General features: G+C 44.6%; 1 protein-coding gene and 1 long non-coding RNA gene across 2 annotated transcripts; both read right to left on the bottom strand.

The window, feature by feature from the left end:
• Nucleotides 1–23,777: 23,777 nt before the first annotated feature.
• Nucleotides 23,778–56,107, bottom strand: HEATR6 (HEAT repeat containing 6). Its single transcript, XM_044248428.1, has 20 exons — nucleotides 55,899–56,107; nucleotides 52,269–52,376; nucleotides 50,024–50,164; nucleotides 49,419–49,534; nucleotides 48,478–48,592; nucleotides 46,314–46,415; nucleotides 45,275–45,412; nucleotides 43,057–43,355; nucleotides 42,161–42,338; nucleotides 37,642–37,848; nucleotides 37,121–37,220; nucleotides 34,721–35,076; nucleotides 33,761–33,883; nucleotides 33,307–33,393; nucleotides 30,820–30,954; nucleotides 29,950–30,072; nucleotides 29,123–29,247; nucleotides 28,030–28,126; nucleotides 26,785–26,989; nucleotides 23,778–24,735 (listed from the first exon to the last, which is right to left on the bottom strand). The coding sequence occupies exons 1-20, from the start codon at nucleotides 56,103–56,105 to the stop codon at nucleotides 24,164–24,166; spliced, it is 3,534 nt and encodes a 1,177-aa protein (XP_044104363.1). The 5' UTR covers nucleotides 56,106–56,107; the 3' UTR covers nucleotides 23,778–24,163.
• Nucleotides 56,108–59,864: 3,757 nt separating this feature from the next.
• LOC122907689 lies at nucleotides 59,865–64,441 on the bottom strand. The gene is made up of 3 exons (XR_006384741.1): nucleotides 64,286–64,441; nucleotides 61,291–61,391; nucleotides 59,865–60,053 (listed from the first exon to the last, which is right to left on the bottom strand). It is a non-coding gene; the product is annotated as an uncharacterized LOC122907689 (long non-coding RNA).
• Between the last annotated feature and the right edge of the window lie 7,168 nt (nucleotides 64,442–71,609).

Raw genomic sequence — 71,609 nt, 5'->3', positions numbered from 1 at the left:
CCCATTCTGGGGCCAAAGAAGATCAAAAGGAATCATGATGTGCAGACTCCTCTGGGGCCTGGATGTCATACTCTAGACATTGCTTTTGCAACAAGTAAAAAGACCCTTTCCTGCTGCATGGGGCGCACGCGGCATCTGCGGGTGCTGCCATTCCGCCAGGCGCAGCAAGCTCGTGTTTCTAGCCGGGACACATGGGCGTTCTGAAGTCAAGCCCGTTGGTCAAGGAAGCCCCTGGCAATACAGCCCTGGTGGCACAGGGTTCCGGAGGCTAGTCCGCGAGACCGCGGTCTCGATAGAGAAAGAAGGTAAGAGAAAGCGAGAAGACAAATGGAACCCAAAATAGGAAAGAAGCCAGATCAAAAATGGGGGTTGCTGAAATGCAGACTTCCCACCCAGAAGTGTTCCGGGAGAGCGGCTGAAACGTGAGTGACTTATGCTTGATTGCCTACTGGGAGCCCAGTCCTTGTCATTTTGATTCAGTCCTTGCAGTCTCCTGTTTCTCTGTCCGTGTGTTCCTTCCACCCAGAGCACCCTCCTCTCCAGAACCTAGTTCCTATGTGCCAAGAGCCAGCTGAGGCATCATTTCCGCCCGAAAGCCTACCAGGGACCTTCAGGCTGGACCTCGGGGTTCTTCTCTTTGGCATCTAAAGTTCCTTACATCTATTGCAGCAACATCTGTGTGTTCCCAACCCTGCCAGGCCACTTAGCATCACTTGGAGGACCTTGTTAAAAATATAAATCCTGAATATATATATAAATCCTAGATGCCTGACTCTCTTGGTACAAGGCTTGGGAAGTTGTGTTTTATTAATCCTCATGAGTGTGTTAGATGCCAGGCCAGGGCTGGGTAGCTCTCATCTACTCTGTGTCCCCTGGGTCTGCGCACAGGGCTTAGGTCATGGAGACCACATGCCACTGGGCCCAGTCACCCCCTAGGTCTGGCAGGAAAGGATGCAGAAATGTAAGACGCAGGCCCTTCAGCTCAGATTATTTCCGTCCATTCATTGCTCCTGCCTATGGCCCCAAACGCTGTCCTAAGGATAGAAGAACAAAACCCAACACAGCCTACCCTCACGTAGCTTATAGGCTCGTCGGCAGACAGAGGCAAATCCCATCACCTACACACGTGTTATTGCAAAGTACAATGTGAGTGTTCTAAAGGAAAAGAGAAGCGGCTCAGAAACCCTATAACGGGCACTCTGGCAAAGGCCTTTGTTGGATTATAAAAAGAGACACGCACCTCCCTTTGAACTGACATAATCTCACACTGAGAAGCAGGCTTGACTGGTGAAGTATAGGCTGGATTTAAGTCACCCTCTCCCCTCTATCTCCCCCAACCCTCCAGCAGTGGAGCACTCTTGCACAGTGAACAACCTGGACACCCTTCTGTTGTGGCCCTGCTGCAGTCTCTAGCAGAACGTTCTGGCTTCTTGGCTCTCCCTTATAGCTGGAAGAGTCCTTTATCCTAGAAGGAGATAATTACATCTTCTATGGGCATAAGTCTGTTTGGACATTTAGAGAGGAATTTATATGTAGTTTCTGGACGACTGGGTGTTTTTCTTATCTAAATTGAAAAGAGGATTCTTTTAAATATGATCCAAGAGTGTTCTTTCATATGGTAATCACACACACTCTGGCTGATAAGCTCTAGACTTGGCATAAGGTTCAAAGCAGAAATTATGTTCAGATGAGGCACAGGGATGTTTTTTGATCTGATTTGTTTTTAGCTGCTGACACTGGGATAATTTTGGCTTCTGAGTGGCAGGAGGCCTCAGAAACCTGGGAAAATGAGACCTTTTGGAAGAAAGTCCGAACTACCTAGAAGGGGTGGAAGGGCACTTGTTACATTTGGGAGCTAGGACAAAGCAGCATTCTCTGGTGGAAGAAAACTCTGGTCACACACTAGCCGCAGAGGATCTGAGCTGGAGTGGCCCTTGAGAGGCACCGTGTCCAGATCCTTCTTTCTGCCAACGGGGAAACTGAGGCTCAGAGAGAGCAACTGGGTTGGCAGTGGGCGGCAGAGCCAGGTTGACCCCTGCTGCTTCTGCCAACGGGGAAACTGAGGCTCAGAGAGAGCAACTGGCTTGGCAGTAGGCGGCAGAGCCAGGTTGACCCCTGCTGCTTCTGCGGATGGCCCACGGCGTCCAGCAGGAGGGTGGTGTGAGCTGACTGGGTGGCTGTGTGTATGAAGACAGCGAGAAGGGGCAGGTAGGGCTGAAGACACAGAGTCTTGCCACAGCCAGCGTGGCCCCTCCTCCTTCAGATGCGGGACGCTGCTCTCCCTGCTTCCGAGGGTTAGGGGTAAGTGTCATCTACAGGAGAGGACACTGGGAACGGAAGTAAGGGAAGACGGAAGTCACCCGACAGACACCAGAGAGGGCACGGTGAGCCACATGCCATGTGGCTGTTTCACCAGGGGTGGTAGTAATCGGTCTGGGGGTAGGGGAAGGTTGGGTGCCCAAGTGACATCCTACTTTGGACACCGTATCTTTCACGCTTTCCGTTGTGAGGACAAGATGGGCTAATGGGTGCTCGGCGAAGGGTGGCATCTCTCAATGGAGAGCCTGCTAAGGGAAGGGGTAGGGGAGGGGCCCCTCAGCCATCGTGATTTCAGGAGGTACGACTCTCCCATCTCACAGGTGAGGAAACAGGAGAATTTTCTGCCTGGAGTCATACAGCTTGGAGCAGTGAAACCAGGCTCTTCCGAGGACATGCCTTAAGCTCCGAGCCAGGCTACCTTCTCTCAGACTCAGCATAATTTTTGCCTGCGCCAGCTGCCAGCTCCTTTCCTTGCCTCCTGGCCCTGCCTCCCCTCCCCAGAGGACCTGCAGCAGACATGATCCCCAAATTCAAGTGCATTTGAGTACAGATGTGGTGCTTTGCACACGAGCCCTGACTTTGGCAGACAGATGTGTTGGCAGTTCAAGCATTGGAGAATGCTGGAAATGGGAGTCCCTTTCCCAAAGATGAAAGATCGGGGGATGCTGTGGGACATACCCAGTGTTGGTTTTACTCCAGCTTGTTTTCCAAAGGCCCAAGCTCCACCAGCACGCTAGGGCCCAGCTCTGATTCAAACTTAGGAAGTCGGCACAGACATCTCTAGCCGAGGGCTGCTCCTGCGTGGCCCCTGTGTGGTCCGGGCCCCCTTTCCTTCTCTTGTCTCCTAGTTACTATGCTTCTGGGGACAAGGAAGGGACAGTTCCGAACAAAGGCCTTCATCAGTTCTTTTGTGAAACTCCTACAGATTGGGTAACTGACAGTTTTTCGTCAATACTCACTTCTCTAGTGAATTTCAACAAGCTGGAACTCCTAAAAAACAAAACATTTTCATGCCCTGTGAGGGTGTAGGTAAATGTGGAACGATCAATTGAAAAGATGAGCATTTCTAACTCCTGAGGGCATGTGCAGGAGTCCCGACCAGGCTGGGAGTGAGGAGACTGGAAGTTTCAGTCCTCATTCCTTCTTGCTGCCTGTGTGATCCCGGCCAAGCTGATTAACCTCTCTGGGCCTCCATGCTTGCTAAGGCCTGTTTCACCATTACAAACATGGAAAGAAACCTCTCGGGAACATAGTTCTTTTCCGGGGGTGAGTTTTGCACATTCAACCCTGGCCACTGATACTTGATGAGTTTGGAGTTTTCTCTTGGTGGGAACAGGGACAGGTGTTTAAAGCAAAGACCCGAGTTCTTTCCAACTGCAGCCTTAAGTCAGTGGGTCTGAGAGGCCAATCAGGCTGTAGAATCATATGCGGTTTATACTGCAGAAATAGATCCAATTTTCTTAGAATAAAATCCTGGAGGTAAAGAGGTATTTCCAAACTCCACTGAGTTGCAGCCTTAGAACTAAGAGCCAGACCTTGTGCTCCGAACACTTCAGCGGACAGGTGGGGAGGCCCACAGTCCACAAAGGAAGTACCCCAGGACTCCTGGAGAATTTGAGACAGAACCAGAGCCAGAACCTACCTAGACAACATCCGGCCTAACGCTTGTGTCCTCTCTGTATGAATAAAAGCCAATTTAAAGAGTAAGGGATTATAAAAATCACCCTATTATCTTAAGAACAGCTTTAATATATGTAAATACAGGCCCAAAGATATTTTTATTTATAGTTGCAGTTTAACACAAATCCAAACCCTGCACGTCCTCAGACACCACTATGGACACTCGATTTGCATTTCCCGAAGCCACCCTGAGAGCAACTCTGAAATAAATTAAAAAGAATGGTCAAGCCTGAATGCACACCGAGGTTTCCATGTGCTCAACTCAGCAGATTCAGGTATGACCCCTACAGAGCTTGGACTCTGAACGGCCACTAACATTCTCTACGCTCAATGACCATTTCACACAATGAATTCATCTGTGTAATTGTGCTTAGCTGTCCCGAGATTAACTCCATGTTTGCATGAAGATCAAAATGCTTACTTTAAAAAGTTTGGTTTTCTTCCATTTCTGCCTTATCTGGGGAGGTAGTCATGCTTGGAATTTCCTGGGCTTTTCTTTTTTAAATCTCTCGGAAGGATTGAGAATGTGAGAGCCAGTAGTAGGGGGTGGGGTGTCTTACTGACCTTTTATTGTCTTTTTTTAACAACAATGGGCACCCTTTCTTCCCTGTGTTGATGTCCTCTTGTCAAATGCAACCCAGAAAATCGGGATCTTAAAGTGGGGAATGGCATCCTTGCTTGCTTCCAGCTCTAAATCCTACACTAGTTAGAATGTGATCTAGAATTCTGCTTTATCAGAAAGTTTTCTGCTGCGTTAGAGTTGACGTGCAGTGAAGAGCACACACCAGAAGTGTGCATCCTGATGGACTTTGGTTAACGCATACACTTCTGCATTTGTCGTCCTTGGTAGGGGAATATCCTTTCTGGGCTCTTCCAAGGCTGGGCCGCTTCCAGGTGGGACAGAGGCCGACATCAGGAGTGCTGAGAGGGAGGTGGCATGATTGGAGTCAGAAGGCCTTATTTTCTCCGGGTTCACCTCACTTGCACTCTGGCTGAAGCTCTGGGAGAAACGCTGGCCGGCACACTGCGCTTTCGCTCACAATGGGGATCGGCCGGGAACGGGAGACGTTTGAATGGGTGGGGTGTTTCCACTTAATCATTACCACTGCTGACATCAATGAAAACCTGCATGGGCACCCACAATGAGTGGAAAGGAGGCCAGACTCTCGGGAAGTATTGTGATGAGGTCGGGGACACAGAGAATGCAAAACCGAGCTGGGCTTGGATTGCGGCTTCAGTGCATGGTTGTTTTTTGTGGTCGAAGTGTGCAAACTGCCGTAGCTATTTCCAAACAACTTCAGGAGAGGAATGGTTGGGTTTTCCAGCTCCCCAGTGGGTGCCCTGGACACAGGCAGCCTTGAGAACAAATATGTCCTGTCCAGAAATAGGAAGTCAACTATTTACTTATGCAAGCAATGCTATAAAAGGGCTTTATAAGGTGAGTTGCAGCTCCTGAGCTTTGGACTGACCCCTGGATTGGTCTCAGAAGGCTCCTTCCGGAGGAAGGAAGGTCCTGAAGCTCTCGGGTCAAGCACTGGCTCAAACAACAACTGAAATCAAGTAGAATCTCCCCCATCTAACAAGCTGGTGAGCCCAGGCAAAACAACCTCGAGACAGCTTCCGAACGAAGATGCCAATATCGCCGTGTCAACCTGAACCAGCATCACAGTCTTTCAAAATTCATTTTGTGAAGTTAAGAAAAAAAATTTTTTTAAATAAAATTCACTTTCAAATCCTGTGATTATTGCCTTTACCCATTCCTGGCGTGCCCCCAACAGTCTCTCTGAGCCCTTCACCTCATCAACCTCCTTTGACAAAGCCATAGCCTTGATTCGATCTGATGCAGCTCACTTCACGCCTGACCCCACATAGCTGAACCAGGTTCTAGAAGAACACGCCATCATGCTGGTGGCTCACACTTCAAACTCACACCCTTGAATCTCAGGAAGCTCCTTAGGACTGCCGGGTAGTTATACTGTAGATCCCTGGTCAATGTATATTGGCATGGCCCATTCAATCAGTATTTGTCGAATGAATGGATTGAATAAATGAATGTTATTTAGGGTCCTATCTGCACTAAAGCTCCTCTTGCCCGAGTTTACAAGTGGATTTTATTTTTTAAACTTTTTTTTTTAAATGAACACTGGCCTTAGACCTAGAAGGCTCATGTGGCACTCTCAGCACTGCTGCCTACTAGCTGGGTGATCTCAAGAGAGTTATGTTCCCTCCCCGGGACTCAGCCTTTTCTATAAAATGAGGTGGATGGACCAGAAACGCTAGCAAATAGAGAGTCTCTTTAGATGGAGGTCAAATGAGTAATCTAAGGTTCCTACCTTTTAGTGAAGGTCACAGATTCGTGATTCTTCCTTGAGCCAAGCAAACCCACAGCTGGGTGTCAGTTGGAGAGGAGTGGGGTCACAAGCATATAAGGGACCCGAAGAGAAACGCTTGCCAGAAGACCTCTTCTCTTCTTTATCGGTCTCTGATTATAGCTTCTGATCCTGTAGCTGGAAAGAGATTGCAGAGTAGGCAAACCTCTCCTGGTTCTGAGCAAACTTAAGAGGGAGTATAGTGGAAAGGTGGCCTTGGACTGGGATTCGGGTGCCTGGATGGTCTCCCAATCCTTAACTGCTCATCAGCCCCTGTCGGGCCTTTGATTTCTGGTCTGTAGAATGAGTGAATTAAAGTTCACTAAGCTTTATTCTGTCCTCCACCACTCCCTGGCCCTGGTGGTGTCTTTTTGCCCTTTTTAACTGGCCTGGCCTGTTTCAGATCAAAACCAGCATAGCATTAGCAAGGTTTAGGACGGAAACACCAAGGTCTTTAATGGAAACACCAAAGAGCAGGACTTTGGAATGGTAGGAGGAAAGGAAAGGCGTTGATGGTAGAAACACCTGCCCTTGAGTCAAAAACCAGCTGGGCGAGTGACCACAGACACAGGAGATCTCCCCACCCACCCACCATTCTAGAATATTGTACAGCGTGTGCCCCCAGTGTGGAGTAGAGTAGACAGCTTGGGTGGTATGTGAGCAAATCATTAAACATGAATCAAAACTTCTAGTGTGAAAATCACGTTGAATTACTTAGCTCTTAATCTTTCTGATTCCTTTAAGGGGTCTGTTGTTGGGCTAGGGTATTTTAATAACATTCAAACCTTTGCTAATCAGTCCTTTCCTATCTGGCAACATTCTCCCCCAGCCCCCACTTTTTATTAAATGGAGAAGAAACAAGGCTGAAGCTCAGAAAGCTTTGCCAGTCTAGAATTTGGTGATGTTGTTTTGCTTTATTGCATTTGTTTTTGTGGATAATTAATGGAAAGGGATACTATGTTCCCATGTAAAGTCATGAAAAATTTATCTTAAACAGATGCATGTAAGTTAAAAAAATTGAGTTGATTTCTCTTTAAATATTAAGTGATAACGTATAAAGTCATGCCCTTTATGACAACATAGAGCAGACGCTTCCTAGGATTTGAGAAACACTGATGGATGGCATTCCCCAACATAAGATGGGGGGCTGGTTCTCTGGACATTATAATAGTGCTTCATTTAGATCTAGTAAGTAACTCAGCTTCAGGTCTCTCTTTCTCTCTAAGTAGGCTCCATGCCCAGCATGGAGCTCAGTTGGAGCCCGAACTCAAGACCCTGAGATCAAGACCCAACCTGAGATCAAGAGTCAGATGTTTAACCAACTGAGCCACCCAGGTGTCCCTCTTTTTTTCTTATTCTTTTCTTTAAAAAAAATTTTTTTTTAAAGATTTTATTTATTTATTTGACAAAGAGAGAGGTCACAAGCAGGCAGAGAGAAAGGGGGAAGCAGGCTCCCTGCTGAGCAGAGAGCCCAATGTGGGGCTCGATCCCAGGACCCTGAGATTATGACCTGAGTCGAAGGCAGAGACTTAACTTACTGAGCCACCCAGCCACACCAATTTTTTTCTTTTTAAATAAATTTTTGCCTTTTCCTGATCACTACTGTATAACACTTGGAAATATAGGAAAACATACAGGACAAAAGGAGAAAATATAGGAAAAACCTGTAGACTAGAATGAGAATTCATTCATTCATTCATTCATTCATTATCTGCTCAGAAATAACCACGCCTAACACACTGGTGAATTTTTCTTTCTCAGTGCACTCATTTTTCTTTCTCAGCTATTATTATCATGTATGTATTTTATTTCTGTAGCCAATTTTATTTCCCTAGTATTATAGTATAAGCATATCTCAACATCACTCAAAACTCTTTATACACATCGTTTTAAATGGCTGTCAGGTATTTAGCATGGAAAAGCCCCACACTGGATTTAACCATTCCACGGCTATTGGGCAGCTGGGCTGTTTCCAGTTTTGGCCATGAAAGTGTTGCAAGGGGTGTCTTTACGAATATCAGTGAATCTGCATTTTGGATGGTTTCCTTAGAATAACCGCAGAAATGGCATTCCTAGGTGGGAAGATTTTGAAGGCTTTTGGGATAAAGTCAGACTTTTTAGTGGGGCCTGGAAGTCCTTAGATCTGAACCCATGTTCAGTGGGACGCACTCTGGTTTGCGTATGCAAGGTGGGGCTGTTCCTGGGAAGAGCTCAGCCTCTGCCACTTTGGGCAAGTTACCCAACTTCGCCACCTCCTGCTGGTACAGGTATGACCAGTCACTCCCCAGGAATCCAGGAGCGAGCGTTCTTCATATCTAGGCTTCTGAGGGCCCGTATTTCAGCTTCAAAAGTACACACATCATTAACTTATGTGTTTCTCCCTTTGTGTAAAGGAATGAACAGCAGTTATCTGGAAAATGACTTGTCGCAACAGCCTAAAAATGCTCTTTTGTAGCTGAGCTGGGCAAGGTTTGAAAACACATTGCTGACTCTCCGGGGAAGAGAGTAGATGGCGGGGCTCATACTTTCTTGGTGTCCCCTGTGCATGTGCCCCAGCTGTGCTTAGCATCTTCTGGAAGCTTCCAAAACAGCTCTCCCCAAGGTGCATTAAAGAGATTGCTGGCTCTGCAGGAGGCTAGTCTGTGTGCCTTGCAAAAAAAAGGATTCTGTTGCTTAGAAAAGCCTGTGTGGTTCAAAGTTAAATGGATTCTTTCAGAGCTTGGTTGATCTAATGTTACTCACGAATCCCCCAGATGGAGACCTGATAGTCAGCATTTGCCAGGCTCACCTGACGGCAAAACCCTTTCTCACACATCTCATCAGACGGATGTTCTGAAAAACACACTTGGAGAATCACTGCTGACAGCGACTATGCAAGATAATGTTTGTCCTTGTCATGTACAAATGAGGAAACTGAGGCTCAGATAAATCGATCAGGGTGGTACAGCTGGTGATTCCTGGCCTTGGGATTTGAACCCAAGGCCACCTGACCTTAAGCCTGGGTTCGGTTCCACTGTCCCCTGGGGCGCAGAGGGTAGGAATCAGGGTGCCTTTAAGCTAAGTGCTGGGTGCATGAAACTGGAGGGTGAACGCGAAATCAAGCTCAGAGTTGGGAAGAGGATCCCATGCTGCATGTGCATTGGTCCTGGAGCCCAAGTTGATGGAAACTGATGCAGTCTTAAGAAACCAAAGAAGTAGGGAATCCAGAAAGCTGAGGTCAGTGGAAGACAGATGGGGTGAATTCCAGGGGCCCCACTATTAACACTTCACGGATCGCTTTCTTATGCACTCCGCTGGTTTGCAAGGGTGGTGGATTCATCTCTTGTGCCAGTGTAAGGTGCAGAGCAAGAAAGGAGCATTACTCTGTGGTGCTGTGGTGTGGAAGAGCCCAGAAGACTCCTGCCTTATTACCAGCACCTCTTGATTGTGTTAACTGCTCCCTGCCTCCCATGATAGGCTCTTCCCTTGATTCCTGTCTCCCCCGTGGCCTCAGCTCGGACCGTTTCCTGCTGGGGCTCTGCAGGCCTACGGTGTGTGCACTTCACGGCCTCAGAGGTGTGGAAGAGATGAAACCTGGTAACGCAACAGCGTCCTAGCCAGAGCTCGTCCATTCCACGCATTCAACAAAAATTCACACGCTGGCATTGTTCTAGGCTTCCGGTGTGTATTAGGAAACCGTCCAGACAGAAACCCCCTACCTGGAGGCAGAGTCATGCTAGTGCGGGAGGGAGACGATAAACCAGATAAGAAAAATGTTAGATAGTGATCAGCAATAAGGAAGAAAAGGGGACATGAGCAAGGTGGGGGATGGAACAGTAGGGGCTCACCTTTTGGATCCGGACGGCCAGGAGGACCTTACCGAGAAGGGGCTTTCTAATCCCCACACCACCCTTCGAGCAGGGAAGGAAACCCATGTGTGCTATACCTCTAGAAGATGCCAAACATCGCACGTTTGTATGTGCCATATGTATTTTTTCCTTTTCAATGTACAGATGAGTAAAGTAAAGCTCAGAGAAGCCAGGTAATTTTTCCTAGGTCACACAGCCTAGGAATGGAAGAGCCCCCAATATACTGGAAAGCCCATGCTTCCTCTGCAAAGCCACACTTTCTTCCTGAAAGAGCTAACCAGGCCCCACTGACTCACTTTAGAGGAAAGGAAACAGATGCCCAGAGAGTCCTAGGTAGAGGTCAGGGATGCTGCTAAATGTCCCACATGCAGAGAATAGTCTCCGTAACAAGGAATTACCCTGCCGCAGCCGTTGGTTGGAAGGGTGGAGGCAGAGAAACCAGAAGCAGAGGGGATCTTATACAAGGGAGGTAGGCTCATGGCCACTCTCCACTCACGACCCTCCCAAGGCTGCCTGTCTTCCTCGAGTGGGTGCGGAAGGACAAGGCCCTCCTGGTTCTGCTCCTGCTCCCCGTTTCACCTCCTGGTCCTTGGAGCCTTGCCCCTACTTTCCGTCGAATGTCACCTTTGCAGATTCTCATATGAAGCTGCAGCCCAGCCCAGGGCTCTCCGTGCGCCTCCCGTGTTAGAGGCATCCCCACCCCACCGACGGCCTGACACGAAGTCAGTTACTATATTACTTCCTCTTCCCCTGGGGGAAGACCCACAGCGAAGGCATATTGGTTTGGTTCACTGCTGTACCCCACTGCCTGGTGCTCAAAACACATTTGCTGAATGAGCGAGTATATCCACATCATACTGGCCCCAGCGTGCTCCTCTCCCCGTGCCTGTGACCCGAGTCATGAGGCCACCATCTCATCGGGAAACCGAGGATCATGCTTGGGCCTTCCCTTTCTCCCTCTGACAGCTTTACTGAGGTATAATCCACATACCACACAATTCATTCACTTTTTGGTAGCTTTTTCAGGAGCTTTTCCTAATCAGGTGGGTATTTACCATGGGACACCATCAATTTTAGAACATTTTCCTTACCTCTCCCCCGCAAAACCCCGTAGCACTTAGCCATCAGCTCCTAGTCTCCCCTGCACGCCAGCCCTAGGCAGCCAATAATCTACTTTCTGTCCAATATATGTGCCTGTTTTGGATGTGTCATACGAATGAAATCAGACAATATGTGGTTTTTCGTGAAATCAGACAATATGTGGTTTTTCGTGATATTCTCAGTTAGCATAATATTTTTAAGGTTCCTTCATGTTGTAGTACGTATTAGTATTTCATTCCTCTTTTTACTGAATAATGCCCCATTGCATGAATTTCATCTTATTTATCCATTCATCAGTCGATGGACATTCGGATCAAGTTTTTGTGAGCCGTGGGCTGTGGTTCTCCCTCCTGCATCCCCAGAAACTGCCTGGCCACTTCGCGCCCGGAGAACCACAGTGCCTGCTACGTGGGATCTCTCTCCAGTGGGTCACCCTCACTGTATACCAGACTCACAGGGAGAAGGAATGCCCAGACTACACCCCAGATCCATTACAGCAGCCTCTCTGGGTGGTGGACCCAGGCATCAGCCTCTCTCCAGCTCCCAGGTGGTCACAAGCACAGCCAACTGTGAGAGCCACAGCGTCTCTGTCTAACCCCTGCTTCGAGCTGCTACCTTAGTGCAAATCTGGTGGTGTCCCCACACTCTTCCTGAAAGCCCCTTAGAGCTCCCCGTGGCCCCCAACAAAATCCCAAGTTCCCAGGAGACACACAGATTTCTGGGACCTCCATCCGACTGCCACCCGGTCCTGCCTCCTACCCTCCCTGACTCATGTGGCCCCACAACTCCGTGCCTTTGGACACACCAGTCCCTCTCCACTGGCTGCTCTCTGCTCTCCCTGGGGGGTGGCTGGGCCCCCTCCTCCACACGGACTGTACCACTGTGTGTCCGGACCTGTCCGGGAGCCTCTCCAGCCCAGAGCGAGTATATGATACATGTCTGTATCCTTTAGCCGCAGGGGCCTGCCACACAGTAGGTGGGTTTGTCGGGTGGGTGGGGCAGGGTGATGAATGAGAGAGAGAAGGCCTATTGGTCTCCGGGGGAATGTGAGCGACCCTCTCTGTTGCCTGACCATTCTCTTCCGAATTCCAGCACGAATCCTGGGGCAGCCAGTTGGCTATGCCCACTGCCCCTCCCCGACCAGTGAGGGTCATGAGCGTGCATCCCCGCTGTGGCCACGCCCACCGCCTTTTCCCCTCCTGGACCTACCTTGCTTCATTCCCTCATTCCCTCGCTGTGGGCCCAGTGCCAGCAGGTGTTGGCAGAAAAGGGGGGACTGGGAGTGACTGTCCTTCTGCAGCTAAAGGCAAAGGGCCCAACCTAGATATAAATCATGTAAATCCACTTTCAAAGGGCTGGAGTGGAGTGGAATGTCTCTCATCCCTCCGTTAGCCATAAATCTTCTGGCTGGGGGAGGTAATTGTCCTGCTCTTGAAGAAGCTATAAAGAGGGGGGGTCCATTAGCAATTGGCCGGGCAGAGACTATAAGTGGCCCTCTGGGTGGGGCCCTGGCCGTGTGCCCTCTGCTCTGCTGAGCTCTCCTCTCCTTCTGCCTGGCATGGCTGTGCATCTTGGGAGGGCCTGTTGGAGGGCTCTACTTCTTGTGCTGGAGGCTTCCATGGAAGGCCTCCCTTGCCCCGTAAATAACCCAGCTCCTTTCTACTGCTCAGCCGTGTGGACGCCACTTCATTTCTGGCAGATGAGGAGCACTGTAGAGGGAGTCCAGCTCTGCCGGTGACTGTGGGTGACTGAATTCCCTCTCAGGGTCTTGGTTTGCCTTGAGGTGAGGAGGTGAGGAGGGTGGGCTGGCTGATCCCAAAGGGCCGCTGTCAGCTGTAACATCCCAGCCTGCCCTCCCGACAGCAAGGCTGTATGAATGTCTTTCTGTAAGGGCCTGAATTATCAGGCACGATTGGGAAGACCAGAATCAAACACAACAAAAAATAACAAGCCAGAAATCACTCCTGTCTGTATTTTCCTTTCTTCTCTATCTGGCCTCAAGGGAGCAGCAGTGGAGAGGGACAGAGCACTGGACCAAGGTGTCTGCAAGACCTGAATTCAATTCCCATTCTGCCCCTTACGGCAGTGTCATTTGGGGTAAGTCATTTTTCCCTCTGTGGGACTCAGTTTGCTCATCTGTGAAATAGGCTTATTTCACGCTTCATTCACACAGGCACTTGCTTAGTGCCGGCTCTTGTGCCTGGCCCAGGGCTTGGTGGGGGAGATAGAAAGATGGATAAGACACAATGCTAACCCTCAGGTTGCTCACAGTCTAGTAGGAAGACGGCCAAGCAGAAGGGCAACTGCGGCGATAGGATAGCGATAGGATAAGATCATAATAAACGCTGTAACCACAGCTAGCGTTCATTTACGTCCTGTTAGTGCTCGGCGCTCTGCTAGGGGCGTGATCATTTCATTCCCTCCTGTAACAACCCTATGAGCACGGCAAGCGTCCCATGTCACCGGTGTTCAGGGAAGGTGGACCGGAGGAAATGGTGTGTCTGCTGGGACTCGAAGCGGGTATGGGAGCTTCCTGGGCAGACCCTGAAGGGCTGGGAGGGAGCATGGGGACTGACCAAAGGCCTGCACTTGCCTAAGCCTGCATGGCTGGAGCCCACTGAGGGGTTGGGCTGGGGAGGGGGCGGGCAAGCCATGGGAAGAGCTTCGTGAGCAGCTGTGTGGAGGGTGAGCCGAGCAGCCAGTGAGAAAGGTGAGAAGCCCTCCAGACCTGCTAGTGGTGGGAGTGCCCTCTTTGGAGGCTATTGTCATAGTCCCTAAGGGCCTTGGCTTAGGGACCCATGGTCAGAGGGGACTGATGGCCATGTGGGTTGAGTGATGGGGCTAACGAGTGATGAAGCTAATGAGATCCTCCTGGAAAGGCGGAGTCCTACAGCTTGTCCCTGTTCTAGCCCCAGTCTCATTCCCATAACGACCCCCACCCCACTCGCCATCTTGGCTGTCAATACACTGACTGGCACTAGGAGAGAGGGGCAGATCAGGGAGGAGCCTGGGAAGCCTACCACAGCCCTGAAGGAATAGAAGCAGGGAGGATCTGAGCAAGGAGGCACGTCAAACCCAGGGGAAGGATGGTTTGATTATGAAAGCAGTCCTGCAGAGGCGATGGGGAAAACATCAAGGTACATCTCTGCCTCACATCACACATCCACGTAAGATTTAACCTCCACTCAAGAGTCGCAAGTAAATCAACAAACAATTGGAATACCATGTCCAGAAAGAGAGAACTGGTTAAAATGTGGCCTATTGCTATCCTATGGCCAGCTCTCGAGTCATTAAAATCATGTTTTAGGGGCGCCTGGGTGGCTCAGTGGGTTAAGCCGCTGCCTTCGGCTCGGGTCATGATCTCCGAGTCCTGGCATTGAGCCCCACATCGGGCCCTCTCCTCCGCGGGGAGCCTGCCCCCACCCCCGCCTTCGCGTCCCCCCCCCCGCCTGCCTCTCTGCTTACTTGTGATCTCTCTCTCTGTCAAATAAATAAATGAAATCTTAAAAAAAAAAAAATCACGCTTTAGGAGCACATTTAATGCTTACGAGAGGTTATTAAGTAAAACAGCAGACTACCAAAAAGGACATAGGTTATGAGCCCAGTTTTGGAGACTGATTTCCACAACACACATGGAGGAGTTCCACGTGAGTCCATGTGGATGGCGTGCACACACACACCTGCGCGGATCACTAGCAGTGGGACTGGAAACATGCCCAAATGACCACAGCTGTCACCGCAAGTCATTTTTACTTACACATACCTACTGGGGATTTTCGCGAAAATTCTGCTGTGAAGACTCATTGCTTTTATAACATGGAAAAGAGATAAACGTTACATAGAAAGTTAATCTATGCTGGCTCTAATATTAAAATAGTGTAAACACTAGGGTGAAAGAAAGTGCGAACAAATCTGGGGAGCGTACCTCAGGAAGGCTGGAAATCCAGTTGCCCAAGGAGCTCAGCGTTTTCCCAAGGCCCCACCACGAAGTGACCAGATAGGACTATTAATGCAGCTGGAACCTGGCCGAAACTTGCCTCTGGACAGGAGAGACCTCTTCCCTTGTCCCACAAGATGGTCCCAGCTGACGGGGGTGTAAAAATGAAGTCCACGGTTAGCGCTTTTTTCAATTTAGATTTATCTCCTATACGATTTTCTTAAACATTTGATGCCTTGAAGTTACTGATATATTGGAAGCTAGTATGAGACGATTATCAGAGCAGGATTCTGGATTTCACTCTACTAAGTTTCCCACGTCACCATTTCCGTATGCACTGGTTCTCAAAGGAGTGAAGGCTACAACAGCCCGAGTCTCTGGTTTTCATCTGTTCTCCAGGTGACTCTGAAACTCTCCCCCGCTGGTGTTGCTCGCGCTTACGTGCTGAACATAGTGGGTCTCAAATTGTGCTGTAATTATAATCACTCATGCAGATTTTAAACCTGCTCAGGGAACGACGGCACCTCAGACCAATAACTCAGATTCTGTTGTTTTTAAAGTTCCGCAGGTGATTCCAATTCAACCAGGTTTGTGCTTAGAGCTCTCTGAAATCCAGGGGCTAGGGCAGAGAAGCAAGACTCGAGGGTGAAGGACTTTGTGTGTTCTGTGTGTTCTCTGTCTCCATCTGCTGGCCATTCTGCCGCATTGCCATAATTTACCTGTAAAAGGGCGAGGCTGCTTGTGCCTTTTTTTTTTTTTTTTAAGATTTTATGTATTTATTTGACAGAGTGAAATCACAAGTAGATGGAGAGGCAGGCAGAAAGAGAGAGAGGGAAGCAGGCTCCCTGCTGAGCAGAGAGCCTGATGCGGGACTCGATCCCAGGACCCTGAGACCACCACCCGAGCCGAAGACAGCGGCTCAACCCACTGAGCCACCCAGGCGCCCCTGCTTGTGCTTTTAAGAACGTTGGCCACGTGAATTAAAGAACCAAAAAGAATGGAAATGTTTAAGTAATAAAAATAGCTACAGAATGTATTCTTGTATATAAGAGGATGATGGTTTAAGTTATAAATGCAGTAGGATAACCCGTCTAGAATCTTTTCTGCTGTTTCAAATTAAAAGCAACCAAAAATTGTTAACAATTACCATTAAAATTAGGCATGTTGGACCCCATCTTTTGAGTACAGTGAGTCATTTCTGAATGAATGGCTTTTTTTTTTTTTAAGATTATTTATTTATTTATTTGTCAGAGACAGAGAAAGAACAAGTGAGCACAAGCAAGGAGAGCAGCATACAGAGAGGGAAGGAGAAGCAGGCTGGGCAGGGAGCCCGATATGGGGCTCGATTCCAGGACCCTGGGATCATGACTCGAGCTGAAGGCAGATGCTTAACCAACTGAGCCACTCGGGCATCCCTGAATGAATGGTTTTTATCCATTTAAAAAATATATTTAGTGCTACTATACCTGGCGCCCTGTCGGCTATGGGTACCTAATAGTAAACAGACACAGTCTGTACACTGAGAAAGACATTGGGAGAGAGACAGAGGTCTTTAAAAATTATTATTATAGACTTTTGAGGGAGTGCATGTTCTGTGAGTTCCATACAGATTTATGTATCCACCACAATAAGGATTCCAAACGGTTCCATCAACCCCCAAACACTCCTTCATGCTTCCCTGTAGTTCAATGCTTCCTTCATCCCAATCTTTAGCAAACACTGATTTGCTTTTCCTAACTAGGGTTTTGCCTTTTCCGTAATGCCATGTAAATGGCATTGTACAGTTTGTAACATCTTGAGAGAGGCTCCCTTCGCTCAGCATAATTTTCTTTCTTCTGCTTGCTTTAGGTTTCTCTTGTTTTTCTAGAGTTTAAATTTGAAATTGAGATTACTGATTTGAGAACTTTCTTCCCAATTTCTCATGCTACAAATTTCCATCAAACCCCTAGCTGCATTTTGTGCATTTTGACATGTAGTATTTTTATTTTTGTTCAGTTTAGAATATTTTCTAATTTTCTTTCTTTTATTTTTTTAAGATTTTACTTATTTATTTGACAGATAGAGATCACAAGTAGAGAGGCAGGCAGAGAGAGAGGAGGAAGCAGACTCCCCGCTGAGCAGAGAGCCTGATGTGGGGCTCGATCCCAGGACCCTGGATCATGACCTGAGCTGAAGGCAGAGGCTTTAACCCACTGAGCCACCCAGATGCCCCATATTTTCTAATTTTCTAATATTGTCTGGGACTTCCCCTTCAACCCAGGGTTTACTTAGAAGTATGTTCATGTCCAAGTATTTAGAGATTTTTTTCCCCAGTTATCAATTTCTGGCTTAATTCCTTTGTGGTCAGAGATCATACTGTGGATGGTTTCAATTCCCTGAAGTTTGTTGAGATTCATTTTATGGTCCAGAATGTGTTCTATTTATTCTATTATTGGTTGTTGAGGAAAGAGTAAGTGTTGAAGTTTCCAACTATAATTGTATGCTGATTCGCCATCTCTCTTTGCAATTCTACCAGTTTTGGCTTCCCATAGTTGGAGTATTTGTTGTTAGGTATATGCCATTTAGGATTCCTATGTCTTCTTTTTGTGTTGACCCTATCATTCTAGTGTCCTTTTTTTTTCTTTTTAAGGTTTTATTTATTTATTTGACAGAGAGAGAGATCACAAGCAGGCAGAGAGGCAGGCAGAGAGAAAGGGGGAAGCAGGCTCCCTGCCCAGCAGAGAGCCCAATGTGGGGCTCCATTCCAGGGCCCTGAGATTATGACCTGAGCTGAAGGCAGAGGCTTAGCCCACTGAGCCACCCAGGTGCCCCTATAGTGTCCTTTATTGCTGGTAAATATCCTTGCCCTGAAGTCCATTTTATCTGATTAATATAGCTACTCCTGCTTTCCTTTGATTAATATATGCATGGTATATTTTTCTTTTTGTCCTTTTATTTTTAAACTACACTATTTACTTAAAATGATTTTTTATACATAGCGAATAGTTAGGTCTTAAGGGGTTCTTCTTCGTGTTTCTTTCTTTCTTTTTTTCTTTTTTTTAACATCCTGCCAATCTCTCTTAACTAGCATAATTTGGGTCTTATGAATTTAATTGTTGACATGTTTAGACATAGGGCTACTGTTTTATTATTCGTTTTCTATTTGTTCCCTATGTTTTTTATTCCTGTGTTTCTTTGTCTTCTGAATTAGCTGAATATTTCTTTGTATTTGATTTTAAGTAACTGATTACCTAGTGAGTTTTTTTTTAACTGTATCTTTGTGTGATTTTTAAATGTGGATTCTTTAGGCATTGCAAAACACTTCACTTTTCATACTCTGTTTAGGATTAACATTTTATTGCTTCCAGTGAAGTACAGAAATCTTACTACCATACAGATCCCTATACCCTACCTCTTATAATTTTCATATGTACTACATCTATATTCGCTAAAACACAACCAATGTTATGGAAATGAAACATTATACATGTTATAATGGACTCAAGATGGGGAAAATAATCAATTATACTTATCCAAATAGTTCCCATTTCTATTGCTCTTTCATTCCCAAAGTTTCAAATTTCCCTTTGCTGTCAGTGTTCTATTAATAAAATATTATGATATGAAGAGGTCAAATAAGAAAACCCAGAGAGAGAAAGAAAGCAATGGCCATCACTTGCTGTGGGATGATACTTCCTCTGGACCAAGAGAAGAGCCAGCTCCCTCTCTGTAGTTTTAGGCACCCGCCTAGCTGCCAGAGCCCCTGCCCCACTGGGCTGGTGTGAGGGAGGAGAGAAGCTACAAACAGGATTTCCCTACTCTCTGACCTATGCGGCCCTTTTTGCCTTTCTTAAAGCAGGAGATAGAGAGCTTCTGTCTTTCCATCTGCATCTGGTCGGTAGGTCCAGGTCTCTGTCTAGGAGTTCAGGCCAGGAGAGAGCAGAGGGGGGAAATGGCAAACTTAGGGCCAGTTTGGTGGTGCTCTGAGTTCTCCTGTCCCTCCCTCATGTTCCTGTTTACTCCAGAACTGCATGTGGGGGAGGAGACAGAACCAGGATGGGTAGAACCGGAAGGAGAGATAGATTTGCCTTTAACAGACAGGGGTGTGGATTTACAAAGGTTGGAAAGTGCTTCTCTGGGGCACACTAATTTAGGGAGAAATTCTCTTTTCTCCCACAGTGTGGTGGCTAAAAGCCTGATTCCTTGGTTTGAATTTTTGCGTTCACTTTTCTAGATGAAATTTAGAATCATTTTGTTGTTTAAAGAAATCTTATTTTGATGGAAATTTAAATTTGTAGATCTGAAGAGAGGTGATCTTTTTATAATATCGAGTCCTTCCATCTAGAACATGGTATACCTTCTCTTTCTAATTCTTGTTTTGTTGACCATCAAAGATTTTTAATTTTTTTTTTACAAAATATTCACTTTCTTTAAAGTTATTTATTAATAAATTAAATTTATTTCTTAATTGGCTTTGTTTAAAATTTATCCCTAAGTATTTTATTTTGTTACTATTGTGAATGGAATCTTTTTGACATAAAAAAATTGCATCTGTTATTGCTGACATACACAAGAGCCGTTGAGTTGGGCATATTTGTAAACAGCTACCTTAAGAATTTAAGAACTTTTATTAGTTCTATTATTTTCTGAGTTCATTTTCTTGACTTTTGGCAAATAGTGATTTCTGAATTCAGTCTCTCAGACTGGTTTCTACAAATAATAATTCAGAAACTGTCTTTGAAAAAATTTCTTAGAAATTTCTATTGCTGGTTTAACCACCTCCTTGGCCATTAAATCTTGTATAGCTTTAGGTCACAATTCGTAATGACCAGCTTACTCATCTTGATTCTGACTTTTTAAGGAAAGCCACTAATAAGATAGGTATATTTTATGATGTTAATGAAGAATCTTTTTTATTTTTTAAAAAGAGCTTTGGGGGCCCCTGGGTGGCTCAGTGGGTTAAAGCCTCTGCCTTCTGCTTGGGTCATGGTCTCAGGGTCCTGGGATCGAGCCCAGGCTCCCCTTCTCCGCGGGGAGCCTGCTTCCTCCTTTCTCTCTCTCTCTGCCTGCCTCTCTGCCTACTTGTGATCTCTGTCTGTCAAATAAATAAAATCTTTAAAAAAAAATAAATAAAAAGAACCCTGATCACAAAAAAACACTGAACTTTATCAAGTGCTCTTTTAGCCTCCATAAAAATGACTATTGGGGGACGCCTGGGTGGTTCAGTTGGTTAAGCAGCTGCCTTCGGCTCAGGTCATGATCGCAGCGTCCTGGGATCGAGTCCCACATCGGGCTCCTTGCTCGGCAGGGAGCCTGCTTCTCCCTCTGCCTCTGCCTGCCTGTGCTTGCTTTCTCGCTCTCTCTCTGACAAATAAATAAATAAAATCTTTAAAAAAAAATGACTATTGGGTTTTCCTATTTGACATGTTAATGTGATAACCTTTTGTTAATAGAACTCATCCCCCAAACGCCTGCATTTCCACAGTAAATCCTAGTCAGTCACAGAACCAATTGCAGAGTTTTAATTCACAAGGAAAGGCTTCTGCAAATGATCTAAGCTGCTGCTGCTTTGAATTCTGCCTGCAGTGGGGTTGTACCAGTCCCCTCTTCCCCGCACCCACAGGCCACATCTGTGCCATGAGCTGCTGTTGCTGGTGGCTGTGTCCTTGCGTGTGCTGGACAGGAAAGGCAAGTGAGTGCTCAGTGTCTGAGACTTTGGCCCCAACTCTAATATAATGCCCTTGTCCACTGGAGCTGAGGATCCCTTTTGTCTCAACCTAAGACTCAAGCTTTGTACTAAAAGCAGACAGATGCTTCTTCCCCAAGATCCCACTCCAGTGATTTCTCTCTAATGAGACAAACATTCAAGCCCAGGAAAGACATCAAAGAAAAGTGTTTAACACCTGCTCTGGGCCAGCTCCAAGCCAGAGGCTTTACTTCACTTCACTTAACTGGCTTATTTTACGTGACTTACCCCTGACACTCTGAGGTACCCTTATCCCCAGTTTACAGAAGAGAGGTCAAGTAACTTGCCCCTGGATGCAGTTATTAAGTTTCATTGTTGTCCTTTAAAGCTCAGGTGTAGTTCCAAAGCTTGTGGAAACTGATCTGTAATTTTTCACTGGCCTTCAGGGATGGGTCATGAGCAGAACTAGGGAAGGGGTTCCTTCTGTCCTATTGAGTCTCTGGCCTGTCACAGGTCTGGTCCCTTCCCTGGCCTGTGGGGACCTCAGGGAAGGATGCAGGGCTGCATGTGGCCAGCTACCAAGGTCCCGGGGCAGTGCCTCTCCCGCGGGGCTGGATTCCGCTTCCCGAAGCAGCCCAGGTAACACCTCACCTGAAGGAGCAGTCGGGAGAACCCAACTATTTGTCATCATGAAAATTCATGGTGTGTTGACAGTATTTCTGCCTAGTGCTCTGAAAATTCAAGGAAAATACGTATTTGACATTTACTGAGTACCAGAAGCTATTCTAAGAATTTTCTACACATTAACTCATTTAATCATTAGAGTATCCCTATGAGGCAGGTACTATTATTCCCATTTTACATTTTCTCCCCTTAGAATACTAAGGCACAAGAGGTCCATAGAAAGCAAGCCAGGATGTAAGCCTAGGCTCTTGACCACTGCACTGTATCAACAAAGTGAAGGCCAAACGAACCAGAGGAGCTAGAACTCAGCGCTCTTATGTTGGAAAGACAGTGAGGTTCCACTCAGGGTCTGCATTCATGCACAAATGTCAAAACCAAGGAAGCCCTTGCCCGGGTATTCCATGGAAGGTTTCTGCCGCCCTGTAATCACCATAGGACACCTGCTTTCCCATTAACAAGTACCACAGAAGAGGTTATAACGTGCACCTTCCTCAAGTTCTAAAACTGGGTAGAAACTCGTGAGTTTCTTTTAGTGGTCACAGAAAAGGTTCAAAAGTGAAGTGAGGTGTCCTAATGCGGTCAGTTTGTTATAAAAAGACTCTAGCCATCTGTACATGGATGACCCTTTCTCCAATTTTCTTTAAATATCAAAACACAGTTCAGAACTTGGCAGTCTGAATGAAAATTTGGAATTGGAGCTGGACTTTCTATTATTTCTGCATTAGACTCAGTTCTAACTCTGCATCTTCTGCATGGCTTCCCTTCAGGATGGCAGCTTTCCTGGGGCCCTGAGCATCTGAGGGCGTTCTGGCCCCTGGGGTGTCACAGTGAGAAGGAAAAGTCAGCAGCCCATCCAGACCAGGATCTGTACCCTGGATGTTCTGAGTTTCTAGCAGCGGACCCCTGGTCTTTCCTTGCCTATGGACACACTAACATCTGGAGACTGGGAAACCTTTATGGAAGTGAAAGATTTTTTTTTTTTTAAATGAGATTTTATTCAAGATAAACAAAGAACATATCATCAAATCAAACCATTCAAAGTCTTTTTACAGATATTTTATCAAGAAACTCACCAGTGAGAGCCCTCCAAACAGTGGCTAACCATGCCACATTTTTGCTTTTATGAAAGTGACAGGTAAATGAACTGCTACTAAGAATGTATCCCTTCAAGAGAAAGAGGGAGGTTCTGAAAGTCATCATCAGATCAGCACCAGAGCAGCAGAGGTTCAACTTGGGCCCCATGCCTCTGGAACAATTCGTGTCCAGAATCCGCCCCAAAGAAAAGCTAATTTAAAGAACATTCTAGGGGATGTTTTTACTGTACCTGTGGTCTATTTCTTTGGAAATCAGTTGGTATTCTACCAAAGGAAAAGCAGGCCTTCAGGTACTGGACTCCTCTGTTCCCCACACTGCTTGGGTAGTACTTCCTGAGCAACCAGCAACACAGTAGAGGGAAAAGAGCAACTTAGGGGCAAAGGAGAAACACGGAGGACACATGCATGCCATGTGTTAAGTAACAATAGTTAAATAAAGTATTGCCAAACCCCATTCTATGTATCTTGATTCTTATTTATCCCAGATCAAATATAAGTATGGAGACATTTTAATTGGTTCTTTTATATATCTAAATTCCTACCTGAAATCAATTCTTAGAAACTGTTGGAGGCAAAGAGATGAATGCAAAATTTAAATGTAAAGAATTCTTTGGTGAGAAGTGACTTTTGTAACTGCTTAGACATGATCAAAGTATTATTTAAAAACCTTTCTTTCTAACCACCTAAATTAAATTAAATAGTTCTTTTTTAAGGCACAAATTCAAAGGTGGCGAAAGCACCATCAGGTGAGGATGGGGGACCACCCCCCCCCAAGGACACCAGGGAACGGAGACAGAAGTTGGTGTTTCGGCCATGGTGAGACAGAAAAGGGCCTAGCAGGCAGCCTCTGCGTACCGGGGGTCAACATGTCTGGGAGTGGGTTATGGGGAGATGTGGAGAGGCTTCCAGGCTTGGTACTGGGGAGCTCAGTGCAGTAGCTATTTACCAACCTGGAAGGAACTTTCCAGTATTTTCGCAATGGAAGCAGCTCCACCAGTACAAACTGGCTGAACACAAGCTCTGTGGGAAGCTTTCTAGAAGTGCAACTTGATCTGAAAACAGAGGAGACTGTGGGCAGGCTATTTTTCATTAGTTTATTATAAAAGCAAAACAATTCCCGGAGACACAAGACACAACATCCTAATCTCTAAATTCCTTTGTGTTTTGTTTCTACCTTGTGAGGCTAAACGCCCTTCATGACCACCCGATCTGCTCCATCCGCACTCAACCCTGTCTCCGGGCTCCCGCCACACAGGTCAGAGGCTCCAGCAGTCTGTACCGTGGCCAATGACATGGAACCACTCTCTGAGGTGGCTGAGCCCTTCAAGGAAAAATTTCAGTAGATGCTAACCTATTCTAAAAAGGTGAACAGGTTGTTTCTGCCCCTAAAATTAAATCCTGCATACCTAGTAGTCAAGCTTACGTCTTTCTATTACCACCTAACACTTAGAAGTGTGGCAGACTATTCACCAACTTGTTAATTCTGGGATCGCTACTTGGGATCCAGACGAGTCAAAATAAATGGTGAGGATATCTTCTAAAAAGCCCATGATGGCCCTCCTGGCAGTGTCACCGGTCAGTGCCTGGATACTGCTTACGTGCTCCAGGGCCCTTCTGACCAGCTGGCCTCTTTCATGCGAGCTGTGGGGTGCTCCGGGGTCCTCTCCCTCTGCTCCTGATTTTAGAAACTGTAGGATAAATGACTGCACCATGTCCCCATTCAATTCAAGAGTTTCTCGGATGCAGGGCAGGTCTGAGGCACTGGCCAAGCTCAGGAGGTGAATCAGTGCCTGGCAGATCTGGGTCCGTAGGCTGGCACAGTACTTGAATTCCAGAAAGTCTGTGGTGTCTTCACTCTTCTGTAAGGCAGTGACCAATGCGTTCCAGATCTGAGCATACTGGTCAACAGAGCCATAGTGCTCTCTCTTGCTCGGGATGGAAAGGGCAGTGGCAGATCTGATGCGCACTTTGAAATTCTTGCATGATGTTACAACCGACGTCAGGGCGTTGTAGGCCTGGGAGGTCCATGGGGCTGTTCCTAGAAAGAACCCACTGGCACTGAAACCAACAAAGGCTTAGACATAAACGGGGGAGAAAGAGAGGGGCAGAGGAAGCACACACACTAGTTCTCAAGCTAATCACTACGTTTTCACTTAATTCTAGAGGATTAGGGTAACCAGTGGGATTACTGGGATAACCACAGGGTAACCAGTGGGATAACTGTGGGATTCTGGGGAAGGTGCCGAGTACTGACTCCCAAACTTCCCATTTCCCTAAACAACCTGCTGCATGCTCAGGGCCTCTGCTACTTGCTACTTCAAATGAGGACTCTGGCAACCACGACAGAGGCTTCCTCTCTGGGAAGAGACTGTCCTGAGGGCTTGGTGGGTGGAGTACAGACTGAATTATAGCCCCACTTGTTCTCTCAGTCAGGTGCTTCTGGGCAGAGCGCACACTGCACAACTGTATGCACATCCTTGTTCATGCTGACAAAAGAGTATTTTATCACCCAGATTAGCATCCAGGCACGGCTGTGGACATAGCCAAGTCATGCATTTTATTTCATAGAGAAAGAAAATACTATCTAGGCAGTGACTGGGGAACAGAATACTCAGATTAACCAAAGGTACAACTGTCTTAATTTTGAGAAGATATTGCCCCGATTTCTGTCTTCTCTCCCTTCCTGATGGTCTCAGGAAGTTGGCCTGCTTTCTTCCTCCCCAGAGCTACCACTCTCCACTCCCCCGCTCCATTGTGAGGGTGTTGTTTGTCCTTGAGATGGGCAGCAGAAAAGATCTCATCTTCCCTAACTCCCCTAGCTCCTCCCAACTTCTTCGTTGCCTTTGAAGACAGGCAAGCAGACATCTACCTTAACGAGCTCCAACTCCGCAGGTCACTTGAGCCTATTTCCTCATGGAAAAGCCGAGAAGCTACTTCTCCACTAGCTCCCTTTTATTTTCTTAATTAAGTTTATTTGTTTATTTATTTAAGTAATCTTAAGTTTATAAGTTTATAAGTTTATTTATTTAAGTAATCTCTACACCCAACGTGGAGCTCGAACTCACAATCCTGAGCTCAAGAGTCACATGTTCTTCTGACTGTGCCAGCCAGGCACTCTCTGGGTGGGAGTTCTTGATAATAAAGGGGAGCAGAGCCAGATTTCCCTAACCTGATGCATGCTCTGCTGGTCCAGAATGGATTTACCTCCTCAGTAACACATCTTATTTCAAACCTCGTCACAAAGACAAGTGTATAAGGCAAATGCTGGTAAGGAAAGTGGATGGGATTAGGAAGCTACAACCCACACGCCTAAGCAGCTGTTAGCCACCAATTCTCTAGTTCGGTACATGGCAGGTCACTACTTAGATGCCCTCCTTCTATGCCACAGCCAAGGGCTCACATGGGATTTCTGATTTCTACCCTTTCTTCCATGCCACTTTTTTTCCTTCTTTTTTACCCCTGTTGTTAAAACAACATATGCTCTTGTAGAAAATTCAGAAGTGAAAGCAGAAAAAAAATTCTACTTATCATCCCCTGCAGAGGCAACCACTGTCACTAATTAGACTAATTTCTACCCAGTCCTTTTTCTACCCATTTATTGAGATCATGCTATTGAAACAATTTTATAACCTGTTTTAATTTGCTTAACATCATACTTCTCCAGATTATCAAAAACATTTTGTAAACATAATTCTAAAAGATCCCTTTGAGGGGCGCCTAGGTGGCTCAGTCAGTTAAGTGTCTGCTTTTGGCTCAGGTCATGATCTCGCGGTCCTGGGATTGAGCCCTGAGTTGGACTCCCTGCTCAGTGGGTAAGCAGGGAGTCTGCATCTCTCTCCCCATCTCCCCTTCCTCTTTGCCTGTGCTCTATCTCAAATAAATAAAATCTTAAAAAAAAAAAAAAAACTTTGAATATATATACTGTGATTTATCTCAACCATTCCCCTAAACTTGGGTGTTCAGAACATTTCCATTTTTTCCTAATACTGTGATAAGTACCAATGTAAGGAACATCATAAATAACAATATAGGCTGGTATGTGTTGTCCTAGGGCCCTCCACCAGAGAGAAGAGGGAGACTTTCTTACCTAATGGAAGAGCAGGATTTTTAAATACATTCCCCATTGCATAACAGGCATTCCACCGGACTTTCATGGCAGCCTCAATTAGAACAGTAGAAATTAGGGCCTGGATGGACTCCTCAATGATTTCAGCAAACCTGGGCTTTTCTATATGAGACGGCTGCAAAAAATGAAGCAAATTTCCAAGGGCCCGGACTGCATTGCTTTTTACCTAGAAAAAATGTAAAAAAAAAAAAAAGAAAAAAGAAAAAGCATTAGAAATATGCTTTGCCAAAGAGAAGTTACAGAAAGTTTATTTTCAGCTTTAAAAAACCCAGGAAGTCTTAGTGCCAATGAGGCAAGCAGACCATAAAGGTGTAGCTTCTTGGAACGCTGTAAAGACCTAGTGTGGTGAACAGCCTGTGCCCCCAGAAAGGTGAGGTCCTCTACAGCTCCTCACCGGTATCTTTAGATTAGACTTCAGAGAGGTGTGTCTTCCTCGTTTTGCAGAGATGGCGTGGAAGACCCAGGGGCAACATAGCAGAGCTGGCTTGGAGCAAGGGGAGAAGAGGCGAGGTTTCAGAGTTCCAATCCCGTACTTTTGTATTTAAGAGTCTCAACCTTTGTAGCCTACTAGAATCATCTGGGGAGCTTTCTTTTTCAGAAACCAATTCCCAGGCCTGAAGTCCAGAAATTCTGAACAAATTAGTTCCCTAGGTTTTCAGAATAACCATGCTCAATTAAGCACTTGGTATGGGTCAAGTGCTATGCTAGGTGCTTCAACACAAGCATCTCCGAGACTCCTGAGGTAGAGGTCATGACTTCCATGCTCAAGATGAGGAAACTGACCTTCAGAGAAGTTCAGCAATACACCAAACATCACCCAGTTACCAAAGGGCAAGCCAGGATTTGAACCATGTCTGCCTGACCCTAAAACCCATTTCTATGCTTTCAACGTACTAGTCTAACAGGAGCTATTCAAAGCCAAGAGCCGCTCATCCTTCTGACTTACCACTTCTACTTAAAAGATTTTTTTGGAGAAACAAAACAAAACAAAACAAAACAAAGGCAGATTAATATTAAAGCGAACGAAAACAGATTACAAGTGGTATTACAAACAGCACTGATGTTTTTCAGGACACAGGAAGACAGGAGAGAAACACATCATACCCTGAGTACTCTCTTGATCTCCTCTGAACAGGGATAGATTCGGTGGAACAAAATCATAATACGCTAGTATCTACCTGAGAAATACCAGTGCTGTGACTCTACCTTGTCTTTATCCCTGGATGCTTCTATCGCTGACCGCAACATCTTCAGGAGCAGGAGACCAGAGAACTCTTCCTGGAAACTGGGGTCTGGTGTCTCCCTATTCCATCCAAAACAGGCAAAACATGTTGAAAGGCAAAACCCAGTTGAATATACACATACACACATACACTCACTTAGTGCAACTATAAAAAAAATTTGGGAAAACAGTTCAACAAATCTGTTCAGATTATATCAAGAACTTAGAGTTTATACCCTTTGCCTCAGTGGGTCTACATCTAGGTATGCGACCAAAAGGTGTATCTCAGAATAAAGATTTCATGCACAAAAATGTTCACTGCATATCAAGGCCTAAAATAATGCAGATGTTCAGTAACATGGGAGTGGTTAAATAACCACTGCCCACTGATGACGGTGTGATAGTAATTCACATTTATAAAGCTGGAAGAATGCTCACACACGTTCCGAGAGAGAGCTCAGCAATGAAGAGCAGGACGTATGAGGAGCAACCGCAGCCTCCAGGGAGGGGAGCAAGGTAGGAACAAGGCTTTATACTGAATACCTCTTTAGTATCATTTGAATTTTTTTTAACCTGTGAATATATTACTTTAAAAAATTACAAATTTGACATTTAAAAAGTAGTGCAGCGAATACTATGGTTCTGTACTTCTACTTCTGTATCTTCCATAATGTGGATATATAACTTGTATCAGAGACAGTATTAAATATACACACACACACACACACACAGAGAACAACTTGCTAATCTTTTTTGGGGTGCGGAGAAAGGGAGAGAGAGAATCCTAAGCAGGCTCCACACCCACACGGAGTCCAATGTGGAGCTCCATTCCATGATGCTGAGCTCAAGACCTGAGCTGAAATCAAGAGTCAGACGCTTAACTGACTGAGCCACCCAGGTGCTCCATAACTTTTTAATCTTTATACTTGAAGGAATATAAAAACAAAACAGGAAAACTGACTATACAATATGGGAGAATTACTGTTAGTTTTTCTTTTTTATAGTAGTGATCAAAGATATCCTCCTTGGGTCCTCAGCCTCAGAAGTCACACACAGGAAATGAGCTGAGTCACCTACATGTTGACAATCAGAGTATCTGTCAGGTTGCCCAGGGACCAGGCTGCTTTGGCCCGGACATTCAGAGATTTGTCTTGAAGTGACATCAATATTGCATTTGCTGTATCTGCAACAAAGATGACATCCTAGAAGATAAAATGAAACATGGTAGTTACTTTACGAGCTCACACGGCTGCCTTGCAATTCTGAAATTTATTTTCAGAGAAAGATTTATTTATTAACCACAAATTTCCACTTGAAAATCAACATGTATTTACTCAATTTGCTGCTCTACTGGATTACAGTTTGGACCCTCACTCAAACCCCAGGGGAAAGTCTTTCATGATTTTGGTATGCGCCATGCACGCCCAAGGAGCCTAGGGATTTTGCCTTGTCGAACATTTTACAACTTGGTCCATGACAGTTATCAATGAATTCTGTGCTTAGCCTGATTTCCACCTTGGGAAATGATGTTGACAATGAAATGCATTTCTGGAAACATGCCTTATTCATTACACACTTCTCAGGGGGATAAATGTCCTAGGTAAGACTGAAAGAGAAATTTATTTCCTTCTTAGTAACAATTTTATCAGCTTTCTAAGTTATTACTATCACATGGTAATGTCCCATTTCTTTCTTTTTTTTTTTCTTCAATTATTCATTAATTTAAACATTACCTGGGCACTGAGGGTCCTGGGCAGTACAGGCATTACTATATTTTAGCAACAATTAAGGAAACCAGATTAAAAGCAATGTTATGTCTTTTACTGTCCAGCTCTCTATCTACCCAAACCACGAGCACACTGGCCCATCACAGGCACTGAAGGGCAGTGCGGACTCACACTGACCTGTCTGAGACAGGGGAAAAGCACATAGACTCCAAGGGCCCGGGAGGTCGCCGCTTTCACTAATCGGTTCTTGCTGTCGTTCAGCCCAAGCAGCATGGTGAGGCACAGGATCTGCCTGTCACTCTGCAGTGGGAAAGGTTGGCAAAGGGAAAGTGAGCCCGAAAGAACTAGAAGCCACTGTCCTCGACTGGTGACTGTGACGCGTCTGTGTCTGAGTTCATATTTGGGAGCAGAACACAACTGAGACCCGGAAGCTCCCTTGGCAGAGAGCAGAGGTTCACTTCGGACCCATCAGGGGAGTGTCTGCACACAGAGCATCTGTGACCTTTAACCTTTACCACTGTGTGAACTCGGTCACTGTATTCTGCTCCTTCATGAAAGCTAAGAGAAGACACAAATGTCACTGGGGACTAAAGAAGGGGAGCCTCCTAGACACCCCAAGTGGTGGGCACCAGCCAAGTACAGTCACATACTTCACGTTATTCCTCACGTAGTGCCCATTTTATAGATGATAAAACTCAGTTTTACAGAAGTTAAGATCATCAGAGAGGTGGAGAGTGGAAGAGCTGGGACTTATACCCAGGTCTTCCTAACTTCTGGCTTCGAAGACTTCCTGAAATGTCTCTGACTTCCGAGCCTCTCCCCCCACTTCCACCACCCACCCTCTAAAGCGTGGGGAGGAAAGGCTCTCCAGAGATGTTAAGATTTTAAATTTTGCCCCTGCCCTCTCTCCATACTCAAGTAGACTGAGCCCCCTTTTCTCCGAGAGCATGATGAATACTGGCTCAAAATGAACAAGAATCTGAATCAAACTAAAGCTCTGATGCTCGAGGGGGCTGCTTGGGGCTGAGGAAACACTCCTCTGGTTACCGGCAGGCTGCTGAAGGCTTCGGGCAGGATGGAAGACAGGGCGTCGCAGGCGCTCGCCTGCAGAGTCGGGTGCTCGGAATTCTGCAGGGCTCTGGGCAGAGGGCCGTTCAGCATCATAGTCCAGAACATCACCACCTGGAACAGGGGCACAGTCAAAACCGTGGCCCAAGAGCCAACAGTGGAACCAGCTAGAGCGAACACTACCACAGGGGGCCACAGTAACGAAACATCCCTCTATAAAGCAGCGGCTTTCTCTAAGGCTTCCACTAGTCCTTCCACAGCAATGGAAGGGGCTTCAGAAAATGACAACTGCATCCTTCCACCTTACTGACCAGGGACCAGTCTGCTACAGTAAGGCGAACAGAGAAGACATTTGGGGGAGGAGGGGGAAGATGATGGTAGTAAAAGCAGCAGCTGCCGGCACCTCGCGTCTTCCAGAGTGCGTCTCCCATGCCAGACGCTGCTCTGTGCCTCACACAGATCTACACACTGCAGTCCTCAGCACAACCAAACGAAGTATGTGTCATTATCTCCACTTTCACACAAGGAAACTGAGGCACGAAGACATGGTGTAACTTGCTAGTGGGCGTCAGAGCCCAAGGCCCAGAGGCCTGTGCGGGAGTCCAAACAGCGTGGGATCCAGAGGCAGATCGTTCAGCGGCCGCTTCCCATCTCTGCAACCTCGGGCAAGTCACCAAACCTGCCTAAGTGTCGGCTCCTCTTCAGAAGAACAGGGCAAAGTTGTCTACTTGGCAGAGTCGGGGTGAGAGTAAGACGTAATGCTGGGTGTGAAGTCCCTCACACATGCCCAGTGCGTAACGGAGACTTCAACTGAACAGGGGGCTGCTGTGAGCACAAGGAAGAACAAGCTCACTTTGAAGCTCTCCAGGTAGGCACCCACAGAGTACCTTGAACAGCTTCCTTCCCCTGCTTTCTAAAAACCCAGGGATTTCATGTCATTTGCCAATCTGTTCGTGGCTTGGTACCTCTTTCTGCCCCATGGATTTAGTTCCGAGATCTACCATGTATCCCACAGCCCAGTTCTGTCCTCCCCTAAATCCCAGCTCCTAGAAACCCAATCTGGGTCTCTCCTACCCCAAATGAAAGACTGTGGACAGAGGTATGCTTGCCAGCCTCCAAGATGGCCCACAGTGATTCTCGCCTCCTACGTTAAGGAGGTGGCCCTCCGTTCCCACACTGGCTGGGGTTGACCTGTGTATCCAATAACGGGCTGTGGAAATGACAGTGTGAGATTTCCAAAGTGAGGTCTTAAAAACGCCACAGCTTCTGTCTTGTTCTCTCTTGATTCTCTTGCTGTGGGGGAAGCCAGCCACTGCATCTAGGGGACACTCATGCAGCCCTCTGGAGAGGTCTTCGTGGGGAGGAGGGAAGAAGCCCACTGCCAAAACCCAGCGCTAGGTATGTGAGTGAGCCATGATGGAAGAAGATCCTTGAACCCCTGTCAAGTTCAGTTAACGGCAGCCCCTGCTGGCTTCCTGACTGCAACCTCAGAGAGACCTGAGCTAAGCCACTCCCAATTCTTGTGCCAAAGAAACTATGTGAGAGAATGTATATTGTTTTAAGCTGCTAAGTGTTTTAGATAATTTACTACCAGCAACTGACTAGTAATATAGCAAGTGTATCCCTTTCATAGAGATGAAATAACACCCAAGTGTGAACAGAGGAGTCTTGCCTAAAAGTGACTGACAAGCAGGGGGAGAAGACTGGGTGCAAACTCAGGTCTGTCTGAGCAAATCAACTCATCTTCCCGTGAATGGGGACATTTCAGCTTTAGTGGCAGTCTTGGGAAAGAACTAGGGCTAGGTATTACTTTCTTGCAAGGATGATGGAAATTGCAAAGGGAAAAGAAGAGGTAGGTTGAGGAGGACAGGAGAAAAACCCATCACTTGTGGTAGGGTCATATGTTCCTCACTGGCACAGTATGGGGACAGCAGAAACAACTAAGATCTCAGATCTTTAATGGGAACCACAGGGGTACGGTGGTGAGGGCGTTAAGGGAACGGACATCTGTTGAGCACCTACTATGCGCCAGCACCTTTACATTTCAATCTTCCAATAGTCCCAAGAGTTAAAGATTATTATTCCTCCTTATGAGGAAACTATGCTTGTACATCCATTAATGGTGCTCCCTCAATTTGATCTCCTGTCTTCTGATTCCAAATGCTTAGCTCTTCCCATCACTCCAGTCTGCCTCTTGGGCAGGATGAATAACCAAACTAGGTTTTATGTGGAAGAAATGCTATTTCAGTTGCTGGCTGTTTGTTACATATAATGTGACCACACAATGAACTACAAAGAAACCAAAGCGCAAATAAATCCTATTCATGGTAGTATCATGTCATCACAGATTATAAACTAGTTTTTGACACTGGAAGGAGCCTTATCATTTACTTTACTTTATTACTGAGCCTCAAAACTGACTGAAGCACTAAGAAAAGAGAAAGCCGTGAACTGAGACGTACTCACCAAGGTGACTGGCACTCTCTGATCAGATGGTACGGTAGAGTCTGGTTTATACTGTTGAATTAAGCCTGTACCCAGTTCTTCCAAAAGCTGCCGAGGTAAAAGAAATAGATTATCAAAGCACAGTATGAGAATTACGGAGGTAGAAAACCTCACTTGTTTGGAGATGACCTCAAATCAAGGGGAAAAATAATTTCCAACTGAATTTTCTCTCCTTTCTCAGCAACTGCTATGCAAGAAGTATGCTTTCAGGAACAAAAGCACCAGAAATATATGGCTGATTTATCACCAAATGAATTCTTCGGGTTTTTACATTAGAGCTGCAAATAAAAGAATGTATGATTTTCCCTACCTGAAACCTCCCTCCAAAAGAAACCTCAGAATGGACAGACATGCAGCAGAGGGAAGAATATAAAGGAAGAGAAGAAAAAAGCAGGTGGCTTTTCATGAAAGTTACCTTTGCTCCATGAAGCTGAATGGACGGATCTGCTTCCCCCATGCATTTGCAAATCACCTCTCCAAGCTCCATCAAGTACACTTGAGCCATTGAAAAGTAACCTCTGGCCAGATGAGCCAACACCTGCAAAGAGAAGGGACGAATAACCCCCAAGACCTGAATGCAGTGCTGGGCTGCAATATCCAGAGGCGTGCTCTAACATTACAGAAGTCGCTCACACTTAACATGGGGCAGGATTCTAATGCTGAAGGAAATGAACAACTGCAACCTTTATTTTATGACTGAAGTCAATTAACTGTGTCATATAATTTCAGGGTGCTTTATAATTTATGAAATGTGTTTCACTAAGATTGGCGACATTATTTACGCCTGGGAACAATTTGCTGAGGCTGGGACTCGTGGAATGCTTCAGCTGAAGGAGGGAGCTAAGGCTGAAAAAGCTGGAAGTTTCCATGTTCAATATCAAACCAGACGACTAGCAGCAGAGTGCAGAACCAAACCCATGTCTAAGCTGAGCACAGAAGAAGGAAGTATGTTAACCTAGGCTTGTTTTCTTCCTTTGAACGAGCAATTATTTTGTTGTCTCTAAGCAGACGGAAGATGAAAGAGAAGTTACGGAGAACTGCACATTTACTTAAAGTTGCAGAAATCGGAGACAAACTGTACAATTTTTTTCAGAATTACCATATAATCTAGCGTTCCCACCTGTCACATAATGGAGGTGACTAAAATGGCTTGCAACAAAAAGGCAGGCATCTGACATTTAAACCAAGTCTTCTCCCAGCCTCGACCAAAAACAAAACAACAGAGCTCTCACACCTAAAATGCAACTCCCAGTAACACCACTGGCCCGTGGCTCGGTTTTCCATTACTTTCATGGACTCGCTCCCCACAACCCATCACCCTTTGAAGGCAGAATGATTTCTTCCATTTCAGAAATAAGGAGCCAGAACCTCCTACCTGTAAGGCCTCCAGCCGCATGGGGGATGGTTCGTAAGTGCTTCCTCCCGCAGAGCCAGCATCGCTACCCGAACAGGAATCCTCCTTGGGCAGCACAACAGTGGAAATGCAGAGTCGGATGAGCCAGCAGGGCTCTGAAGATCCCTTTGGGGAGCTAACTGATGCTTCCTCCAGAAAGGGTCCTGAGGGGGCTTTCTTGCACCAATCAGGAGTGCTGAGGTGGGGAGTCACTGAATTGCTACTGCTGAGTCCGGAAGAACAGGGCTGTTGTAAGAGCAGCTGGACTTCAGGTAAAGGCGCGTGAGTGGACACCATGGCTCCCAAGAGAGTGAGGCTTGACACTCGAACATTCACATCTGTCAAAGTTAGTGGGAATCACTATCACTGTGGGATCACAATTGCCCCCGCAGGCAATGAAGAATTAGGGCATCCTTGGTTAACCTTCATCTAATTAAACCTCTAGCCCTAACTTCCAGTTTAGGGAACTACATGGGACAGAAACAGTAGTTCAACAACCCTGTAAAGAAGCTATCTGGCAATAGGGTGGCTGGGTGATGGACATTGGGGAGGGTATGTGCTATGATGAGTGCTGTGAACTGTATAAGCCTGATGATTCACAGACCTGTACCCCTGGGGTAAATAATACATTATATGTTAAAAAAAATAAAATATATATATATTTTATAGCCTATATATATATATATATATAAAGAAATATATATATATATATATTTATAATATATAATATATATATATATAAAGAAATCAGGGAAAAAAAAAAAAGAAACTATCTGGCAAACTGAGCATGTGAAAGGTGCTGGGAGACCACTGTCTGGGACTTCTCCAGAAATCAGCGTGGCGAAAGAAAGGAAAGGCTGATGGACTGCTCTAGATTAGAAGCCACTACAGTGACAGGATAACAACATGCAGTGCACGAACCCAGAATGAACCCAAGTTCTCACAAAAAACGAGGACAGATTCTTTGAGACATGGGGAGATTTGAATGTGGAGTAGATTTAAGATGATACTATGGAATCAATGTAATTTTCTTAGGTGTGAAAATAGGGGTGTGTTCTTTAAAAGACTGTCTTTATTCTTAAAAGATGCATGCTGAGGTATTGAGGATGAAATATCATGTCTGTAATTGACTTTTTAAAAATTGTTTTTTAAAAATTTTTATTTATTTGAGACAGTGAGAACATGAGCAGGAGAAGGGGCAGAGGGAGAGGGAGAAGCAGGATCCCCACGAGCCCGAAGTGGGGTTCAGTCCCAGGACCCTAAGATCATGACCTAAGCTACCAGTAGACACTTAGCCAACTGAGTCACCCGGGCACCCCTGTAACTGACCTTCAAATGGTTCAGAAATATACATATTTATATGCACACATGTATATTCACACACAGAGATACACATGTGTGGAAACAAAGCCAACATGACAAACGTTACCAATAATTAAGTCTAGGGAGAGGTACGCAGATGTCCACTGCACTATTCTTTCAAATTCCTGTGGGTTTGACCATTTTAATAGTAAAAATGCTGGAGGACAAAGCCAGACGCTTGTCCCCTCAGTCTGCAGATGAAGAAGAGCTGGAGCAGGGGAACGGGCAGGGCACTGAGCCCAAACACTCGGGATGTTTCAGTCTTACTTCTGCCACTAATGTGATGAGAGACTCCAAGGCAGCATTTATCTTTCTGGGTCCCGTTTTACACACTGGCGAAAGAAGTGAATTGGACTTAGTTTACACATCATGATCTCATTAAGCCTCATAAAAATCTCATGAGGTAAGTCTACTTCTTCCTGTTCGGGGGAAAGGAAGCTCTGACAGGGCAGCAATTCTGAGATGGCAGCAGTGGGAAGGGGCTGCAGACCCTCAGCCTGACTCCAGGTCCATCAGCCCTCCCATGACGCCACAGAAACATCTGCCACCTCCTTCAAGGACTAGAAGTCAACACTGAACAACTTAACGTACCAGAATACAGTCTGATCCTAAAGCTTGCAAGCAAAAGAAAAACAACTCTTCTCCAAACAAGTGTTCTAGCACATGTGTATTATGTGTGGGAATAAGTCAGGAAACAGCAAGAAATAGGACTGTAGCCAGTGGGGATTTGAGGCTCTGGAATTTTATCCCAACCTCAGAGGAGATAATGTTAAGGAAGTTAGGTTTTATATTCCAGTTTTTCTTTCCAAAAAGAGGATGATGTCTATGTGACTCTCCATCCATCCTTAACTACTGGGGCTTTCGGGTCCAAAGTGGGGTTCTAGCAATGGCTGGTTTCTCTGAAAACTTGAGAATAAGTAGAGATATCTTACAGCTACAAATATGCTCTAAATACTTTTGAAAATAATAATCTAGATTTGATTGATAGAAAAAAGCAATTGACTTTAAACTACCACCAACCTTTGTGGCGAATATAAGGCTTTATCTGGTTCCAGACTTTGGTCAACAGGCTGAGTTTTAGACGGTTATATGGTGAATTTGATACTAAATTTGCAAGGCACTGCAAAATACAAGAATAGCCCATCAATCGGTCTGATTAAGGCACAGCACAGACACAAACTTTACAGCATTTAATTAAAAAAAGAAAAGTCTTCATAGTCATTTGAAAATCGGTCTTTTTCTTTTTTGTTCTTTTTTTAGGGGAATAGCATTTGTATTCTCATTGGTACAACTTAATACTAAAAATAGGAGTATTTTTAGTAAATCATTTACTTGGACATACAGAAATTGTAGGTCAGATCAAGTAAGTAGGCACAACAGTATAGCTTTAAATAAAATCACCAGTTAGACTTCCAAATAGGGTATCATTAAATAAAATTAGTACTTCGTTATATTTTTAGTCAAATTACTTTAGGACAATGTAAAACATACAGAATTGAAACAAGACAAAACCCCTCCAAAAGATAACTTGGCACGCTTACCTTAATTATTTGAGTAAGGGTCTGTGAGGATGACTCGGCCACCAGCGCTAACAAAAGACATCTGTGCAATTCTCTAATGCTGGATGCAATCATCACAGAAAAGGGAGTGAAAGCCCTTCGGTGGTCACTGGTATCTTCAGCAACAGACAGAAACTGCTTTGAGCCTTCCAAGATGGCAGATAAAACTTGCAGAGCACAGGCACGTGTCTGAAATTTCAGGATGATTCCCATCAGTTAGTTAATAATCAGGAGTCAAATCCCCTTCTTGGGGCACCTGCGTGGCTCAGTGGGTTAAAGCCTCTGCCTTCAGCTCAGGTCATGATCCAGGGTCCTGGGATGGAGCCCCACAACAGGCTCTCTGCTCAGCGGGGAGTCTGCTTCCTCCTCTTTCTCTGCCTGCCTCTCTACTTGTGATCTCTATCTGTCAAATAAATAAATAAAATCTTTAAAAAAAAATCCCCTTCTTCCTAGTTTTGTTTTTAATTTTGGAAGTATTGTGGATCATTTTAACTAGGAAAATAAAGGCATTGGGATTATCTATCAGGTCCTAAAAGTAGCCATGAACTAGGCCCCTTGCACCTCCACTTTAAAAAGAGCTTTACGTCACACTGCTGTTAGGTTTTCTTACAGTAAGGAACGAGTCGAAGCTACACAACCATACAAAAACCTGAAATCATGAACATGAGCATAACTTAAAGAAAAATTAGAGGCCTGGTTTATTCGAGCACAAGACCAAGGGAAAAGAGAGTGAAATAGCTCATAGGGCAGAAATAAAATACATGAGTCTAGAGTCTGTTTTACATCAAACATGCTGCTTTATATTATTAGAGACTCTGCACATTCAACTTGGCAGGCATCATTTGTGATCCAATTTTTCAGAAACACTCTTAATGTACAGAAATGAACACTGCCTATAGTGAGCCTTTGATAATCAAAGAAAGGAAAACCATTAACCGTAGCCTGACAGATGGAAATGTATGTGCCCTTTTGCCAATGGCCACTTGTCGGAAGATTCACTGCAGCAAGCTTGTGTTTCTAATGCTAAATATGACTTTCACTTGGGACTCAGGATTTTGTGGTACTGAAACTAGGGAAAGGAAAAAGAAAAGAAATAAAAAGAGAGCCAATTTAACCAAAATGGAATATAGGTGATAAATGCAGGACTAATAATGTAATACTGTACCCTCTCTGGCCAGTCCCCCAAAATACCAAACACTGTCAGATAATTTTAAAATGGAGACTCATCATTATAATTCAAATCTAGGGGCACCTGGGTGGTTCAGCTGGTGAAGCGTCTGCTTTGGCTCAGGTCATGATCCCAGGGTCCTGGGATTGCGCCCCATATTGGGCTCGCTGCTCAGCAGGGAGCCTGCTTCTCCTGCTGCCCCCACACCCACTGGTGCTTGCTCTCTCTCTCTCTCTCTCTCCCTCTCAAATAAATAAAATCTTTTAAAAAATAATAATTCTAATCTAAGTATTTGCTCATCACGAAGCGTATCTGAGTTTGGTGTAAAAAAGGTTTCTGGAAAATCTGCAACTGTATCATCTCTGCGTAACAATGAATAAATCATTTTTGCATGCCTCTTGTAGAGTGGACTCAAACAAAAAACTGAAAGTTTATTGCTCTGAAAAGAAATGTGTAGTAGAGCAATATAAGTCTTTAGAATTAAGCACAATCACTGAATTTAGGAAGATGACAATATATTAGGAAACTGTGTGTGAGAGATTGCTCATGAGAAAGAACTCACGCACAAGTCACAAGTCTGCTCATCCAAGAAAGAACTAGATCAGGCACTGGGAAACTTTTTCTGCGAAGGACCAGTAGCACACACTTTACAGTTTAGACTTTGTAGGCCCAAGAGTCTCTGTTGTAACCACCCAGCCACAGCAGCCCACAGCAGCACAGACACTAAAGATTAAAGAGGAATGTGTTCCAATGAAGTTTTACTTCTAGACAATGAAATCTGAATTTCATTTAATATTTACAATCATGAAATATCATTTAAAATAAAAAATTTAAAAGCATAAAACTATTCTCAGTTCATGCATCATCTAAAAACATACTTTGCCAACCCCTGAGTAGATGGCTGGTCTGAACTGAAAAATGTAGATGTTAAGCTAAAACTCCATTCCTTTAGATAGTAATTAAAAACCATGATTCCAACAGCTCACAAATAAACTATAATAAAAAACCAAGTTGTGTAGAGTGATGAAGTGATGTTCAAAAGTTAAAAAATTTTAGCTCAATTAACTTTGGTACCCTATAAGGGAAAAAGTATCCATGACCATCAACAGATGAAAACAAAAGTAATGTCACTGAAACGTATCACTGAGATATAAACTCTGTATAAAAAATTGATACTATATCAAATTATACTTCTCATAGTTCTGATTTAATTTCCTTTAAACCCCATTTAACATATCTTTGTTGCTAAAAAATTCTACTTATGACACTGAGTTGTTCAAGTTTTACATCAATATTTAATAAACTGTTGACCAGTTCTGATCAGAACTTCCATCAGAAATGACTGATGTACAAGCAAACTGTAAGAGGTGCAGCTCTCCAGAGAACTCCTTTTGTTAAGTTTTTAGTATCTGAGTGTTTACAATGATGGATGAAGACTTTTCAGTCAGATAAGCATCAGTGTGCTCCATTTCACCAGCGGGCGGTTTCACTTCCTTGGACACGCAGTCTTGTTCAAAGGTAATGAAACTGCCCTTTCCCTATCTTGCTACCTACAGATGCAGCAGAAATGTTTGCTACGGTAGCTCAATCAGTCCTTATGTTTTCTTTAAAAATAAATAAATAAATAAAATTATTTATTTAAATTCAATTAATTAATATACAGTAGATTGTTTCAGGGGTACAGGTCTGTGGTTCATCAGTCTTATATAATCCCCAGTGCTCATTACAACACATACCCATCTCCAAAGTCTTACCCTGTTACCGCATCCCCCAGGCCTCTTGCCTCCAGCAACCCTCAGTTTGTTTCCTGATTCTCTTGTGTTCTCCTAAGTTTGTTTAAGTTTAAGTGAAAGTTCTCTTAAGTTTGTTTCTCTTATGGTTTGTCTCCTTCTCTGGTTTCATCTTTTATTTTTTCCTCTTCCCCTATGATCCTCTGCCTTGTTTCTTAAACCCCACATATCCTTTTTTTAACGTTTGTTTTGGTCAAAATCTTTCCAGGAAGGTGATAAAGAAGTCACTGCTGGGAGTGGGTAGCAGGGAGGTTTCGATGCACGTGGCTGTTCCCTACTTTGGCTTTGTCCCAGGACTGATTATTCTGCACAATTGTTCAAGGTTACTTTTATTTGATTGCATTCCCAAAGTTGGCTGCCTTTAGGGTGGAGGCATTTGAACACAGTGTCAGGGTCTCTAGATCTGGAGATACCCAAGCCAAGGTCAACTGTATCTTGGTTGGCCTTATAAGGAAAACCTACGTCTGTAATAGTTAAAAACTGCCTTTATTCTCTTTCCTAGTTATGCTATTACATTTCACAGTTCTCCAAAAGAGAAATAAATAAACATCATGGAATTTCAAAATCAGAATAATTCTCAATGTACCAAGAAGAAAGTATACCCCATAGTTTGTTCCTTAGATCAAGTCTGGATACTAATCTACCTTTTTAACACCCAAGCAATTTATATAGAAGACATCTGTAAATTAGTCATAGTATTTGCACTGATGATTTGCTCTGTGCTGCCCGGAGACACACAGGCCGTGCTTTCTGAAGCACATCTGGCCGGCTACTTGCTCCACAGCCCCATCTCCTCCTTGGCTACTGCCGGCAGCTCTCCTCAGCCGAAGGCTCTTCCAATATCCGTATTTTCATCCTTTATGGTAGTTTTCCTTTCAAATACTAGAATGGCTTCCTTACTCACTTATTTGCCACCACTCATTCCCATTTTCCTCCCAGCTTCTCCTTTGCTACTGATTCAGTCAATCTGAAAAATTACTGCTGCTTTTAACTGCTCGAGGTATCAGGTATTTGCATTGTGTGTATAACTGAGGCCCATTTATTTTTCTTCACCCTGTAAGAGCTTTTGAAGGGTCACCTAGAAGTTTTCTCATCATAAACATTTTTCTAAGCTTTGCACATCCTTCATAACCTCACTATGGACCAAAATATTCCACTGAGTGTTTAAGCCTTTTTATTTTTCTTATTTTCTCACTTTTTATTTTTCTTATTACAAATACCATGGCAATCAACATTTTCACCAAAGGGAAGGAAGCATGGCTGCTTCAGTGCAGCTCAGAAGGGACACTGAAGTTCTAACCCTCACTGTGCTCAGGCTTGAAGCAAGCCCTGGGCAGCAGGCAACCTCATTGTGCTCTTTCTCAGCCTGTTAGTCACATAAGCCCACTTCCTATCCTCCTGCCTGTCCAGTGGTTCGCAAGTCGGAACTTAGGTTGGTATTAGTGAGAGCTGTATTCAGATGAGATCAGGTAAGGCAGAGAAAACAATAAAGATGTGTAAAGTTCTTCTTCCTGGTATCACGTGAAAATTTAAAAGCTCTTACCTTCGGAGAAGGATCTTTTAACGTAAGAGTCATCAAGGACACAGACTGAGGGCTGCCAAGCTCAGGTGTATCGGGAACAAAGGCTGACCAGTAGCCATAAAGAACTTTTTTTTCCATAGATTTTATAGTAGAAAGAAAACAGGCTAATGCTCCTTGGCGAACTTTGGCTTGGTAAGACCTACCCAAGAGAAGGAAGACAAAGTCTTTTAGTAGTTTTTAAAAAATATAGACATGAAAGTCAGTTTATTTTAGCCAACTCAAATGATACATTCAACATTCTGAATAAACCCTAAGGAAAGGATGCCAATGTGATATTAAAACAAATATTTTTCCATCAAAACATGTTAAAGCAATTCGTTTATATAACAAGTTAAAAAGTTGACAATATAAAAAGGGCAACAGTTTGACATCAGGAAACTAGTGTTAGATATGCAACACTGCAGAGTGTCCCTTCATCCAGCAAACTCACCCAGAGTACATAAGTATGCGCCAGGCATTGGGCTGAGGCCGACAGACATGAAGCCCGTCCATGCCCCCCACAAGCTCACGAGGGACAGAGACAGACAGTTAAGGAGATAACTGCAACACAGCATGATCAACCCTAAGGTGGGAATAAGCCCACAAAGTAGGGACCTAAGCCAGAATTTGGTGGGGGGGGCTCAGAAAAGGCTTCTCAGAGGACATTACTGCTGAGCTCGTACTCAAGAGGAGCAGTGGTTAACACGGCAAGGAGACAGAGGGAGAGGAAATTCCAGGCAGAGAAACCACATGTATAAAGGCCCACACAAATGAATCTTCAAGTTCAATCCTGTCTGTCAGTCAGCTTTTTAAGCAAAGTTATAAACTTACAAGCAATGGAGATTACAAGGCATAACAAAGTAACAAAATACTACTACCTCATTTTACTCTGCATGCCTCCCTCTGCGTCAGAATAGTCAGACTCACTACTGCTGACCCTTTTCCAGCTGGCAGAACGGATGGGCAGGGAGAACAGGTCTTTTCCTGCAGCGCCATCGCCCTCTACGGGCAAACTCTGGCCTCCCAGGGTCGAGGAAGAGGGAGTGTTCCCCTCACGCAGGTGCTCTCTGCCTGAGCCAGCGACAGGGGCTACCTCTCTTTCACCACTGGATTCTTCTTCTTCCTCTTCTTCTTGCTGGATTTTCTTCGATTTGACTTTTGATTTTTTCTTTTTATTCTGATTGTAGGAACAAATGAACACGTATATATGATCACTACTGGTACCTGTCTCATTTAATAATTACTAAATATGTCTCCAAAATGTAGTATGAGGAAAGAAGAAAAGAGAAGAGAAAAAAGTGGCACTTCCCACTCTGGGTGTCTGGGGCTATGCTAAGGGCTTACAGACACTCCACTGGACCACGGGAAACAAGGCAGGAAGTGTGTGCAACAGAGCCACGCTTGGAGCCCAGCTTTATATTCTACCCCCGTGACTCTGAGCAAATCACTTTGCCTTCCATTAGTTTGACCTTCCTCATCTGTAACGCCACCTTTCTCTGCACAATTGTGAACGCATTCAACTGCAAGAGAATGCAAGTACAGAAAAGGACTTGGGTGACAATTTTCTCCATTCTCCCAGATAAGACACATAGCTAGCGCCACTCCAGATGCAGAAAAGAAATGCTAGCCCACCACATATAATGCATGTTTTAGGGCACTGGGGCTTTGTAGGTATGAAGTAAGAGCCAGTTTTCTCCCTTTCTCCTACTTTTTTCCAAATGTCTTTGGAATATGTGCCACCCTTTGCATTCTCAAGGTCCCTGACTTTGAGGAAGGAAGGTCCTCGTCCCTTCTATTTCGAATTATTAATGTGGCTCCAGACTCACACCCTTTTACTTGCTACCGTAGTGATTTTTCTAAGAAGTGCATCTGATCACCTCACTCCCCTATATGAGTCTTCATCTCTACCACCTGTAAGATAAAAGCTAACTCCTTAGCGTACTGTATAAGACCCTTAGGATGTGGCCTCTGCTACCTGCATGTCCCAGCCTTCCTCTGCACGCACCTGACATTGTAGACTACCGGTTAACAAATGGGCTACACACATGCTCCTTCTCTATGCTTATGCACTTTGTTTCCTCCGAGTAAAACTCTTTCCTTTCTTTTTGTACTTTACTCATTAAGTCTCAGTTTGGCCACCACATTTTTTAAAAAGCTCCCTCTAGAGGCACCTGGGTGGGTCAGTCGTTAGGCATCTGCCTCAGGCTCAGGGCATGATCCCAAGGTCCTGGGATCAAGCCCCGCATCGGACTCCCTACTCTGCGGAAAGCCTGCCTCTCCCTCTCTCACTCCCCCTGCTTGTGCTCCCTCTCTTGCTGTGTCTCTCAGTCGAATAAATAAATAAAATCTTAAAAAAAAAAAAAAAAAAAAAATAAAAAGCCCCCTCTGACCCCTCTATTTGGATTGGGTACTCTGATGCAATCCCAAAGTACCCTGTGAATATTCTGATGAAAGAAATCACAATACCGCATTGTAGTTGCTTGTTTATCCACCTTCCCCTTCTCTTCCAAACTGTAAAAAGTAGAGTCTATATCCTTAATGCTTAACATAATGTCTGGGATGTAGCAGATGTTTAGTTAATGTTGTGTAAATCAATGAGTGAAAGAATTTCTCATTATAAGCATTTGGTAATTAACACCTGATACGTTTCTAGATGAAGTACTCTGGCTCAGGTATCTCTATGTTCTCAGTTTTTCAACATAAGGGAGTATAAGGGATATGGCAGCTATATGAACAGGCTGGAAAACTTGGTAGTTACAAGAGAGATCTACGATATTTACCAATCAGCCTTTTATAGAGAAAGTTGGTTGGCTTGTGGTCTTGAGCATTTGGGGAATGAGGATGTGCGGCTTCAGGTATAAAGCAAACATCCACTGTTAGATCTATTACGCTATCTAGAACTCTTAGAAATATAAGAGACTTGAACTGGTGTTTTCAGCAGTCTGATGAATTTAAATTTACTATGCTAAAAACCCTAAGCTGAAATCAAATTCAAGGTGAGCCTTTGGCACAAGTAGTGATGCAAATCACATGAAACACATATAACAAGCAATTAAAGGCAATCCACAACTTAAGCCTAAGCAGACAAAGGCATACCAGAGTTGGTCGGGAAGTGCTGGATTCAGGTTGCTGTGGTGTGACAGGTGGTCGCCCGTCGTACTGAGGAAGTAGAGTCGGGTATAACACCGTGGGCAGCTCTATGTTTAGTCCCGGGAGTCCATGAAACATAGATTTCTAATAATGATGATTAAGGAGACACACACACACAGAAAACTAATCAGAAAACAATGATTCACCATGTTCTGGATCACATCAATGAACAGATTAATGTCTAGAAGCTTATTAAGGAAATTAAAATGGACAAAAAATTGATACTTTGGTGGTTTAGGGGTTACAGAAGCATTTAATTTCATCTGGATAGATCTATCCTGGCCAGATTAGGTTAGACTTGATTTTAGTTTATTTAATCGTGCTTTTTATTAATTTTTAAAATTTTTCCAATCTGTTTTATCCAATCCTTTGATCCATAAGTTTTTAACCAATCTATTGTTCTTTTTTCACTTACGCATGTCTACACCCAGCTGTTTGTCTATTTGGGTGATGGGACAGGGAAGGATTTGACGTTTTTATGATTATCAAGCTAAGTTACCACACATGGCTTTGACCCGAGGCCACTTCCTGGCTGAACTGAAAGGTGGGTCCCCAAAGAAGCTGATCTGAACTTCCCACTGACCGGCAGGCTCAGAAGCCAAAGGATGCATCCTCCTAATGTGATCCTGACTGGCCTGCTGACTGCATGGGCCCAGAGCCAAAGGGACGCTCTAGTTCTTCTTTCAAGTAAAAACAGGTTTGAGAGATCTAAAACTAAATTATTTACAGATCATAACCTATTCCTTTCCTAACTTAAGATTCGTAAATAAAGTTGCAGAATTTTGATATATTTACTTAAGGCAAGTTTTATTGTTTTCAGTTCTTAAGTATGCTTGTATATGAACATTTGAATGATCTTTCCTAAAATATAATACCCTAAAGCTAGCCTTAGAGTGATGATGTGAAGTGGTCCTTATGCCTGGGGTTTAAGGAGGAAAGATACTCACCATAATGAGGACTTGGGTTTAAACAGGCAACACCTCACCTTTAGCACAGCCAGCAGAGCTCCAAGTTCCTCAGTCTGTGTCAGTTTCATCTTGCCCCCATTTAGAAGAGACTGTATACCTTTTAATGCATTTTGTAACAACTAGGGGAAAGAAGGGACAAGTTTAAAGGGAAAGGAAATGTAGTTATCCAGGGATCAACTTTCTAGCACCACTGAGGCTGGAGGAGAAAAAAAATCTCTAGATGATGAAAAAAAAAATTCAAAAGGGGGAAAAAAAAATGATCCAGAGGAGAGAGATCTGATGAACTACTACTAATTATTTTCTAGAAGAATAGAGCGCTCTCATGGAGGAGTGGTCCCTATATGTTTATAAGCTAGCATGTACAAATGGTGAGCAAGGGAAAAAGAAAAAGAAGAAGAGGTGTGTAGTGGGAAGAAGGTGATAGGGATGGAAAAGTAGCAGTGGAGATGGGAAGCGGGGAAGCTCTCTGATGCACCGACCTCACTAGCTCTTAAAAGCAAAGGCATGTGTGGGGAGGAGGTTTCCAGAGAGCAAGTCTGATCCAGATTAATCTTCTGACCAGCATTCTCATTAAGAAATACCATCCTGAAGAAATACTACCCCCACAGAGAGGACGTGGACAACAGCCTTTTTCTGAAACTGTGGGAACACTCAAGAAGCTTCCATTTCCCCCTGTTCTGAGGATGAGTGTCATCCTCAGAAGGTCAGAAGTTGACACTCTGTTGCATGGCAAAGTCACCCAAAGTAAAGCAGGTGTATGCCAAGCACTGTCAATGCTGTGTTTTGTAGACTGCTCGTAGGGCCCTACAGGATAATTGCATCATCTGTCCCATTTCAGACAGAAGGAATAGGGCAGCTCAAGAAGTTCAGTAACTGGGCCAAGGTCTCCCAGCGACAGCAGTCAGAATGCACGAGGTACATCAACAGGTACTGAAGAGCTGCCCTAGAAATATTCACTTTAAAAAGGAGACAAAGGGAGATGCCTGGGTGACTCAGTAGGTTAAGCTGCTGCCTTCAGCTCAGATCACGATTCCAGGGTCCTGGGATCAAGTGCCGCAACCGGCTCCTTGCTCGGCAGGGAGCCTGCTTCTCTCTCTGCCTCTGCCTGCTTATGCACGCTCTCTCTCTCTCTGATAAATAAATAAAATCTTAAAAAAAAAAAAAAGAATTAAAAAAAATAAAAAGGAGATAAAAGGGTGTGTGGGTGGCTCAGTGAGTTAAGCCTCTGCCTCCTGCTCAGGTCATGATCTCAGGGTCCTGGGATCGAGTCCCACATCAGGCTCTCTGCACAGCGGGGAGCCTGCTTCCCCCTCTCTCTCTGCCTGCCTCTCTGCCTGCTTGTGATCTCTGTCTGTCAAATAAAGAAAAATCTAAAAAACAAAAAAAAGGAGATAAAGCTGAAAAACAGCATATTTAATATGACCCCACATGAAAATTATAAAGTTATGCTCATTTACACACAGAAATAATATCTGGGGGCTCATAGAACAAACTGTTCCAAGTGGTTATATCTGAGCAGGGAACTATGAGGAACTTTCATCATCACAGATCTGTAATTTCTGATATGTGTCACTCAGAATTTAAAACATGTTAATAAATTGTCATATTTCTATCAGCTTTTTTAAAAAAGAAATAATATTGCAGATACTGTTGAAATCCACTCTCTTCCATCTAAAAGATATTTACAAAGGGTGCCTGGGTGGCTCAGTTGGTTGGGCATCCAACTCTTGATTTCTACTCGGATCATCATCTTGGGGTTGTGACATTGAACCCCAAGTCATGCTCCATGATGGGTATGTGAAGCCTGCTTGGGATTCTCTCTCCCTGTACCTCCTGCCCTTGCTTGTACTGTCTCTCTCACTCTCTTTCTCTCACTAAAAATAAATAAATAAAATGACAGTTACTAGTCTGAAATTGTATTGCTTTTATAGTCAGGAGGAAAAAAAAACTTTTCTTTAAAAAGCTTTAAAATTGCAAAACAAAATAAACAGAAACTGTCTTGTAATTTAAACTGGAAAGATACGATGTACATCTTTTTAAGTTACAAACATCATGCATGCCTATTATCTCTCAACAAAACTAATCTGACAACCAAATTATACTCTTTAGTAACAGCCTCCATTCTACTCTGCTTCTAGACACATCTGTAACATTCACAAGATCAGTGGTAGCCCCACCTACCATGCAAAACGTGATATCATCCATATCAGATGATTTTGGAGACTGTAAAGTGGTCAAGAAAGCCTGGAAGCAGATATTTGGGTAGGGCTCCTCCAAGTATGGCTGTCCCGGCACACTAAAACACATACAAAAAAGCAATGCAAACTCAGTCTCCTTTGAAATGGGACTTGCAAAAGAGTAAGAATTTAAAATAGCAGTAATACAGACCAACAGAGTTGGACTATGCCTTTGGATGAAACTGTATTGAGGAAGACTGTGCACTTTGTGTAAATAACTATGACTACGAGACAGCACAAGGATGGAATGAATAGGAAGGAGGAAGAGTGGTTTCCACAGGGAAAAGTTACAGAAGTCTGTAGCGGAAGACCAGAGGAAGAATTCCTTATTCTGCTTTTCAGCGTTTAGAGGGAAGTAACGCAGACAGGTCCTGTCAAGCCAGAGGCACACAGCTGAGCCAGCCCGGCACCCACCCTAGACAATACTGCAGTATAGAGACCAAACAGCAGTTTAAGTCTGTGCTCCTCATTTTTCATTGCAGACATCTACAACTGGGTGGCCGGGATGGGTGCCAATTTTTTAGAAGAAACTGGTTTTGACAGAGGCCTCAACAAAGCTTAAATTCTTATGACTATATTCTAAAAGATTTAATATGGTTAAAATTTATATCAATGGAAAACAAAGCCTTGGCATATTGCACATGGACTCCTTTTACCCTATTTTAGGGATAAGGTCCTAGTCTAGTTTTTCCTTTACCTTTTCTTTAAGCAATATTACAATTAAAAGTAAACAATATAAGATGATCTTATTTGCAAAGAACATGAGAATCACATAGTAGGTTATTTTTCTAAGTTGGCTCTGGTTTCAGACTGATTGAACCACCCACAAAGGGCCCAGGAGAAGCCCTGTCTTACCGCAGCTGCGAGCCGTGAGCATCCACATACCTGAGACACAAGTTTGCCATACAGTGCACGGCAGCTCTCCTGACTTCAGGGTCGGGCTGAGCTGAGTCACTCAATGTCATCAAAATCCCACTCTTGCCCAGCAAGTCTGGGAGGTACTAAAACAAAATAACAGCTAATGTTGGTCAAAGAAAGCTTCTAGGAAAATATTACTCTTTAGACAGATGTCAGTTTTTAAACTAAAAGGCAGTTAAGTTCCACAAGACTAGCTGCTAGGTAAATCTTCCAGATGGGTATGCAAAGGTGTGCCCCAAAACACCAGTGGGGATCACCACTCCCAGCCTAGGTAGGTGCTGAAGCTCTTCCGTCATGGGTACATAGCTGAAGGGTAATGATAATAGTAACAGAGATTAATAATAATGGTAATGACATTCACTGAGTGCCAAGCACTTCACGAGGACTGTCTCACTTCATCCTCAGAGGAACTACTGTACACATGAAGACACGAGGCTCAGAGTGGTTGAGTAAGAGTTGCTCAAGGTCACCCGTACCATGAATGATAGGACCAAAACCTCAGAACGGGCCTGTTGCTTCAGAGCCTGTGTTCCTAACCTTTTGAAGGAAAGAGAGAACACAGTTGAAACTACCTTTTGACATTTTGAGCCATTGCAGTAAACCAGAGCTGCCAGGGCTTGAAGGATTTCCACGTGTGTCCAGGAACTACACTGACGAAGAGCAGAAATAGCATAGCCCAGCAGGAAAGCCAGGTTCTGCTCATCCACAATCACCTATCAAGACAGGAAAAAATATGCATGATTTAACTGGTAAAAAGATATCTTTATCCTTTCGGACCTGTATGCTCACCTGAATTAAGCTATGAAAGACAGAACACATGTGCCCATCTTTCTGGTGTCAAAAAGATCAGCTCTGAAGGCCCTGCAAATCTGATCATGACAAGGCCTTCTCCTTGCCCCAGGGCCTTGCTCATCACCTCCCCCTTTATTCCCTCCACACAAAGGAGAACCTGGCAAAGTCCTTGTAAATTTTTCTTGACACCGGCAGCTATAAATACATTTATATGTGTAAGACTCAATCCACTAAAATTGCCTTCTATATAGTAAATGCTCAACAAATACATTGCGAATATGATAGTCTGCTAAATAGCTACTATGTCTCACTCTGATGTGGGGAACAGGACAGGAAGACATATCTTTGTCCTCAAGGAGTTTATAATCTTGTTGGGACAAAGCTGGTTAATCGAAGTATCAATTCATGAATAACTGAAATAACCTGTCATCAAAAACTAGGAAGTCGGCTAAGGGCTGTAGGTACCATATGTGATCAGGAATTTTTCCAACTGCCTGAATTACAAAGGTAATATATCTGACAACAGTAAACATTCAGAAGGTACCATATCAGTGTGAAAAATTCTAAACTTGAAAATAGACTCATTTCATTTAGGAAGTCACACGTAGCAGACACTGCTTACCTATCAGCATTCATCTCCTGTCTCCTGCTGGCAGAGTACTGATTTTATTTGGTGGCTCATCTCTTGCACATGAGACCTGAGGGTAAATCCCAATTAGCTAAGACAGTGGTCCTCTACTGGGGGCAATCCTATTTCCCAGGGAAATAAGATTTTTTTATGGCAGTGAGTACAGACATTCACAATTGGGGGGATGCTACTAGCTTCTAAGGGAGAAGATAAGAGAGATGCTGCTAAAATCCTATAATGCACAGGACTGCCACCCACAACTAAGAATCATCCAATCCAAAATAACAATAGTGCCAAGATTAAGAAACTTTGACATAAAAGTTGAGCTGCACATTGTAATCATCTAGGGAGCTTAAGCCCTCCAGGTGATTCTAATATGCAGTCAAGGTTGACCCATGGTTTAAGCCACTCATGGTAAACCATTCCCCTGATCAGAGGGGTGTAGAGGGGTTTTCATATGACTTAGGTCTCTCCAGCCAAATATCAGGGGAGGTCTGATGGAGACTGTGGGGGACAAGAAGCCTCGTTCTTAAATCAAAGGAACACAAAACAAATCATTCTTTTGCTTCTGCAGGATGTTATTTATTTATTTCACATGGGAGGCCTGGAACTGATGCCACCATCTTGACTGTAAGAGATATGGAAAACCCATACAAACAGTGAATGAAAAAAATGCCATACGTTTCTTCTTATTAAGTGCCCCTTGGAGTTCCTCCCTTGGGGGTTGTGACATGAGATAATTAAAAATTTTTTAGCTATTCTAGGTTGGTTTTTCTGTTTCTTACAGCCAAAAGAATCTTAGATTACATAATGCTAATTGTAAATTTTATGCTAACTATATTCATGTACTCATGTGGTATCCTATGGTAGGTAATAGCCGCAACTTCTGAACTGTTTCTAAAAAGATATGAGATTTATTTAGGAAGTTAAGAAGGTTCTGGAAAGAGGGGAACCAAGTACAGACCTTGATATAAATAACAGAGGTCTTTTCATCTAATGTCCTCTTGCTCCCAAGCTACTTCTTATGTTTTATGATGAACAAAGTAGACTGCAAAAATGGTAGCTTTCGGAAAGGGGGATAAATATTGGTAGGAAAGAATCAGGGGATTGTTTTAACTTTTTCTTAGATATATCTTGGTCAAATACATCTTCCATAAAAAATTCTAAGACCTAGAGGCCTCAGTGCTATTGGTTTCTTGAACCAAACACAAAGGGACACCTCTCATGGACAAACTTCTAGAACTGAGCAGCATAATTTTTTTGGTCAGAATTATATCATTCTTAGTAAGGAAGTGCTTCTTGCAGTTTCTCAAAAGATCAGCCTATCATACTTAACACAAATGTAGCATTTCAAAGGTTTAGTTTATGATGAATTCTAAGGTCATACACGTGATTACCTGTAATCTGTTAAGTAAATGGTGGATAAGTTGAGACACTTTGCTGACAAGATGATTCTGATTAAGAGGCACCAGTCGGCAAGCTTGGACTAGAAGAGTACAGACATCCTACCAAAAAAAAGAAGATAATGAAAAGGCAATATGCCTATTAGTCAAGTGAAGAACCACCACCCACCACCCCCCACCAAATATAGCCAAACAGAAAAATGAAAGTGAATGTTCACACTCAAAATGAGGAAAGATGAAATCTGAAGTAGAAACTCAGAAAAAAAAAAAATTAAATGACATCACAGAAATATGATGTCCTAAAAAAGTATAAGACTCAATGTGGTTTTGGTCAGGCTGAAGACTCCAGAGTCTCCACATATGTAGAGACAGTGCAATTAAATAACCAAAGAAAGGCCTCCAGAATGTAAAAGTACACAGTGAAGTTAAAAACACCAAAAAGTAAACAGACACATGAAAAGATGCTGAACACCACTCATCATCAGGGAAATGCAAATCAAAACTACAATGAGACATCACTGTATATCTGCCAGAATGCCAGAACGGCTAAACACAAAACACAAGAAACAACAGGTGTTGGCAAGGATGTGTGGAAAAAGGAACCCTCATGCACTGTTGGTGGGAATGCAAACTGGTGCAGACACTGTGGAAAACAGTATGGAGGTTCTTCAAAAAGTTAAAAATAGAACTACCCAATGGCACTACTGGGTATTTACGCAAAGGATACAAAAACACTAATTCAAAAGGATACATGCACCGCTGTTTAGAGCACCATTATTTACAACAGCCAAGATGTGGAAGCAGCCCAAGTGTCCGTCCATGGATAAATGGATAAACATGTGGTTTAGATATCTAAAGTGGAATATTATTCAACCAGAAAGAAGAATGAAATCTTGTCATTTGCAATGACGTGGATGGAGCTGTAGAATATTATGCTAAGTGAAATGTCAGTCAGAGAAAGGCAAACACCGTATGATTTCACTCATCTGTGGAACTGAAGAAACAAAACAAACAAGCAAAGGGCAAAAAAGACAAGTGAGAGAGACAATCAAAGAAATAGACTCTTAACTATAGAGAACAAGTTGATGGTTACCAGAGGGGAGGCAGGTGGGGTGATGGGGGAAATAGGTGATGGGGATTTAGGAAGGCACTTGTGAAGAGCACTGGGTGATGTATGGAATTGTTTAATCACTGTATTATACACCTGAAATTAATATAACACTGTATGCTAACTATATGGGAATTAAAAATATTTTTAAATAAAAAAAAAAGAACTCATTCATTCCTATCTTAAAAAAGAAAAGAAAGTAAACAAATCATATTTTCAATGCCACTGGGAAAATCAGAAATGACACCTGGATCAATTTATTGTAAAATAAGGTAATTCTTCAAAAAAAAAAAAAAAAGAGGGCAATCTATTTGCAAATCACACTGTTCATTCATCCACTGATGTTTATTGAATTGAAAGGTTTGGAGCACCTACTATGTGCTAGGTAGTGTACTAGATCTTTGGACTCCAAAGATGAACATGTTCCTGAACTTTGAAAAGAGCTCATAGTGAGGAAGACAGAAATACTCATAATTAAAGTGAATTAAATGCTGAAAGAATTAACTGCAAACTCCATGGGGAAATGGTAATTAGGGAGGTCTTATGGAGGTGATATTTTTAAAAGATTTATTTATTTTAGAGAGAGAGAAAAAGCACAAGTGGGGGTGGGGGGGCAGAGAGAGAGAAGGATTGAGAATCCCAAAAAGACTCTGTGCTGAGTGTGGAGACTGATGTGGGGCTTGATCCCAGGACCCTGAGATCATGACCTAAGCTGAAACCAAGAGTAGGACACTTAGCCTACTGCTCCACTCAGGAGCCCCAGGAAGGTAGGTTTTTTTTGTTTTGTTTTGTTTTAGATTTCATCTATTTACTTGAGAAAGAATGAGAGGAGGGGGTCAGAGGGAGAAGCAGACTCCCTGCTGAGCAGGGAGCCCAAATGTGGCACTCGATCCCAGAAGTCCAGGATCATGCCCTGAGCCAAAGGCAACCAACTGAGCCACCCAGGTGCCCCTCACGGAGGTGATTATTAAGCATAATCTGGAATGATCTGAAGGATGACTAAAATCTACCAGACAGACAAAGCAAAGAAAGACACAGCAAGCAACGGGAATGGAGTATGCAAAGACCTAGAATACCAGTAGGTGTGAAACACAAGTAGATGCTGAGGAACAGCAGGTTTTAAATGACTGCACACAAGGCACAAAAGGAGAAGTGACAGGAGACTTCAAAGGCACATATTTTTGATAAAAAAATATCAAATTATAATAATAAAGCAAAAGGTCCTAAGTACCTCCTTAATTCCATTCTGCTCCCTGGGGACATACACTATTACTTCATTATAAACGCTTCCGTTCGTTGCTGTGAACTCTTCACATCTATAAATGTATGTATTCTCTTAGACACGCTCCTCACTCTGCATGTCACACTGCAACGAACTGTTCCGTACCCTGCTCTGATCATCTACCAATATGTATTGAAGATCTCCCCAAATCAGAGCTTTGACTTTCGAATAAGATTTTTTCCCATGAAAAAAAAAAGACCAATCTAGTAGTAGAACAAAGAATGGTTCGGAGAAGAGCTAGACAGGAGGCTGAAGAGAAGTTTGAGAAGACCAGTGGAAGAGTTCAGGAGTCATCTTGCCTGAGGGCTTAAGGCACTGCAGTGGGAGCACAGAAAAGGGAATAAGAAATATTTATGAGATGGAATCTGAAGAATCCGCATTGGGTAAGATCTGGGAGGAAAGAGAAAGCACCAGAGTTTGTGCCAGTGTGACTTGGCAGACTGGGCATGTTTCTGTGAGCTAGGGCATGGGATGGGCTGTGGATACAGTTGTTTCCAGAGAAAATGTAACTTCGTTTTTAGGAACTGTCAAGTTTGAGGCACCTGTGAGCACCAGAGGCAGCGGTATGACTGGGTCAAGAGTTCTGGGAGTTCAGTAAGTAGAACTTAGAGTAGAACACATCATGGCCGGATGTGTGTGAATATTATTATTACTCTAAACAGGAGGCAGATAGGGAAGAGCTAGTAGGAAACAACATAAAATGGCAGGGAGCATGGGACAGCCTTTGCTCCAACTCTACCTCTGCCTTTTGCCAGCAATATGACACTGGATCTTTACGTGCCTCAGTATTTTTATCAGTAAAGTAGATCTAATACTACCCACGTTGTAAGATTCCTCCGTCCGTACACCATAAAGTACAGTAAATGATGGTCTGAGTACCAGGTCTTCAATAAATGGAAGAAGCTTATTTTATATGCAAAGTGTTCTGTGCGCAGGGAGTGGAGCTGGGCGACGGGAAGGTGCGACCAGAGAGGACACCTGCAGTGTTATCAGAGCAGAAGTCATCAAGTGGGGTTTTAAAGATGCGAGTTTGCCAAGCACTGCAGGATCTTCAGCTGGAGGAGAGCAGAGACTGCCGCGGTCGGAGGGAGCCTGGGAGCCTGGAGCTAAGTAACGCGTAGCGGAGCTGGGAAAGGCCGGGCGCGGCAGGCGGGAGCTACCGGCTGGGTCCCTGAGGCTGGGGCCGGGGTCAGTAGGCGCGGCCCGAGTCCTCCCCACCCCGCACGCCGCCTACCTCCGGAGCCACGCCGCCGCCCTCGCTGTAGTTCTCAGAGATGAGCTGGTCGAAGAGCAGGTGGATCTCGGTCCGGGCGGAGCTGTTGTCATCCGGGCGCAGGGCGCAGAGCCTGGCCGACAAGCAGCGAAATCCACTGCTGCGCTCTGGTGGTGGCTCTTGTGGCACTTCGCGCCCGGGAGAGCCGGCGACTTGTACCGCCGCCATCTTTCCTAAGTAGGACAACAGAGAAACACTTCCGGGGTATTCCCGGTTCCGCGCGCCAGTTCCGGAAATACTTCTTTAGACCGGGTCCCTCCTCGGAGTGCTTTGAGAATGTTTGTCAGAAATTAACTTGGGAGGGCTTTTTTGTTTTGTTTTGTCTTTGTTGTTGTTGTTGTAGCTTTACCTCCCACTTGTCTTTGAGTCCTGACTGAAAAGTGGGACTCTATTTGTCCTTCTAGAAAGTGTGTTCCTGGATAGGGCTGACATGGCTATTTAGTACCAGCGTTTCAGAAGGGCTGGAGTTGGAGGGGCGGTTGGTGGTGGGAACGGCAGAAACCGCTGGTTCTACGACATCCTTGGATTCTTCTTATATCGTGTGAGAGCCTTTGATTCTTACCCAGGCACAAAACCACCCTGTAAATAGAGGGTATAAGTCCCAGTGTTCCTTGCAGCTGGCTGTGCATCCTTCTGAGAAACTTGGGCTTCATTATACAAGAAAAGAAATTTGGAAGTTCAAACTGAGCCATGTAAAATATAACCTGCCTACGGGTGACCTGGTTGAGATTGGACACCCCAAGATTTCCTGTAGCCTTAAAAGCAAGAAGCTGGAAAAGAAAATAGCTATTTTATTATTTTTTTAAATAGATTTTATTTATTTGACAGAGAACACAAGTAGGCAGAGAGGCAGTCAGAGAGAGAGAGAGAGAGAGAGAGAGAGAGAAAGGGAAGCAGGCTCCCTGCTGAGCAGAGAGCCCATTGCGGGACTCTACCCCAGGACCCTGGGATCATGACCTGAGCCGAAGGCAGAGGCTTTAACCCACTGAGCCACCCAGGCGCCCTGAAAATAGCTATTTTAAATGCTCTAAACGGTTTTTAGTCACCCAAGAGGTGAAGGCATGAAATTTGCATTTGGTCATGTCTTGGGTTTTTGAATTATGCAAATAATAGAGCACATGCTCATCAGTGGTTCTTAGGAAAACCTTGAAGTCACCCGAATGTACACGTTTTATCCTGAGACTAAAACACTTGTGTTTAGCAATAACAATTGGGGACGCGCTTTAGAAGAGTTTGTTTTCTGAAGACTGGTTTTGGGAAGAAATACTAATTTTTTGTTTGAATTTAGATGTCATTGTGCTCATACATTATTGCTTATTCTTGGGATGTGTGTATGTGTGTGTTATGTATTTGTGTGTGTTTGTGATATTCAAGCATTTGCTCAGGGAAGATCAGGAGCTGAGACCTAGACACGGAAGCGTTAGTCAGGTTTCTCCCAAAGCAGAGCCTTAGATGAGGTTTATATGACTGACTTATTCAGGAATGAACAGGGAAGAAAGGAGAATCAGTACACATATGTACTATTGAATTGGCCATTGCAAAGGGTGAATGATTGCTCAATCCTCAAGATTTTCTGAGAAGCCTTATGGAATGTTCTCAGACATCCCCCTGACCCCCGCCAAGGAATGTAAGAAGGAAGCATATAACTGTCAGCCTTTGAATTCTGTTGTCAGGCATTACCCTCACCAAGTATCAATTCTCCAATGCTTCTCATTTGAGCATGTCAATGCGTAGTGGTTCCTGCAGGAGTTTCTGGTTGTACAAAAAAACCCTGAGGCAAAAGTGAGAGGTATGGGGTACTAGGGTACAAGTCCAAGGCAAGTCTCTGATTACCTTGTACTAAACTAGTAGATGCCTGACAGAAACTGGTTGCCATAGCGGTGATTAAAACAAGAGTATAAGGCCAAGAGTATTTGAAGGAGTGCACAAGAGATATCCAACACTGGGCTAGAAGAGCATGAGGCCTGGTCATCACCACAGTGGAGGTGGTGACCTAGACTGGAAAGGATCTGGGTTCAATGTGGCTCATCTTAGGTTGTAACATGGATGATTCAGGACTGAATGACCCAGGAATTGTGAAGTGCGCCGATACTGTCGGTACCTGTCTTTTAAGCACTGATGGAATATGCCCTTGCAGATGGCAGTATGGTTTCTACAAGGAAATGAACATTCCTACCCTTTAGTGATCACTAACTGAAGAAAACATACATCACACTCTCAGGGAGGACTTGAGGGCCCCTTCCTTGTCTTGTGTTTAGATCATAACCCCCAAACTGTGGAACTTAGAGCTTGGCAAAATTTCTCCCAAGAAAATCTCCTCACACATCCTTACTCCTCCTCACTCTCAGTATTTTTTAAACTTACAGAACCTTGGGGCCTTGAAGATGCTAAGCATGTTCACAGCCATTTCCCTTTATAAATTCCGCATAAGGTGATCTGGATCCCTTACTCTGGAATATCACCTCTTTCATATTTTGGAAATCTGTCAAAACTTAATTTTTATCATCTCATTAGAGTCTGGATCATTCTAACAGAAGTAGGCTTTACCGCTTACCCCTTCTAATTCACATCCTTGTTTATTTCCTTCAGAACATTGACCATAATGTGTAGCAATCTTCTTTGTTGTTTTTTTTTTTTTTTTAAAGATTTTATTTTTATTTATTTGAGAGAGAGAGACAGTGAGAGAGAATGAGCGAGGAGAAGGTCAGAGAGCGAAGCAGACTCCCCATGGAGCTGGGAGCCCGATGTGGGACTCGATCCCGGGACTCCAGGATCACGCCCTGAGCTGGAGGCAGTCGTTCAACCAACTGCGCCACCCAGGCGTCCCTCTTCTTTGTTGTTATATTATCTGTTTCTTCCTCTAGGAAATGAGCTTTGTTAAGGCATACATCCTATCTGTCTGGTTCACTATTTTATCCCTAACACTAGCATGGCACCTGAGTCATGGTAGACACCTCCCAATACTTACCGGTGGAATGAATAAATTCACTATACAGCGCCTCCTATTTCTCATTGGTTGGTTGTTGTGAAAATCAAATGGCATCTTTGTGATACTTTGTAAACTATAACGTTCTATAAATCTTAGCATCCAAGTGAGGTAGATACTGTTATTTTCCCTTTTTACAGATTAAAAAGTTTAAATGGCTTACAGAAAGACAATTTAAAGGGTTCAAATGGTTTGTTAAGGCCCACACAGGCAGCAAATTGGCTGAAATCAGACCACAAACCAGGCCAGTTGCAATAATGAAGAACACGGACAAGAAATTGTAAGTCTATTTTTACCTCCCATCTTTTGTAATGGGGAAAACCAGAAGAGAGGGGCTGACTTTCAGGATCCAGATGAGCTAGGATAGGCTAGGAAGGAGAATTGTCCTAGGCTTCTGTTCTAGATTCCTTGAAAATTAGTACTAAATGCCATCATCCCATCTATTTGATAATCATTAACAATTGTAGTTAATGTAATTGAATGTTTTCTGTGCCAAGTACTTTACATGAACTAATTTCTTTTGTCCTTGGAGCTCTATGAAGTGTATATTGTCATACAGATCAGGAAACTGTAGCACAGAAAGGTTAGGACACTTGCTGAAGGTCACACAGTTATGTGGCAGACCTGGGCTTGAAATTCAGAATCAGAATTCCTAACTACCACACTATAATGCATAGGCCTTGGAGCTGGACATGGGATTAGAGGTAAGACCGTGTGACTTACCTGCCATATGATTTTCAGCAAATTACTTAATCTCTCCAAACCTCAGCATCCTTATATATAAATAATAAGCATAGTCACAAGGTGGTTATAAGGATAAATTAGATGATGCTTATGGAGAACATAACACAGCTGCATATCAAGTGCTCCACATATGTCACCTGTCTCCCACCCTGTCCACCTCATCATCACCCTTAACCAAATAACCCAAACAGCGTGGGTACTGTTGACAATGATGATTTATTAAAAGAAATGACTCTTTCCCCTTCCCCACCACATCCCTTGTAATCTCTATCCACAGACCCCCATTTTCATCTGTCTTCCTGGTCAAGGAGTTCCAGTTGTATCTTTGAAGACAGGAAGTGTTGAGAAATTATTAGGGAAGGATGACCTTCAAGATGAGTCTTCATCTGAAAAATGGACCAAAAAATTATACATGAGACCTGCAGTTTAGGGAACTGGAATGACAGAATGCAATCAAGAGGGGATAGTTCTCGGTTTTGGGAATCAATAAGCACCTGAAAGAACCAGCAAGGCCAAAAGCATCCCAAGGATGTGGGTGAATTGGACAGATATTATATTCTGAACACAAATGGGTTACTTGTAAAGTTTATGTTGATTCTATTGTGTTAGTTATTATGTGGACTAATAAATACAGCTTGGTTTATAATCAAGGCTGAATCTTGGTAGCTTTTCATTATGCGTTTTCATTTGATGGATATTGAAAATAAAGAAATGATCATGTGAGGACCCTGAAATATTTCTACAGGAAAGGGGTTCTCATAGGTCAGTCTGGTAGTGTGCATCAGAGGCAGAAAATGACCATACTCTTTGGTCATAAATTATAATTCTTAGAATTTATCCCAAGGAAATTAATAAGGGCATATGCACACATTTAATATTCATTATAACCATATTAATAAACAATGAACATATTAAATGTGTATTAATGGGGGTTACTAAATATATGAGTATATATGGTGGACTTCTACAAGGCTGTTAAAGAAGATTGGTATTGTTCAAAGTTGTTCACTTGCTATTTCTAAGTGAAATAATTAAGAAATCAAAATAGGCATAAGATCATCTCATTTCGGGCGCCTGGGTGGCTCAGTGGGTTAAGCCGCTGCCTTCGGCTCAGGTCATGATCTCAGGGTCCTGGGATCGAGTCCCGCATCGGGCTCTCTGCTCAGCAGGGAGCCTGCTTCCTCCTCTCTCTCTGCCTGCCTCTCTGCCTGCTTGTGATCTCTCTCTGTCAAATAAATAAATAAAATCTTTAAAAAAAAAAAAAGATCATCTCATTTCAATATATATGTTATGTATCTGTGTGTGTGTTTAAAACATGCACCAGAGTATTAAGCACATATCATTTGGGGATGGGAGATAATGTGACTGGTTTTTATGTTCTTTTTGTTCACATAAATAATCTGATTTCTTTCCTGGATATATGATGAGCTAGAATAGTGAAATTATTTTAAAGGTTTGGAAGGCACCATCCTGTGATAGATACTTCTTCTTGGGAAGGGTGTGAAGAGGGAAAGGCCACAGAGAGACAGGTTTCTATCCCACCCACTTCTGGAAAGTCCCATCAGAGCCAGCCAGCCTAGTGGGGACAAGGTTGAGGAAGCAGGGAGGGCCTGATGTTTTTACCTGTCCTTAAACTGCAGCACAGACGTGGCCACACCCATTGCTGACGCAGCTCTCCCCTAGGTCACAATCCCAGTCCCCGCTGCAGACCTCAATGCAGGTCCCTGTATTAGAACAGACTGGCTGAAAAACACCCGGCTTTAAGCACAAGTATCAGAGAGGACAGCCCTTGACTCATTGAAAGAATCCGTTCCATTTTTGTTTTCCAGTTGAATAAAAAGAGAATTTGTAAATAGTTACTCACAGAACAACACTCATTAACATCTTACACATTACAGTTTAAAATGATGCATTCACATGACCACAATAAAGTAAGGCCCACTTTAACGAAGAGCGTAACTGTTTGCAGAAGAGAAGTACAAAGAAGTCCCCTCAGATGTCCCCATTTCCCTACTCTGCAGGGAAATGGGCAGAAAAGAGGAGATTCACATCCACCAAATGCCATCAAGGGTGCCTCGCAGTCACCCTGAGCAGTGAGTCTGACTAGTCTCACCTTACAGGTGTGGCAGCTGGGGTGCACAGAGGTGAACTCTCCACTAGTAGGTACAGAAGTGGAATTCAACTGACACCTGCCTGGCCCCTGGGCCAAGCTCCCTCTGCCATCCCACTTGGTGAAATAGATCTTGACATGATGAGCATATCTCCAAATTTCAAGAGGTCACTCCTGGCCTGAGTGGAGCCCTGTCCCCAGGTTCCCAGAGCCTCAGAATTAGTCTTTGAGAACAAATGAAGTAGGTCCAAGACACTGGTGAAGACCATACAGAAGCTTCTAGGTAAATGTATGCAGAGCTCTGGATGAATATGTGCTGTGGTTTTGCTTCTGCTCAGCGGTTATCAGGAGTTTCTCTACCTGTTTCTGTGTCTAGACTTCTTTGGGCCTTTGTTCCTCACGGGTAAAATGGAGCTCTTGGATTGAGCAGGGAAAATGAAGTTCATTTTCCAGTGTCAGTCCTGAACCATAAAGATGACTCTCTGGGGGTGCCTGGGTGGCTCAATGGGTTAAGCCTCTGCCTTCAGCTCAGGTCGTGATCTCGGGGTCCTGGGATCGAGCCCCACATCGGGCTCTCTGCTCAGCAGGGAGCCTGCCTCCCCATCTCTCTCTGCCTGCCTCTCTGCCTACTTGTGATCTCTCTCTCTGTGAAATAAATAAATAAAAAAGATGACTCTCTGATGCTGTGTTGAGAGGGCTGGCACCACCCGCTGAGAGGGCTCGGGCTGGCACCGAGCACGAGGCTCGGAAGGAAGAGAATGCTGTCTAGCACTGTAAGACTGTAAGAACGGGCCCGGTGGGGTGTCTGCTATATACTTGCAGCCCTCAGAGAAAGTCAGTGCGATCCCTCCATGCTTCTATCCACTGTTGTTGATTTGTGGTGAGAAGGTTCAAGACTTTGTCTCCACTCATAGCAGTTTGGTCATTCAGTAAATCTGTTGATTTCTTACAAGGTGCAAAGCATAGAGCTAAGTTATTCAGAAAGTATAAAGATATAGAGTCGTTACCTTAAAGCAGCATAGAGTCTAACGATGGAGATAAGTAAGTCTTGTGTTGAAGGCACAAGAAACAAGGCAGTGTGGACAGGTGTCCTGAGAAGAGGTATATCCAAAGGAAAAGGGGTTCAGAGGAGAGAGGACATTACTTCCAGTAGATTGACTAGAAAAGGTGAGTCTTGAAGTAGAGGAATCTTTTAAAGGCAGAATTGAGGGGGGTGGTAGAGTCTGATGGGAGAGAAGAGAATTACTGGTAAGAGATCACAAGGGGAGAAACGTAACTGGGCCTGGCATAGGAAGAGGCATGCAAGGCACCTGCAGCACAAAGTTTAAGGGGCACACGCACAGCCCTGAGAGTGAACATCTCCTTAAATACGGCACCCTGGGTGCCTTGTCTCCTCACTCCTTGGCTGAAATACAAGGAATACGGGAAGACTGGCAAATAAATGCAAGGCTTGGGAAGTAGAAGGGGCAACTGGAAGTCAGGCAGGAAAAGTAGGTCAGGGGGGTAAAGTTATGGGGCCCGATCTTGAGGACCTGAGGAGTTTGGGTTTCACTTGCTAGAACAAGGGAGGGATAGGACTGTAGTTCACTTAAGAGAATTATTGTGGCATGAGGGTATAGAATGGACCAGGGTTCCGTGAGTAAGCAAACCCTAGACGCAATCCAGGGTCTGGAAGTGCTGTCAGGAAACCACACGGCACTGTCCCAAGCAAGGGGTAGTCAGGGCCGGATGGGCCATGTGGCAATGGGGAGTGGAAAGGAAGGAGCACATGCAAGAGACAATTTCAAAGGATGGATGGTATTTGGCAACTGGTTTAATGTGGGAGAGAACAGCACAGCAGAGAGAGGATTAGGAGCTGAAGCCAAGAATCTTTAGGGAGAAGTAAGAGCTCCAGCGACAATAATCCAGGAGAGAAGAAAAATCCGAGGACTGATGGAGTGGCAAACAATGCCAAATGCTGCAGAGGTTACAGACTTTTACTGTTGAGGAGCGTCAAGAGATGTGTCAGCAGATCCTGGGAGCGAAGTTTCTGGAGACTGATGGGGACAGGAATGGTGATCATCTTTAGGAGGCAAAGGAAGGAGTTGTGGGGAAAGTTCGGGGAGAGAGTTAAGATTGCTCCTTTGAGAATGTTGGGGGTAAAAGGAAAAGCAGAGATTAAGATGATTCCCATACAGCATGATCAGGAAACTATGTTCTCTTGTGACCTGATCTATTTGTAGCAAGAGACCAAGAAACCCATGGGGGAGAGAGATGCTGGGGAAGATGGCAGGGGGCTGTGAGGCAAGAGGGAAGAGTGGAGAGTCCAGTGGAAAGGAAGACCCAAGGAAAGGAGGGGGGAAGAGTGGAGGCAGAAGGAGAGAGGTGCTGCAGTCAAGGTGGCTCCGGGACTAGAAGATCTGTCCTTCTTGCCTTCCTTCCCCCCACCCCTACCCCCAGCGCACACCAGTCCGGCCCACTTTCCAGCTCCCTCATGCAGAGAAAGGGCTGCCTTTTGCCTAGACTTACCCAGAAGTTGCCGTGGTCTCACCGCAGCCTGGAGCTCCTGTACCTCCGAGCTGAGGGTGAGGAGCATTGCCAGGAGGAGAAACCCCCCCAACTTCATGTTGCCGTCAGAAGTCTTCGGTAAAAATGCAGCAAGGCTGAGGACAGCTGCAATTTATGCTCTCCCGCCCACTGAGCTAGAACGCAAGCCCAGGGGTGGGACTAGGCGCGTGAGAGCCTGAGCCCTGCCCAGAAACTACGTTGGAAGAACTCCCGCCCGGTAGGTCTTCTGAGGAAGGCCTTGTTGCCCAAGCCAGTCCGAGCCAAAGGAACGCCCTCCTCTGGCAGATGAGTAAGACTCTCCCAAAGCAGGAAAGCTGTGAGTGACAGAGAAAAGGGTGGAGTGGGGTGTGTGTGGGGGGGGGGGGCACTAACTTTTATTATGTACTTGATGCAAGTGTTCCTTTTGCAACACAAGCAAATGTCTCCCCTGGGCCAGGCACCTGCTAGGCACAGATACAGCCTTATAGAAATCCCAACCTAGGAACTGGGCATTAGCCAGGGCGCAGCCCCCTGTCTCACTTCTCTGCGCCCTGCTCTGGGCCCTAGAGCTCTGGTATTGAGGACACGGAGAGTCAGGAGAGCCAGCAGGGGTGCTCCTAGGTCACCTGCTGCTGAGAAGGTGCCCCCCCCCGCCCCCTTAGTCTCCTGTCTTGGTCTGATTTAGGCGGTTGCGGGGGTCTTTGCCTATATGAAGTACATCCTTTTATGGCCTAGAGTTTCACTTCATCTTGCCCACCTTCTTTTCTGAGAACCCTAACTCTCAACATACATGCTAGGTTCTTCCAGAATGTTTCTCATCAGGCAGCACAGAGTGGGAGGGCGGGGGCAAGGTGGCTGCTGTAACCAGCCAGCTGGGGAGGGAGATTTCATTTCCTCCTTCTTGTAAACACTCCTAAGCTAGACGACTGAGTTCCTGAAACCTATACTCCCATTGGTTTTTTGGAAGAATACATCCTCCCTCCGTCCCTCCCTCCCCAGAGACAGTGCGGGCGGAGGAAGGCTTGTGTAACTTCTGGCCTTGAGCATCGTGTCCCATAAGATGTCTTATTGGTAACATGGGATAAGGATGACTGGGCTACTTGGGAATGGTAGGACGAGTTTGCAGATTCTTACACCTCTGGGGAGAGGGCTGACTTCTCTTTGGAAAGTAGAGTCCTTGACGTTTCACCAGGGGCTCTGCTTCCTAATTCTAGGGCTACGGAAAGAGACCCTCCCTATCATGCTTTCTTTATCACAGTTCCTGAAATGCCACCAGTGAGAGGTCCTTTGGAAAAACACCTGACATCAGAAACTGCTAGTACCCCCGGGTAGGTTAAGGGACCAGTTATAGGCTATTCATAAAGCAATTTCGCAAACTGCTTCAACTTGATCCTGCCTATCCCAGTGCTGAGGTTGGTGTCCAATTTCTGTAACAGTGTCAGAGCCAGAGAGAGATATTTGAGAGACCCTAAACACTGAAAAAATGATAGTGATGTTCTCCCCATGTAATTCCAAATTTTAAAAAACGTTTCAACCGGAAATAAAAATCTATTTTGAAATAATTTTGAAATTTCAACAAAACTCAAATGTGTGTTGAAATTAAAACTAGTTTCTTTTTAGATGTTCTTTTTTCCTGATTTTATTTTGGGGGCCCTGTTTTGTCAGTGTCCTAAGCACATGCTTTGTTTGTCCTTGGGGTCACTCAGAGCCGAGCAGGGCCTTCAGAGCCTTGGCAATGGGGTCCAAGCCTGCCTCCCTTCCTCTTGACCCTGGCCCTCTGGGCTGCTTTGATTGCTGCCCCTTGCCTGGTACATCACACTCCTGCTCAAGCTGTTCCTTGAACTTGGAACACCTTTTCCCTTTCTTTCCCTGCCACATCTCACCAGGCTCAGCACAAACCTCACTGCCCAAACCCTCCACAACCTCCACCCCCGGGAGAGGTAACTTTATACTTGTTTGGTCATAGCACTTCATACCTTATATTTACAATGATCTATTATTATTTTTACATTTCTCTCCTGAGAATATCCTGATGGTGAGGATGAGGGAGTGGTCTTATGTATCTTTTGTCTTCCAGTGATCAGCATTTGCTGAGTTCAGTAATTATTAGATGAACCCATGATACGGGCAGTGATAAATGAATGGGTGTTTTGGTTAAAGGATGAGGACAGAGAGAAGAGCAGGAAAGCAGAAGGGGTTCTGGAGCATGTGATGGAGAATGGGTCTGAACAGGACACGTAATGCATCCTTTAGTTGCCAGAATGGAAGTCCCATAAAAGCACCAACAGCAGGAAGGGCACTCTGTTGAAGCTGGATAAACTTCCATTTGAATCCTTCCATGTGGCCATCTCCTGGGTGTGTGCGTGGGCAAATATTAATGAATGAAAAAACTGCATTCGGTTCTTGGAAAAAGCTTTACTGATCTCTGACTGTGTCCCATGCTGGGTACTAAATTCGGGGTACTAAATGGGGTGTGAGCAAGGTGGACTTCCTCTTACAGAGGAGGAGGTAAGCATTCTACAGCACCCCGGCTGGTATGAAACAACGAAAATAGTCTGTTCATTGAAGCGAATTTTAAGCCAATGTCATCTGGCTTCCCCAGGCCTACGAAGGGGCGTGCCATTTGCATTTAAACTTGACTGTGCTGCCACTCTGCCACAACTGCCCCCCACCCCAAAGAAACCAGCAACCTTCAAAGGGTTCCCCAGTTACGGTTCTTCCTGTTTCTCAAACTATAGGATGGAGGAAATGTGACCATTCCAGAACCCTAAGTTCAAAATCAATCCAAAAAGGCTAGATTTTCTCAGTTGCAAATTTGGAATGCTGCAGGAGAGAAATGGATCCTCCAATGGCTGATAATATAAACAAAGTTGCTGAGGGCCCGGCGTGTGTGTTTGGGGGGGAATGTTCAGGGAGCCATTGTAAGCAGCAAGCCCCCGCACATGGTTCCCAACACAGACAGGCACTAATACTGCCATTTTACAGATGAGGAAATGGAATCTTGGAGAGGTTTAGTAATATACCAAAATAATATGGCAGAACTAAGATCAAACTCCAAAGACTGTACTTAACTGGGACACATCACTGTCAGGCTCAGTCCAACTGCCTAGAAGATAACTTTGACTTCTCTCTGGGACACAGATAAATAGGTTTGTAAGGACACAGCAACAGGCCTAGTGCTAAGATTTCATACACAGAACACAACCACTTTGGGCCAAGCTGTTTGCTACAGTGGATTCTGATGCCCATTCAGGTTAAATGTAGGGCTCACCCACATAAAGCTGTGACTGTGGGGGTGCCTGGGTGGCTCAGTGGGTTAAGCATCTGCCTTCAGCTTGGGTCTTGCTCTCAGGGTCCTGGGATGGAGCCCTGCATCAGGCTCCTTGTTCAGCTAGGAATTTGCTCGCTCTCTCTCTCTCTCTCTCTCCCCCTCTGACCACCCCCCACTGCACATTCTCTTTCATTCAAATAAATACACAAAATCTAAAAAAAAAAAAAAAAAGGAAAAAAACCTGTTGCTGTGATTTTAAGAGAGTTGAGGTACAGCAATAGGGCCCTTATTTCTGGCTGTTCACTAAGATCAATGCAAGCACTGCCTAGCGCTTAAGACTGAGGACTCTGGGGTGTGACAGATCCAGTTTGCCTCTGGCTCTGCTGCTTGGCAGCTGTGTGACCTTGTGAAAGTTAATTGCTCTTTCTGAGCCTCACTTCCTCATCTGTAAAGTGGGCGTATTAATTCCTACTGCATCGGCCTGTTGGGCAGATTAAATGAACACATATGGAAACATATCTATTCCTGGAAGAGTCCTCAAAACAACAAAAAAAGCAGCTATTATTATCATTAATTTCTATGAAAGGGAATGTATGTCTTTCTCTTCCCGAAAGCAGGGCACGTACAGACAGCCCGTGCAAAAATGTACTAGTTCCCCAAGGAAATATCACAAGAGAAAGGGGAATTGGAACCTACCCATATTTTATTCTACTGGGAATTATCAGCTGAACCATCAACGCCATGAAGTTGTCAGCTCAACAACTTTATGTGGGTTCAGGATTCCCATCTGGAGGTCAGGAAACCTAGCATGGAACCAAGTTTTGCCTAATGAGGGTCAATGAAGTCACAATCCAATACCATTTCTCCTCAAAGTGCTAAAGAGCACAGCAATTGTGTAGAAGGGATTGTCCCCATTCAAGAGTCCCTGCTCCAAACAAAAGCTACTTACCAGCAATGCCTTGTGAACACTGCTCCAAATCCCAGTTCTGCCTCTCTCTGGGTTCTTCGATTGGAGCATGAGGGTGAGATCATCTGGAGAGGATAACATCTGGTCCCCAGGAGAATATTAAGCATGTGTCCTCCTGCCTAGACCTCTGTGCTGTGTCAAATCTTGATCACGTAACAGGCAGGAGTCTGCGCTCAGGAACCTGGCCACCTGGGTCAGATCCCAACTCCATAGCTGTGCGACCAACTGTGGACAAGTTACTCAATCCCTGGGAGGCTCAGTTTATGAGAATAGTACCTGCCCCACCTTGTCAGGGGTGAGAATGCAACGAGATAATTATGTTCATAATTCAGCACCATGTCTGGAAGACAGCAAGCATCCCGTAATGGTTGCTGTTTCCAGGATCCGTGATAGTATTATTCAAAAAGGAATTCTTGCTTATAATGAGTGTACCCAGATTTAAGCCTCAGACTGTGTGACCTTGGATAAGTCATGCTGTTGTTGTGGGATGCAAGGGTCCTCATTGCTAAGAGCTGTTGCTAGAGCAGGAAGCTCACAAGTACCCCTGCCCCCCTCCCACCCAGTTTGAAACCCCACTGATGTGAGCACTTCTGCTTTACACGGACAGTGGCGTACGCTTCTCCTTTAAATGAAGTGAGTTCTGTATTACCGGTGCTCTTGAGAATGCCGGAGCAGAAGAGGCCCATGGGAAGGGGCTCTGGAAGAGAGGACAGGTGCTGAGATGCCACCGTGGGCTTCCTCTTCAGATACAATGTCTTGTGCCCCTGCCTTCCCCACTCTCTTCCCTCCTGCTCATCATTGTATCATCCTTCTATCCAGCTTCTCGTCCACCACAGGCAAGTGGTGGCTGACCGGACCTGCCAACCACCTCACCGGTTTGGAGGGCAGCCCCTGCAGCTCTATGTGGAGAGTGGGGAGGGCTGTAAGGAGGAGGACACCCCCATGCCACGTTGCTGTGTAGAGTTTCCTTGGGTGACAGTGCAGATGGGCAGAGATGACCTGACATTCATGCACTTCTGGCGACTGAGCTGGGCCAGGGTGTGGGACCTGGGTGGAGGCAAGGGTATTTGGAAACTTAAGCCCTGATATGGGTAGCTGACCTTCCTGGATTATACAGATCCATGTTTAATACTGAATAATGGCGTATCTTCAAATAAGCTCTCTGAGGCCAAGTAAAATAGTTTCTTCTGCCTAATAATCAAGACTGCTGAAGAACAGAGGCCACTATTCTTCTGAGTTTTATCTACTTAAGTAAATAAATGATACCCCACATGAGGCTGGAACTCATGACCCAAGAGCATGAGTGGCATGTACCCTCTTCGGACTGAGCCAGCCAGGTGCCCCAGAACAGAGGCCACTTTGAATGGCGGAGGGAAAGGGGATGAGCACCTCTGTGTGCCAGATTTTACAAACATACACATATATAAATTGGATCTTATAGATACATATTTTAAGTAGTATATCTAAATTGATCTTTAAACTGGTAGATATGTGTATGCTATCTCCATCCCCTTTAAAAGCAAAAAGTACTCTTAGAGTTTATCTCCAATACACACATGGAGAGAAGTCACTCCCCACTCACTTCCTAATGATTCAGGTCCTCCTGATCGAAATCCCAAGCTCTCTCCTCCACACACACACAGAGTTCACACTTTTTCCTTACACATTCCCATTCACTAGATTTTAGATCCAAATATTAATATTTCAGGTCTTATTAATATTGCAGGTCTTAGAACCTAGTCTAGGAGTGGGGACTGGTAACCTCTCACTTCTCCCCCAGGCTCTGCAGAACTACTTAGAATTCCTCATCCAGTCACGCTGCCCAAAATGCTAACAAGTAGAGATTTCCTTGGGTAAATAAGCCTCAAGCCACATTCAGGTGCAAGAAAAAACCCCATATCTGAGTATCACAACTTTTTCCCTCCTTCCACCTTATATAGAATCCTTGAGGTTTCTTTCTTTCTTTCTTTTCTAATTTTTCGAGCCTTCTTTTTATTACATCTTCTCAGAAACACTGACCTGGCTTTTGTGTAGAAGTTTTCAGTCTTCCTTTTGCAAAGCTGTTTGGAAGAACACTCATCTTGTAAGGGGGGCTCTGTGGAAGGTCTGAGTACTATGCAGCCTTGGCCACAGTCAGCGAAGTCAGCCACCCTAGGGGTAGCAGGCGGACCCATGGCTCCTTCTTGAGAACGTACATTACAGTTCCCAGCTTCCCCTGCAGTGATCTATGGCCATGTGACTGAGTTCTAGGCAACCCAATGTGAGCAGAAGTGACAAGCACCACTTCTGGGGAGAGGCCCCTGATCACCCCCTCCCCATCACATGCAACCCTGCATTCCTCCCTTCCACCTGCTGGCCTGAAGCACACAGACAAATAATTCTGGGAGCCAAGTCCTGAAATTGGTGAATTAAGATGGAAGGCGCCTGGTCCTCAAATTACCAGCTGGAAAAAAGCTGTCTGCTGTTGAAGATGACACATTCTGGATTTCACAGCAGGAAGGAGTGACCCTCAACTGAGTGAAGCCAGTAAGACTTGGGGGTTTATCTGTTGTTGCAGCTAATTAATGTAATGTGAATTCTAAGTTGTCACACACACCTCTTTCGACAAGTGAGTTTGACCTTTTTCTTCTCTCCAGCCTCTCCTGCTCCCAACTCACACTGCATTCCTAAATGGAGAGGCTGGCCACTTTTTGAGATTTCTGATTTTCTGAAGTCCCTATTGATATTTTGTGAATAGTATTGGTGGTGCGGCTATAATGGAACACTACGGTCTTATTGCCTTTAAGGAGTACCAGCCCAGGCTGCCATTCAGATGTAACTTCATTTCTTCCTACAGGCTGGGGGTACTTGAGGACTTTGGGGTGATACTATTGTACAGTGTATTGGTGTAGTGGAGGGAATATTTGTGAACCCTGGGATTTTGGGAGACTGAGAAAGTGAAGCTCAATGAAGAAGAAAAAAGAAATAGGGGGACACACTCTTTAGAGTTGGATCAGCTTGAACCAGGCACAGATCGCCGGATCATCAGTGACTTCCATAGCACAGATCCCAGCAGCTGCTTCTCTGGG

Source organism: Neovison vison, chromosome 5 (assembly GCF_020171115.1).
Source record: "Neovison vison isolate M4711 chromosome 5, ASM_NN_V1, whole genome shotgun sequence".
Taxonomy (NCBI): Eukaryota; Metazoa; Chordata; class Mammalia; order Carnivora; family Mustelidae; genus Neogale; species Neogale vison.
The sequence above is the reverse complement of the archived record's forward strand: the minus strand, read 5'-3'. Positions and strand labels throughout refer to the sequence as shown.

Excerpts from the sequence above, each read along its gene's own strand:
- HEATR6 (XM_044248428.1), bottom strand. The coding sequence starts at position 56,105 with ATGGCGGCGGTACAAGTCGCCGGCTCTCCCGGGCGCGAAGTGCCACAA. Across the intron at positions 52,377-55,898 it reads GCGGCGGCGTGGCTCCGGAG|GATGTCTGTACTCTTCTAGT; the intron begins GTAGGCGGCGTG and ends TTTTTTTGGTAG. Across the intron at positions 24,736-26,784 it reads AAATCCTGCTCTTCCATTAG|GAACAGCCCCATGGACCTCC; the intron begins GTAAGAAAGTCT and ends GGTTCTTTCTAG.